Source organism: Microcaecilia unicolor, chromosome 3 (genome assembly GCF_901765095.1).
Source record: "Microcaecilia unicolor chromosome 3, aMicUni1.1, whole genome shotgun sequence".
NCBI lineage: Eukaryota > Metazoa > Chordata > Amphibia > Gymnophiona > Siphonopidae > Microcaecilia > Microcaecilia unicolor.
The window spans coordinates 368,036,424-368,108,512 of NC_044033.1; the positions used below are offsets into that span (position 1 = coordinate 368,036,424).

The 72,089-nt window shown below is 42.4% G+C and overlaps 1 protein-coding gene across 1 annotated transcript; it reads right to left on the reverse strand.

Annotated features, from left to right (window-relative positions):
• Positions 1-4,708: 4,708 nt before the first annotated feature.
• SERINC1 (serine incorporator 1) lies at positions 4,709-46,180 on the reverse strand. Its single transcript, XM_030198568.1, has 10 exons — positions 45,975-46,180; positions 35,923-36,084; positions 33,621-33,814; positions 32,903-32,982; positions 32,110-32,247; positions 20,349-20,518; positions 20,164-20,254; positions 9,160-9,301; positions 8,616-8,846; positions 4,709-7,893 (listed from the first exon to the last, which is right to left on the reverse strand). Exons 1-10 carry the CDS (start codon positions 46,011-46,013, stop codon positions 7,755-7,757), a joined length of 1,386 nt encoding a protein of 461 aa, XP_030054428.1. The 5' UTR covers positions 46,014-46,180; the 3' UTR covers positions 4,709-7,754.
• Positions 46,181-72,089: the final 25,909 nt, after the last annotated feature.

Sequence of the window (72,089 nt, forward strand, 5' to 3'; positions counted from 1 at the left end):
AGAGGTGTGACTACGGCGTGCTTGAAGGTGTCAGGGACAGTTGCAGTGGAGAGAGAGAGGTTGAGGATATGACAGATGGAGGGGGTGACAGTATGAGAGATGATGTTAAGTAAGTTGGTGGGGATGGGATCAGAAGAGCAGGTGGTGGATTTCGATGAGGAAAGAAGGCGAGCGGTTTCCTCCTCGGTGATGACAGGAAAGGAGGAGAAGGAGGCCTGGGTTGGTTGGGTGAGGGAGAGGGTTGCAGGGTGAAGAAGAGATGGCTTGGTAGTGAACTCAAGGTTGATCTTTTGCACCTTGTCATGGAAGTAATCAGCCAGTGATTGAGGAGAGAGGGTGGGGTGGGAGCGGAGGGCACTTTGAGGAGGGAGTTAAGGGTTTAAAAAAAAAAAAACACAAGAAAAGGAGGAAATAGAAGAAAATAATGTTGACTGGGCCTTTAACGAGCCGGCTTCTTAAAAAATAAATAAATAATACTAATACTACTAATAAGAGGCGCGACCAGTTGTTTCTCGGGCGGAGACAGCTCCACCATACAGGGTACGCTACAGCATGTTTTTTTTGTCAGCACCGGAGTTAGATTTTTCTTTGGAGCTTCTTCGTCGGGCGGCAATTTCATGATTCTTTGTTTACCCGATCCGTCACGTCTGCCCTACATTCTTTTAATTTTGGCACAGAAGGGTGCCATTTTGGTCCCGCTGCTGCAGATTCTCCGAGTTAACCCCGTCGGCACTTGGAATTTGGCTCTGCTGGGGATGTTTCGTAGAATTGGAAAAGGTGCAGCGAAGGGCGACTAAAATGATAGCGGGGATGGGACGACTTCCCTATGAAGAAAGACTAAGGAGGCTAGGGCTTTTCAGCTTGGAGAAGAGACGGCTGAGGGGAGACATGATAGAGGTATATAAAATAATGAGTGGAGTGGAACAGATGGATGTGAAGCGTCCGTTCACGCTTTCCAAAAATACTAGGACTAGGGGGAATGCGATGAAACTACAGTGTAATAAATTTAAAACAAATCGGAGAAAAGTTTTCTTCACCCAATGCATAATTAAACTCTGGAATTTGTTGCCGGAGAACGTGGTGAAGGCGGTTAGCTTGGCAGAGTTTAAAAAGGGGTTAGACAGTTTCCTAAAGGACAAGTCCATAAACCACTACTAAATGGACTTGGGAAAAATCCACAATTCCAGGAATAACATGTATAGAATGTTTGTACGTTTGGGAAGCTTGCCAGGTGCCCTTGGCCTGGATTGGCCGCTGTCGTGGACAGGATGCTGGGCTCAATGGACCCTTGGTCTTTTCCCAGTGTGGCATTACTTATGTACTGATGACTCCCTAAAGCACTCTTTAGATGAAAAACCTCTAAAGAAAGGTTTGGGGCAATCTTCTAGCCCAGGAATCTTAGACTCAGAAAAGCTTAACTAATTTTTCTAAATCTTCACTGAAAAGTAGACCTCCTTTAAAAGGTAATTTACTGAAGCATGTTTTAGAAATTACATCTGCAGACCAATTTTCGAGCCACAGACAATGCCAAGTAGCTGCGAGGCGAAAGAGATTTTTTGAAGCTCTGATTAAATCATATAAAACATCCAAACAGGTCATGTCCAAATCTAAAAACTGAAACCCAGATCATCCTTGGCTAACAACCACATAGCTTTTTCCATCAATTGTTCTGGCCACCTAAAACACACCAGAGCTACACAGCCTCCACAGGCTAATAAGAGACTTCAAACGGTTTTGAGAGATTCCATCCTGCAGTCCTGGGGATCTTTCAAAGACACACTCCCGTCAACTGGGATAGTAGTCTTCTTCATCACAGCCAAAACCACCACAACTACCTTAGGCAGCTTGAATCTTTCAGACTGCCAAAATGCTACTGGGTGATGCCTAGCCATACGCTATATAACATGAAAACTGGCATCTGGAACCTCCCCATTCCACATAATTTTTTCTATCAGCTGAAGGATAGGGAACGCATTGGAAGGATTTATGATACTGTGATTATTGTAAAGTGCTATTGTTAGGAGTCCCTGGCTATCTAAATAGTTCACTTCAAATAGCACAAAATGCAGTGGCAAGAATGTTGACAAAGGCTCATATTTGAACATATTAATCCAGTTTTGATAAAGCTTCACTGGTTGCCTATACAATGGCGCTCATAATTTAAGATCTTGACTCCAATATATAAATGTGACTAATGATGCCCCTCCCACTTTGGCAACTTTATTGCCCTCAACACTCTCTCTGCTCGAGTAGTAAATTGCTTTTAGATGTGCCATCTGCTAAGCATATATGCTTGAATGAGAACAGAACATGAATGTTCTATATGGAAAAGAGCTAGGTTGTGGAACTTGCTTCCGGAGAAGATTCATACTTTAAAGAACTATGTACAATTTTGGAAACAGTTAATGTGAATATTTTTTGACTGGAGTTGACCGGAGGCTGGTTTATCAATCTATAAACTGTTTATGAGACTAATCTGGGGAAATTTATGGTTCAATTTTAAGTTATTTCTTTGTTTTAATTATTGTGTGTGTAATTGATGTGTGCTGCCTAGTACCTGGGTTAGAGCAGTATATAAACTGTGAAATAAATAAATAAATATATAAAATATCAATCAAAAAGGGATCCTGGAAACCAGAACTAGGCTTATCCACCAAAATCTTAAGAGCGATTTAAACCTAGCTCCTCCTCCGTTCCAGAGACTATAGAAAGCCCATCATCCTGAACGTCTACTCTTTCCCAGCTGTTTAACAGTTACGTTAGAAGAAAGCAGGGACGTTAGTTAAAGCAAAAGAAGTAGAGGCTCTGTGCAAAGAGAAGGAAGGTGGAGCAGGTTGTAGGCCTGGGGAACTGGGTTCAATTCCTGCAACTGCCTAGCAATTGGGGTAGTAGGTTGATATCCTGGGGAACTGGGTTTGATTCCCATTGCAGCTCCGTGTGACCCTGGGCAAATCACTTAAAACTCTATTGCTCCTGGAGTGGAGATATAGCTTAATGGTGTGCAGTGGGCCGAGATCCTGGGGAACTGGGATTAATTCCCACTGCAGTTCCTTGTAACCCTGGGAAAGTCACTTAACCCTTCCACTGCCCCGGGTATGAATAATACTTTCATTGTGAGGTGCAAGCCCATTTGGGACAAAAAGCACCTGTAAAGATGTTCAAGTGTGAACTGCTCTATGCCTCTGTGTAAGCTTGAGTGGTATATCAAATGTGTCCGATAAATTAAATAATTGAAGTCAGACGAGACAATTTGAGCAAAATCATCCTGCTGCCTGTAAGAGAAGGATCCGCCAGTACCAATAGAGAAGGAGAAGACCAAGGAGGCTCGTCTCGGGCAGCAGCTGCCATGGGCACTGTAAACCTGGTGGTGGTTCCTGCCATAATTGGGTCTTCCACCACTTCAACCACATTAACTGCTGACCGAGAAAAAAAAACCCCACAGCTTTCTCCTCACACCATCAGGATTTTACCGACACCACACTAGCTGATCTTCACACTCCACACATACAGAATGGCATTGTGTTGAGTCAACCATTTACAATAAATATCATTGTGTTATTAAAATATACGTCTTCCCCATTGTTTGGATAGAGCCTATTTTCCCCACCCCTCCTTTGTTTTCTCCTACTTGTTTTGTGGGGATCAAGTGCACCTCCACACTTTGTGTGGTTTTTCTTTGACTTGTTTTTATCCTACAGCACTGCTGTAGTGAAAACACACCAACGACCCTGTAAGGAGTAAAAAAAAAAAAAAAAAAAAAAATCAAAGCAGCACTTACACAGGCAATTGCTAGTCAAATAGTCTGTTGAGAAGCAACTAGGTTTGGGGCACTCAAGATTTTTCCTTCAAGGGAAAGGTCTGAGACACAAGAAAAACATAATCTTTTAAAGAAAAAGGTTGGTTGGGGAGGGATGGATCTAGGACCGTTAAATATATGACTAAGCAAGGAAATAGAAATAAAGTCCTGAGGTTGCACTAGCAGCTTGTCACCTGCTAGTGACAGATACACTGACTGGTCAGGGGGTTGCACAGTGTTCTTAAGTGATGACATTCTCATTCTTCATCTGCTGACAGGACAGCACAAACCCAAGTACTTGGACTCGTCTGGTGGGGACAATAAGGAATTTGTTACTATACACTCAGAAGAATGGTGTACATAAGATATTTTACATATATCTAACATATAATGCAGGGTTTCCCAAACATGTCTTGGAGACACAGCCAATCCAACTTTTCAGAATAGTCACAATACATGAGAAATCTGCAAAAATTGAATATTCAGCATATACAAAATGTATTCAGCTCTGTACTCTTTTGGGTTAATAAGCCACTGATGTTTTGCTTAGTGGAATTAACTAATGAAGGGCATTATCAAGATTAGATATTTCCATAATTGTTAGGTAATCCTCGATATTTTTCACTCCCCACAAGGGGTCTCATGTTGGCTACTACATTTGTGCACATCATATCAAAGTGTTTAAATAACATTTATCCAAACTGATGTTTTCCTGAGAAATCTGAGAGAGTACGGGCTTATTATCAACCAGTTTACATGACTTTTAAACTCAGGTCTTTAGATTCTGTATCTCACACAGGCTTTTTCCATGAAATTTATTTAGTTCTTTAATACAGTGTCTGCTCAAAGACTTTCTTAGCATGCAGACTATTCTAGGAACAAAATTATAGGAAACCACTTTCACACGTGCACTTCATATCTGAATTCACATTTATTAACTGGTAACATACACAAGTTGAAATGATTAGCTAGGTACAGCATACCAAAACCAAAGGCTTATCTTCCTCTATACACATTTGTACAATAATTCAGCCTTTATGTATTTTGTTTCCTACAATCAACAGTTCCTATTCTTTGGAGATCTTTTACTAAAGTGCGCTAGCTTTTTTAGCTTGTGCTAGAAATCATCTGGCACTGAGATGTCCACTACGTTCCTATGGGCATCTCCGCGTTTAGCGCCAGCTGATTTCTAGCATGAGCTAAAAACACTAGCGCACCTTAGTAAAAGACCCCCTTTGATAGAAAAAATAAACACAATATAAACAAAATCTACAAGAAACAGCAGCCGTTAACATACATCATAAGGACATCACTGCTCTAAATCAGGCCACCAAGACCTCAAATGTACAAGCAACAGGAATACAATACCACAGCCAATATACTCTAGTTACATGACAGAAAACGCTAATAGCTTCATTTCAAAAATTGCACAAAATTATATAAACATTTTCTTATGGAAATGTAAATGGCTTAAAATATAATCAGGCTGTACTATCTAAAAGCTAAGCTTGAAGGAACAACTGTAAAAACCTATATGTGAAGACAAAGATATAACTATAAAATGATTCATGAACATAGCTCTCCCACACCAAGATCTGATGTTTCTGCATGCTGCAAAATTGCTAGTTTCTCAGAAGGCTGATCTGTACATGGTTACCATCATACCCTCTGAAATTATCTTTCCTTGCAAGCTAAATAGCATCTTAGCTATCAATCAGCTACACACAAAAATGAGTAGCAGTTATCATCCATTTTTAAACGTGTATCTAAAAACTTGATGTTTTTAATGCTTTGCCTGCTTCTTCACTTATACATCAGGCTGGATATGTGTAACCTCCTTAGAGGACTGCTTTGGAGAGTAGGCTACTTTCCCAACTACACTGTAGCATTCCAGTGAGAAATCCTGCACTGTGCTGCCACAAAATTAATGATCACACAATACCCCAGTTGAATGTATAATAAGTTGGATAGGGCATGCTGTTTGTAGTAGAGTAATACTTACTTAGAAGGCCAGTTCTGGCATCCACAGGCAACATGAATTTTCAAAGGCAGTCCAGATTTGTTCATAACACTGGCTAACATGCTCAGTTTTTAACCTTTTAACAACAACCTTCAGTTCTCTAAAATAACATCATAATCTCAAAACATATATTTTCATCATCACAATGTATGTCAAAATAATGAAGTAAAATGCTTTGAATAATTGATTTTCACATTACCTGTTTGTATAAAATTAAAGGGCTTTTTCACTAAAGTGCATTAAACAGTTGACATGAAATTACTGCACATGGCCATGGTAAATGGTTACAGTGGTGGCTCGACAGCATGTACTAATTCATGTGTTAACTGCTTAGTGTGGTGAGGGGCAGAGAATGAGGGTGGACTGTGCCTTGCAGTTAAGGGAAGTAACTTAATGCATGCTATTGACATGCACTAAGTCATTCTGTGTGATAACTGTTCGGGGAGATGCTGGCTAAGCCTAACAGTTACTACAAATTCATTTTTCAACTAAGGCACCAAAACTACAATATTTACTGCTCTTTAGTTAAAGTGCTCCTCTGCTGACAAGTCATTTCACAAAACAAAAGCCCCCCAAAATGCAAACTAGATATTGAAGAAGCATACAACAAAACTTAAGATATGTATTTTGCTGTAGTTAATGACATCTGAAATTAGGCACCAATGATGAGAACCTTTTAATGAAATCAGTTTTAGAAAGCACATCAGCAGATAGGAGATGCAAAGAGAGACATCAAAAAAGGCAACAAAAAAGTTTCTTCTTTTTTTAATCCAGGGATGAATCAGTGCAGAACACATTAAGTCCAACTGTATTTTAACCATTCTTTCTTTCAAACATGAAACTGCACCCCGGTATTATATTACGGGGCTCATGTTCAAAGCACTTAAAAGTTCCATAGGTTACTATGTAACTTTGTAAATATAAGTGCTTTGAAAATACGCCTCCACATCTCTCAAAAATGAACAATGTATCCTTTTAAAATTAAATTAGAAAATGTTAGGAGCCTCATAATAAAATGTTTATGTATTCATAACTCCGATTATATTTTAATCCAAAAGTCCTTTAGGTTTGTATAGTCAGACCTTTCAATCCATTTTACATGTCCGCAGGCTCACAGTCAAGTGGCTGTACATGCTGCATATAGGCAGCTGAAAATGTAGGAGGAGCAGCTGGAGTCCCTGTCACTGTTGTACAGTTTCGAGTGGAGGAAAGGGAAGAGCAGTAGACATCCATGCCTCAACACTGTGTCCTAGTTGTGCCAACCTCACAGACTTGATGGGGGCAGCAGGTGATGGTGCTTGAGGGAAATCCACTGCTTCCTCTACTTGTTTAGTTTGAATTTGGATTCAAAACGGGGCCCACATTGGCTTTAGTTTACCCTTCCAATCATGATGGTTTTAAAAGTGGCATTACACTGTTAGTGCTGGAGATGTTTAGTCACTGCTAAAATGTTGATATCTATTTGTTTAAAGACAATCTATGGGTATCAAAACACTGATAGACAATTTACATGTATTGCAACTAAAAAACTAAAATTACTTTTGCAGCCAATATGTAATATGATTGGAAGTATTGTGAAGTAACTATTCTATTACAAGCCTCCTCAAATTTCAAAATTTGCAGTGTTTTGCGCACTTGTCATTTATTTGATTCAGTTTTGAGACAAAAAACAAACTAGTATAAGGTGTTTCTAAAATTATGACTTTTGTTGCATCCATTAAAGGTTTGTACATTTTTGGAATCCATTAACATCACATCACAAGACAAAATGTTGCAATTACATTATGGATAATCATGCACACAAGCAAGCCAAAATAAAAAATCGTACTAATGTGGCTAAGCACATATATTTACAACTATGCTTCAGTAAGGAATACTGCCACCAATTTCACCTGGGTGGTGGAATGAAAATCTAAGGCCCCAACCAGGAAGCCCAGTTCAGTCAAAATCACGATTTGTAAGTACTAGTGGGGCCACCAGAGTCCACACATAAAGCATAATGCAAACCCAACTGGAGGAGATCTTCACCCAGACAGCGGGCCATTTACTGATCATCATCTTATAGGAAGAGTCGGGACTGAAAGAAAAATACAAAGAGAAATGCCATTAATGAAAAGTTAAGAATTTCCCTACAGAGAGGGGGTCCATTAAACCTTACTTTTTTCAGAAGTTAGGGAAGACCCACATGTATCCACGTTCAGAAGAATTCTCATGTTATTTTTGCAATAACACACTACCCCTCCCCCCTCCAATTATCAAACAGAAAATGGAAACAAATGCTTTGGAAGTTGCACCCCACTCGTCTGTGAATGTAAAAAGCTTCCAGATTAAACAGGACAACAGTCCCATCCTCACACTCTTCTTGCAATAAAAAGATGACACTTTTCAAGTTAATATACATTTTGATGGATGAAGACGGACATATTCACCTGCCAAACATGCCTAATCAGATTCAAACCTTGGCTCGGGCATTCAAATTGGTGATGGCCATCTACAGGCCCCCCCCCCCCCCCCCCACCCCCAATATGGCCAGTTTGTTTGAATAGGGCAAAGATTCTTCCTGCATGAACAAACTGGAGATGTTCATGATTCTAATTTATCCAGAAATATATCCTCCACGTGAAATGATTGCAGGAAGAAAATCTTTAAAGAATATATAATCATGGAAAGTTTAATTTTTTACAATAGAAATGGAAATGTATTAAAAATTATGAATGACTAAATGAGCCAAAAAAAGCACTTCAGCACAAGGCACTGCACATATAACATTCATTAACAGTTGCCATGAACTATACATACCTGTACCAGTTGGTTAAGGTCATCATAATATAAAGTGAAGCCAAGAAGAGCATGAAATGAAAAAAGGAATAGCTGTAAGTCACGCCACCCTTTTCATTATCTACTGCCCGACGTACATCTTCACCCTCTTCCACAGTTCCATCACTCCTGCTCATGCCATCTTCTATCAGGGTGGACTCATCACTTGTCAGGGTTAGCTTGTTCACCTGGCTGTTTGTAGATGTACGGATGCTGCATGTCACAACAGAGAGAAAATAAATAATTTAGAGTGGACAGGGTCTGAAAGTTACAGGTGTCCTGGCCTGTTCTGGGTACCAGCTCTCAAGGGAGAAGCTCTGTTTGCCCGAGTCCGTATTTTGGTGCTCATTTCCACTACAGAATGAATAAGACTGCAGGTTAATACCAGGCTCTTGACATTCTACCATAAACTGCCATCTTTTAAACATACACAACCAAAGAAAAATTAAAGGAGGGGGTAAAATATCACAATACCCACAGGCAGTTACAAATACAAAAATAAAATTGTCTAATTAACCATGCTTACCTTGAATAGAGAACACACAGCAAAAACAGAATAAGTCCCACAATTCCTTGGGCATCCCACCACTGAACAACCTGTGCTTGACCTGGGACACTCGTCTGGTTGTAACCAATTATGCTCAGCAAGCTTGGGTTGCATTTTCTTTCTATAAAAACAGAGCACTAGTCAATTTCTTAATTATCCTTAATAGTGGAGCTGGAGAAAGCCAAGCATTTCCAATGCATTCAACATGCCCACAAAGCCCAGCATCTGAAAAGACTTGTATGATTTAATGTATAATTCTCATTGCAATGGATTAATTAAAAACAAGCAATATACCTTGGTTTAAATCACTGATTTTAATCCATTATTCTTTTTATCCTATTTAACACAAAAGATAAGCAAACACTGGCTTAATGTAGCCATTAACATTTTCTGAAACTTTAAGGTAGAAGAAAATTCTAATATTTAAGCAACCATATAAGTACATAAGTAATGCCATACTGGGAAAAGACCAAGGGTCCATCGAGCCCAGCATCCTGTCCACGACAGCGGCCAATCCAGGCCAAGGGCACCTGGCAAGCTTCCCAAACGTACAAACATTCTATACATGTTATTCCTGGAATTTTGGAGTTTTCCAAGTCCGTTTAGTAGCGGTTGATGGACTTGTCCTTTAGGAAACCGTCCAACCCCTTTTTAAACTCTGCTAAGCTAATTTTTGAATGACATTTATTTAAACACCAGAAATATACACTTTTTTGTTTGAATTTAGACTTTAGTTTCTTTATTGGAAAACCAAACAACTTATAAAAAAAAGTCTCTCCCCCCCCCCCCCGATTTTCAGCTGGCAGCGGCCAGCGTGGTTAAAACCCGTCGCCAGTGCTGAACCCAGATATTCAATGCTGGGCCATTTCCGACAACCGGAACTGAATATCTGATTTCATTTTTGGCCAACAGCCGATAACTGGTTAAGTCGATATTCACCGTTACCTAGCCATCAGCTAAGGCATAAAGATAGGACAGCTACTTATGTGCTCAATTTGCCTGGTTAATTATTGGATCCCAAGTATGACCCACCCTGAGAAACTGGATCCCGATTATACACTAACTGCGAATATTCAGTGGAGACAACCAGTTATCTCCCAATGAATATTCGCAGATAGTCGGTTACGATTTAACCACTGCCGACCAGTTAAATCGCTTTGAATATCAGGCCCTGGATTTTTTCACATATCATCAACATTAACAATGCAAAACTCAAGTGACCCTTTTTAACCCTTATACGTATCTCTTTTCCCCTCCTTATTTCCCACCCCTACATACTATTCACCCCAAATTTCAAACCTTCCAAATACTTTTTCAAAAGGTCTGATAGACTTGTGTCATACTGCTGTTATCATACATATAAGACACAATCTATATCTACACCGTGTCTGGAAAAAAGTGAGCCCCATAAACATTTTGCAATTACAACCTAAAAACCTGCACCGACAATTAAAATTTCACATGCATAAAGTGACACCTATTTGCATCACTGATGCCAAATTACACAGGCATGCCTCGTCCCGTTTAAGAGATTTTTAATTTTTACAAACTGTTGTCACAAATCTCAGTTTCTGACATGACTTAATTACTTACTTGCTGATATCATCTGCAATGTCATTATGCATTGATAAAATGTTGTCAAAAGAAGATTGAGTTTTAATTAAAATACTCAGAGTTGAAAAAGGATATGGAGCTAAAAGATCAGATTTCAACATTTGGACTGTTCAGGTTCACATTAATTGTATTAGAAACTCTAACTTTTGGGTAGTGTTATTTAAAGTTTGACATTTCAGTAACGTTACAGTGGATTTCTTCAAAGCCACACAACATTGTTTGAAATAGATGTCACTTTGTGCACATAACATTTTAATTAAATCGGTGCAGGCTTGCGGTTATTATTGCAAAATGTTTAGGGGGCTTACTTTATTCCAGACACAGTGTATATATCCATCTATGTCTATATCTCTGTAATCATTTAAGTAAAATTTGTTGAGATGGCAGTATAGAATGTTTCCAACAGGCTAAAATATGCCTAGTTGCCAAAAACACAAGGACAATAGATTTACCTTCTTCTGGCCTCCATCCTCTATCAGTGTATTTAATGCCTTTGGTTCCAGCCTTACTTTTCTGCCTAAATTTTGGCAGCATTAACCCCCCCCCCCCCCAACTTGTTGCCAAAATTTCTCCAACACTTACTATCTCCTGCCCAAGCATCCGAGTCTGGTATATTCTATATAGGACTTTATAGGCATTTTCCAGATTTACTGAAATTGACACTTTAAACAGCAGTTCTAAATACTTCTAGCCAATCCATCTCCTTCCCATTCCTTAATGTGCCAGTATGTTCTCTATAGGCTACAGGAGGGCACTGCTATTTTTGACAGATGTTTTTTCTTCCCTGCCAGTTTGACCATATCTCCTGAGATGGGGTTCTTCTTAGCTCCTAGCTCTTCTCTCAACTTATGTTCCTGTAGATAGTGTCCAACTTGCACATAATGTAGTAAATCCTACTTGCCAAACCACATCTGAATTTCTGATAAGGCTGCAGTTGCACCCCCTTTAATAAACTGCCACAGTCTATATAAACCAGTTTCATCTCACCTCTTAAAGGCTTCATACATCAGTCCTGGTTCAAAAGCCCTATTATAGTGCAGCAGCTCCCACTGAATCATTTTCTCTCTCTTAGGGGCTGATGCTCAGAAGTTCCCGTTAAAAACAGTGTCCACTTAGATCCACGATAGAAGTTACAGATTTTGAAATAGCAATTAATGCAAATCTATCTCCTGCATATTCATTGTGGATATCCTGAAAACCTGACCTGCCTGCGCTCTCGAGGACTGGAATTGCCTACCTCTGGTCTAAGGGACTAAAGGAAAAGAAAATTATCAGGTAAACCCAAATTAACTCAGTTTCTAAAAATTGTTTTAAGAGGGCATATAAGTTAAAACAGGTCATGTATGTCCGTAGTATTCAATCTGATATGAATATTCCTGAATGAATACAGTTCTTTTCTGTTATGTAAAGTGAATTCTCTGAGGACAAGCAGGACACTGTGACATCATCCAACATAGCCCGGCGCAGACACGCTACCCTAGTTTCTAATTATAGAAGCTCTTAGAAACCGGACCACGCATATGGACACCTTTCTGCTTGTATGCAAATGAGACTCGTGTAAATTTAGCAAGCATCTCAGCAGGGCAAACACCTAGCACATGTGGAGAACAGTCTCTTGGTAACTGTCCATGTTCTGCGCATGCCCAGAAATGCCGCTTCTGTACTCTTTCCTTTCCCTTGCAGAACTTGCTGGCTCCACTGTCCGCGTCTTCACCTTCCTCCTGAAGCTTACTTACCTTCCCCTCAGACTGCCCCCAATGCCGGGAATCTCCTTCTTGCTGAAAGACCCCCCCCCCCCCCCCAGCTGACATCATAGGGGCTTTCCCCAGCTGATTTGCTGTCTGCTTGTTTCTCTACCCCCTCAGCTGACATCATAGAGGCAGACAGCCAATTGGCTGGGGGAGAAACCCCTATGATGTCAGCTGGGGGGGGCTTTCAGGAAGGAGGAGATTCCCAACATTGGGGCAGCCTGAGGGAAGGCAAGTATGCTTCAGGAGGAAGGTGGAGCCAGCATCAGAACAATTTGCTATTGAAAAAAATGTCCTCCTTGCAGACCTCTCCCCCCCCCCACCCCGCTGGTTTCTCCGCCCCTATAAGCTGTTATCAGACAAGTTTTGCTATTGAAAAATGCAAGCAGAGCGTTTCTTGCAAAAGTTGCCCTCATAGAAAATTTTGCACTTTTAAAAGGTAGGCACTCCTGGAGGAAGTGACGTCATCGTCCGGGATGGTCGCTTAGCCACGTTGCTCTGTCTCCCAAAGTCCGTTTGCAGCGATCAAAAGCGATCTTAAGCAGCTCCGAATCAAAAAAAAAGGGGAGTTCAGTGACTCCTGCACCCCAAGCAGCGAAATCGTCATGAGCAAAGCGGCTTCCACCCGTAAAAAGGACCTTGAAAAGCGGGAGAAAAGCGTGGGTGGAAAAAGCGCACACCGCCATGAATCTCCTGAACGGGCCTCACCATCTGATTCAGATTCGGCCCTATCTATGGCAGAAACCCGCTCTCCACCATCAAAAAAAGGTATCTCCGGCGAGCTCCACAATTGTTTGTCTAATATACAACATGAGATTAAGAACTCAAAAGATGAGATATTGGAGCGGATGGATACCTTGAGCTCAGAACTGAAGGAGCTGGGGGGCAGGGTGGAGGAGGCCGAGGTTAAGTTGGACGAGCACGCGGAACATCTGAACAGGCATGCAGAACTGATTCAGGGGCTAGAAACACGCAATGCAGACCTCGAATATAAATTGGATGACTTAGAAAATAGAGGCCGCAGGAATAATTTACGCTTTCGTGGAATACCTGAAGGAGGCGAGACTGAAGATGTGCCCCGGATTATCCAATCCATATGCAGTATGCTGATGGGAGCTGAAGCCGGTGCGACACCGGAAGAATTAGAACGGGCGCATCGAGCCTTGGGCCCACGGAAAGCACAGCAAACCAGAGACATAATAGTTCGCTTCCAGAAATATGAAGCTAAAGAAAGAATATTGGCCCGAGCAAGGAACTCAAAAGACCTGGAATATGGAGGGGCTAAGGTTTCTGTTTATCAGGATCTTTCTCAGTACACTCTCCAGCAGAGACGGCTGATGAAACCCGCCCTGGACATATTGATTAAAAATCAAAGGCAGTATAGATGGGGATTCCCCTTCTCTTTGAATTTTGAGCTACAGGGCATAAAGTGCAGAGCGTTAAATCTGGCAGAAGCATGGGAAGCGTTATTCAAAGGGGGACTGGTGACGCAGCAGATACCACCTGGGACAGTAGCACCAGTAACCAGAGCCAAGCTGCAAAAATGGAAGAGAGTGCCAGAACCCACTAAGCGCGCAGCCTCTAAGCGCTGAAGGGGCATTCGAGATACGATCTGGTAACGAAATATCTGTGCTGCACTAGGAATAGTGCAAGGGACTGGTCCTTATTTCACCGGACTGGTCTAGCGAGTCCACGGACTGTAAGGACATGACTTAAGAAAGTATGTGTATTGTCTACTAGGGACATGTTTGAAGGTTTGGGGTAGGAGGTGTAAGAAAGTATGATTTGTGCAGGAACTCTAAATGTAAGCGAAGATTTAGAGCTGCTTAGGACACCATGGGGGGAGGGGCGGGCGGGGGACTTAACCGGGAGGTGGGTCATTTCTTTCTAATCCCACTTGGAGGAATTAGTCTCTGGGTGGTGTAACAAATAAGGGGAAGGGGAGATATAATGTGGGCGGGGGGGGGGGGGGGGGGGGGGAGAACAAAGGGAGGTGGGAGGGGGGTGGGCGGAGGGAATGGCTTGAAAGGAAGGGAGTCCATATGGAAAGTGTATGCAACTAAGCCTGTAAGGTTGGAATGCTATGTTTATAACTGTATGATTAAGACATGACCACAGACCTAAAGATACTATCCTATAATGTTAAAGGTCTGAATATGCCACAGAAGAGACAGAAACTATTTAAGGAGCTACAACACCATAGTCCCCATATAGTCCTCCTGCAAGAAACACATTTAAGACGAAAACATGAGAGACTTCTCACTCATCCGGTGTTTCCAGTGGTCCACTGTGCATCCTCCGAGGGCAGGGGGGGTTGCAATACTGATGCATTCATCCCTGGCTATACAGGTTCTAGAGGTAAAAAAAGATCCGGGGGGGGGAGATATATATTTTTACATATCAAAATAGACCAGGTGGACCTAACTTTGGCATCGATATATGCCCCAAATGTTGGACAGGTGGAGTTTTTTGCGAAGCTGAAACTGGCATTGGCAGCATTTACTAGGGGCACATTGATTGTGGGGGGGGATTTCAACACAGTGATGAACCCTAGTCTTGATCGTTCAGGGCAACATAAGTTAGAGGGTATTAAAGATTCACAGGCGTTGGGTTCTTTCACATACTCCCTGGGCACTCTGGACATTTGGAGACTGACACACATGAAGGATAGGGACTATACATTCTATTCATCACCACATGGAACTTATTCACGTATTGACTACATTTTCTTAGACACAACTCTAGTGGAGTGGGGCCCTACAGCAGCAATAGGCAGTAAAACTCTATCTCATCATGCTCCAGTCTGGGTGGTACTTCCGAAAATAAAGGTAGAATATAAGGATAAGAGATGGACACTTAATACCAGTTTGTTACAGGAAGGGGAGGTGGCAGAGGGGTATAGAGCGGTATTACACGAATACTTGGAGTTTAATAAGGAATCTGGGCCTGATCTCAATGTGGTATGGGACGCGATGAAAGCTGTCACTAGGGGATATTTTTTGAAATTAGCTAGTAAGAGATCTAGAATGTGCAAAGCTCAGATTAGGGGGTGTATGGGCCGTATACACAATCTGGAGGCACAACACAAAGCAAATGGTTCCCGACAGATCTTACAAGAACTGAAAGATCAGAGAATGTTGCTGGATTCCATTTACTCGGAACAGCTGAGCCACTTGCACAATAGACAGCGGTTGGGGTCCTATGAACACACAAATAAGGCTGGTCGCCTTCTGGCCATAAAGCTACGAAGGCAGAAGGTAGATCGTACAATCACACAGATACGCGATGGGGAGGGAGGCCTGATACGTACTTCAGAGGAAATTCGTAAACGTTTTAGGGATTTTTACCAAGCTTTGTATGATCAGGAGATACACCCTGCCGAGGACTCTGTGGAGGAGTACTTGGCGGACAGTGACCTCTCACCATTGACTTTCCAACAGCAGGCCCAACTAGACAGTCCTGTTACACCCTTAGAAATACAGGAAGCTATTCATGGCTTGCCATCTTGTAAGTCCCCAGGTTTGGATGGGCTCCCAAATGAATTCTACAAGATGTTTGCTAAAGAATTGGCACCACTATTAGCAGACTTATTCAATCTGGTAGTAAGGGGGGAGATACTGCCTCAATCTATGAAAGAGGCATGGATAGCGGTCTTGCCTAAGCCGGACAAAGACCACTCTGAATGTGGCTCCTACAGGCCTATTTCAGTATTGAACTCTGATGTCAAAATTTTGGCCAAAGTTTTGGCCAATAGGTTGGCCCCGGTGCTTCCAGTACTAATTCACCCTGATCAGGTGGGCTTTGTTGCGCACCGTAAGGCTATGGATAATATTAGAAGAGTATTAGACCTTATCTATTTGGCTAAGCGAAGCCAGCGGCCATTATGTCTTCTCAGTTTAGATGCCGAAAAGGCTTTTGATAGGGTACATTGGCCATTTATGTATAAGACACTAGAGGTGTTAGGGTTTGGGAATCGGTTCAGAGGCTGGATACAAGCATTTTATGAATCTCCAAGGGCATGTGTGAGAGTCAATGGGGGCAATTCGGGGCTATTTGCTCTTCACAGAGGAACTCGGCAGGGCTGCCCTTTGTCTCCCTTATTATTCGCAATGGTAATGGAGCCTCTTGCATCTCGGATACGGTCAGAACCGGGTATTTTTGGGTTGGCCATAGAAGGTAGGGCACACAAGTTGGCGCTGTTTGCGGACGACGTTTTGCTGTTCATTACACGACCACTGACATCGTTTCCTAACCTTCTGCGCACTATTGAAGAATATTCAGCGGTGTCTGGGTTTAAGGTCAATATGAACAAATCGGAAGCCCTTAACATTACACTGCCGGCTCTGGACTTGGAATCTTTAAAGACTTCTTTTCCATTTCGGTGGGCTTCTAAGTATATACGATACCTGGGGGTTAATTTGACCTCAGAAACATCGGAACTTTTTCAAGCTAACTACAAAAGACTAGGACGGGACATTGTGGCAGACCTAGAACGATGGGGGGACATGGTGTTTTCATGGTTTGGACGGGTAGCAATAGTTAAAATGAACGTGTTGCCTCGTTTGCTCTACCTCTTTCAAGCGCTGCCTGTATTAATGCCAAGAGGAGCCCTCACGGGCTGGTGGAAGTGTTAGCCCGAGTTTCGAGTGAGACCTGGAAACTCTCTGTGCACTCTGGTCATTGGTAAGGTCAATGGAAACAATACTGGATTCACTATGGTCTGCAGTGGAAACACTTCATAGAGTGTGTGTACATTTCTTTTGGTGCCTCAATGGTAATTCTGCTATTATTAGTTTGACCACACATGTGGAAATTCAAGACAAAAAATTGTTGGAAGCGGATTTTTCTGTCTCCCAGATAATGGTTGTGGAGAGTCAAGCACAGCAAGATGTTTTAGTATTTCATTGTAAGCTTGATAACTTAGAAAATGGAGCTAAGGCATTCAATCTAACACTATTTAATGTTCCATCTGTAAAATTATTCCCAATTTGTGATACTTTTTACAGATTTTTGAAAGAAGTTTTCAAACATCCTGAAAATAAATTAACACCGTTGCAAAAAATATATTTCTTACCAGGATCATCGAGAGAGACAATTTAGAGGCCCTTTTGGCCACAAAATTGACATCTGACAGTTTAAATATCTCTGCTGTATTGTAAAGATCTCAAGATGAGGTTGATTTTAGGGCTACTTTGTTAGTATTCTTTGTCTTTTTACAGAATAGGGATGCTTTACTTAGACTTTGAGACAAGAATCCTCTGCCAGTTTCTTGGGAGACAGAGTTATGATATTTCTCGACTTGTCTAGATGGACACAAGAGAGACAGAAAAAATGTCTTGTAATGAGACAGTTTTTGTTGGCATTGGGTGCCAAATTAGGTTTTCCCTGTAAATGTGTTATAAATTTTGAAAAGTGTTACCTATCTTTTTTTTTTATTATTATTATTAATCCTGTTCAGTTGCATCACTTTTTGTATGGGAAAACTCCTAGGTCATAGGTCCAGCATAGCAGAGTAGTTTACGTTTAAGGATGTTAGATTTGCTTGCTCCTTTTCTTCTTTTTATGATTGCTATAATTATGAGAGGCTGACAATAAGCAATCATGTCCCCTATATTGTGGGCTACAAAACCTTTACATACATGTGCAGAATTTGAGTTTCTAATGTTTTTCTTTTTCATTGTTTTCTTTTGTATGTAAGGCAAAATTTCTGTTCAGCACTTTGTTCTTTGTGTTTATATTTTAAATTGCAAAAATAAAAAGTAAAAAAAAAAAAAAAGAACGGTCTTCCTTCAAAACAGTAAAAAAAAAAAAACTTAACATATTTTAAGTTGCTGTATACAGTGGTGGAAATAAGTATTTGATCCCTTGCTGATTTTGTAAGTTTGCCCACTGACAAAGACATGAGCAGCCCATAATTGAAGGGTAGGTTATTGGTAACAGTGAGAGATAGCACATCACAAATTAAATCCGGAAAATCACATTGTGGAAAGTATATGAATTTATTTGCATTCTGCAGAGGGAAATAAGTATTTGATCCCCCACCAACCAGTAAGAGATCTGGCCCCTACAGACCAGGTAGATGCTCCAAATCAACTCGTTACCTGCATGACAGACAGCTGTCGGCAATGGTCACCTGTATGAAAGACACCTGTCCACAGACTCAGTGAATCAGTCAGACTCTAACCTCTACAAAATGGCCAAGAGCAAGGAGCTGTCTAAGGATGTCAGGGACAAGATCATACACCTGCACAAGGCTGGAATGGGCTACAAAACCATCAGTAAGACGCTGGGCGAGAAGGAGACAACTGTTGGTGCCATAGTAAGAAAATGGAAGAAGTACAAAATGACTGTCAATCGACAAAGATCTGGGGCTCCACGCAAAATCTCACCTCGTGGGGTATCCTTGATCATGAGGAAGGTTAGAAATCAGCCTACAACTACAAGGGGGGAACTTGTCAATGATCTCAAGGCAGCTGGGACCACTGTCACCACGAAAACCATTGGTAACACATTACGACATAACGGATTGCAATCCTGCAGTGCCCGCAAGGTCCCCCTGCTCCGGAAGGCACATGTGACGGCCCGTCTGAAGTTTGCCAGTGAACACCTGGATGATGCCGAGAGTGATTGGGAGAAGGTGCTGTGGTCAGATGAGACAAAAATTGAGCTCTTTGGCATGAACTCAACTCGCCGTGTTTGGAGGAAGAGAAATGCTGCCTATGACCCAAAGAACACCGTCCCCACTGTCAAGCATGGAGGTGGAAATGTTATGTTTTGGGGGTGTTTCTCTGCTAAGGGCACAGGACTACTTCACCGCATCAATGGGAGAATGGATGGGGCCATGTACCGTACAATTCTGAGTGACAACCTCCTTCCCTCCGCCAGGGCCTTAAAAATGGGTCGTGGCTGGGTCTTCCAGCACGACAATGACCCAAAACATACAGCCAAGGCAACAAAGGAGTGGCTCAGGAAGAAGCACATTAGGGTCATGGAGTGGCCTAGCCAGTCACCAGACCTTAATCCCATTGAAAACTTATGGAGGGAGTTGAAGCTGCGAGTTGCCAAGCGACAGCCCAGAACTCTTAATGATTTAGAGATGATCTGCAAAGAGGAGTGGACCAAAATTCCTCCTGACATGTGTGCAAACCTCATCATCAACTACAGAAGACGTCTGACCGCTGTGCTTGCCAACAAGGGTTTTGCCACCAAGTATTAGGTCTTGTTTGCCAGAGGGATTAAATACTTATTTCCCTCTGCAGAATGCAAATAAATTCATATACTTTCCACAATGTGATTTTCCGGATTTAATTTGTGATGTGCTATCTCTCACTGTTACCAATAACCTACCCTTCAATTATGGGCTGCTCATGTCTTTGTCAGTGGGCAAACTTACAAAATCAGCAAGGGATCAAATACTTATTTCCACCACTGTATCTAAATCTCACAAAACATTTAAGAAGTCCAAAGAACTTATCTTAGAAGCTGTCCAGTTTCAAACATGCACTGACATTATACTATACGAATTACATTATTGTTTTCGAGATGAAAGCCAATTTACTTGTACAACAATCTCTTCTCCTTCTAAAACCTGAAACAGCTTAGTTTTATTCAGTAAGCATACCTGGTTCATTGGTCATAGCAGACCACGTCAAATACATTGTGTAAACTGTGATGACTGAAGACTGCAGGAGACCAGATCTTGGTTGTGATTCCTATATAATAAGGACAAAGAATGCAGTTAGTTAAATGCTCATGATGAAGGAGAGCAGAACTGAAAAGAGGAACTAGTAGACTGTAGAACCGTACCTGGATTTTAGGAAGAATTGACATTATAGATGCACCAAGGCAGAGCAACATGTTGACACTGATGAATGCTTTATTTTCAGAGCAGCCCTCGGGGTGAGTGTAGTAAACATAGAACAGGACGATGGAAATCAGAGACAACACATAATTGAAGCTTGTAGCAGACAGCAGAGCTGAAAAATAAATATATATTAAAAAAAAAGGTTAAGCCTACCTGCAAAAGCAGCAATCTGTCCTAAGTTAATTTCACTTGATTTTCATTGTTTATTTTTTAATTTGTAGAAGCAGTTTATTGAAAATCCAAGCACCAGAGAAAACGAAGGTACTTACCTGTAGTTGGTGTTCTCTGAGGACAGTAGGCCAATTATTCTCAGAGGTGGGCGACATCATCCGACGGAGCCCGGTGCAGACACAGATTCGCTAGAAAAGTAGAAAGTTGTGGCAGTGTCCCACCGCACATGCGCTGGTGCCTTCCCACCCAACGCTCAAGAACTGGTCCTTCAGTCAGGTGCAAAAGCATAACGTTCATAATTAAATACAACTCCTAGGAGAGGTGGGAGGGTCTGTGAGAATAATCGGCCTGCTGTTCTCAGAGAACACCAGCTACAGGTAAGTACCTTTGCTTTCGCCAAGGACAAGAAGGCTTTGTTATTCTCACATGTGGGAATCCCTAGCTACCAGGCTCACTAAAAACAAGAAAGCTAGGATAATTGAATCTCAAAACACTGAGATTGAAATGTCAATCAACCTGAAACTATATACATACTAGCTGTGAAGGTATACCCTAGAACAGAATAAAACAGGGCCTAGAAGGGTGGAGTTGGATTCTAGACACTGAACAAATTCTGCAGAACTGCCTGTCTGAACCGACTGTTGCATCGGGTTTCCTGATCCAAACGGAAGTGAATGTGTGGACTGAAGACCACATGGCAGCCCTGCATATCTTCTCTATGGGGGTTAAGTGAGCTACGAACACAGCCATAGCTTTGACATTATAACCCATGACATGGCCCTCAAGAGTCAGCCCAGCTTGGGCATAAGCAAAGGAGATGCTGTCTGCTATTCAATTTGAAAGTGTGTGTTCGCCGATGGCCATCCCTGACCTACTGGGATCAAAAGAAACAAAAGGCTGGGTGGACTGTCTATGGGCTTTAGTCCTCCAGATTGGTTAAGGTTTGCTTGCAGTCTAAGGTATGCTGTACACTTTCGCCAGGATGAGTATGAGGCCACAGAAAAAATGTTGGCAGAATAATTGACTGGTTAAGATGGAACGAACTCTTGACACTATCTTAGGAACTTACTACTACTACTACTTAACATTTCTAGAGCGCTACTAGGGTTACGCAGCGCTGTACAATTTAACAAAGAGAGACAGTCCCTGCTCAAAGAGCTTACAATCTAATAGACAAGTGAACGGTCGGTCCGATAGGGGCAGTCAAATTGGGGCAGTCTGGATTCACTGAACGGTAAGGGTTAGGTGCCGAACGCAGCATTGAAGAGGTGGGCTTTAAGCAAAGACTTGAAGACGGGCAGGGAGGGGGCTTGGCGTAAGGGTTCAGGAAGGTTGTTCCAAGCATAGGGTGAGGCGAGGCAGAATGAACGGAGCCTGGAGTTGGCGGTGGTGGAGAAGGGTACTGAGAGGAGGGATTTATCCTGTGAACGGAGGTTACGGGCGGGAACGTAAGGGGAAATGAGGGTAGAGAGGTAGTGAGGGGCAGCAGACTGAGTGCATTTGTAGGTAAGAAGGAGAAGCTTGAATTGAATGCGGTATCCGATCGGAAGCCAGTGAAGTGACCTGAGGAGAGGGGTGATATGAGTATATCGGTTCTGGTGGAATATGAGACGTGCAGCAGAGTTCTGAACAGACTGAAGGGGGGATAGATGGCTAAGTGGGAGGCCGGTGAGGTGTAAGTTGCAGTAGTCCAGGCGAGAGGTAATGAGAGCGTGGACGAGAGTTCGGGTGGTGTGTTCAGAGAGGAAAGGGCGAATTTTGCTGATGTTAAAGAGGAAGAAGCGACAGGTCTTGGCTATCTGCTGGATATGCGCAGAGAAGGAGAGAGAGGAGTCAAAGATGACTCCGAGGTTGCGGACAGATGAGACGGGGAGGATGAGGGTGTTATCAACTGAGATAGAAAGTGGAGGAAGAGGAGAAGTGGGTTTTGGTGGAAAGACGATAAGCTCGGTCTTGGACATGTTCAGTTTCAGGTGGCAGTTGGACATCCAGGCAGCAATGTCGGATAAGCAGGCCGATACCTTTGCCTGGGTCTCCGCGGTGATGTCTGGTGTGGAGAGATACAGTTGGGTGTCATCAGCATAGAGATGATACTGGAAACCATGAGATGAGATCAGGGAGCCCAGGGAAGAGGTGTAGATTGAGAAGAGAAGGGGTCCAAGGACCGATCCCTGGGGAACACCAACAGATAAGGGGATAGGGGTGGAGGAAGATCCATGAGAGTGAACTTTGAAGGTGCGGTGGGAGAGATAGGAGGAGAACCAGGAGAGGACAGAGCCCTGGAACCCAAATCAGGACAGTGCGGCAAGAAGTAAGTCATGATTGACAGTGTCAAAAGCGGCGGATAGATCCAGGAGGATGAGGATGGAGTAGTGGCCTCTGGATTTGGCAAGGAACAGGTCATTACAGACTTTAGAAAGTGCTGTTTCTGTCGAGTGAAGAGGGCGAAAACCGGATTGAAGCGGATCAAGGATGGCATGAGAGGAGAGAAAATCAAGGCAGCGGCTGTGGACTGCGCGCTCAAGTGTCTTGGAGAGGAAGGGTAGGAGGGAGATGGGGCGGTAGTTGGAGGGACAGGTAGGGTCTAGTGATGGTTTTTTGAGGAGTGGCGTGACTACAGCATGCTTGAAGGTGTCGGGGACAGTTGCAGTGGAGAGAGAGAGGTTGAGGATATGACAGATGGAGGGGGTGATAGTAGGAGAGATGGTGTTAAGTAAGTTGGTGGGGATGGGATCAGAGGAACAAGTGGTGCATTTTGAGGAGGAAAGAAGGCAGGCGGTTTCCTCCTCGGAGATATCAGGAAAGGAGGAGAAGGAGGTCTGGGTTGGTTGGTTGAGGGAGAGGGTTGAAGGGTGCATGCGGAGGACTACTCTGTTGTGATGACATTTAGTATATGGTGGATGAGCTACCAGGGCTTGGAGAACACTGACTCTGTGAGCTGAAGTGTCCGCCTTCAGAAATACAACTTTCTAGGTCAAAAACTTCAGATGGCAGGTATCCAGAAGTTCAAAAGGAGCTTTCATCAGCACAGTGAGGACCACATTGAGATCCCATAACACAACAGGAGGTTTGGTAGGGGGGCTTTGTCAACAACAAACCTCTCATGAAACAAACAACTAAAGATTGTTCACAGATGGACTCACCCAATGCAGAAGGACTGCATTCAACACTAGTCTGCTGTGTGATCTGAGCCTGGAGTGGAACTGTTGTTGAGGTGAGTGGCAAAAAGATCCACCGAGAGGGTCCCCCCCTTGGAAGATATTCTGGGCTACACCCACGTTGAGAGACCACTCTTGCTGTTGCAATATCCTGCTCAGTCTGTCCGCCAGGCAGTTGTTCTTGCCTGGCAGGTAAGTGGCACAGAGGTCCATACCATGAAAGAGAGCCCACTGCAGGATGCCCACTGTTTCCTGACACAAGGGGCAGGATCCCATACTCCTGTTGATATAGAACATCACAACCTGGTTGTCTGTTTGAATGAGTACAATTTGATTCTGGAGTCAATCACTGAAAAAGTCTTTAGAGCGTTCCAAAGGGCCCGTAGCTCGAGGAGACTGATGTGGAACTTAGTCTTCTGAGTGGACCTCTGACCCCAGCTGTGAAGCCCATCTAAATGAGCTCGCCAACCCAGGTTGGATGCATCCGTGGTCAACACCTTTTAAAGTGGTGACATTTGGAATGGTAGTCCCAGGGCTAAACTGGACAGAATTGTCCACCATAGAAGAGCGTGAGCCAGCTCTGGTGGAATTCGAGTGTCACCTTTTAGGTTCCCCGTTGCCTGAGACCACTGGGAAGCTAGAGTCCACTTGGCCACTCTCAAACGGAACCATGCCGTAGGCGTGACATGCACTGTGGAGGCCATGTGGCCCATCAATCACAACATTTGTCGAGCTGTCACTTGATGGTTGGTGCAGACCTCAAAGCAAGCATTACTAGGGAATCCGCTCTCGCTTCAGGGCGAAAGGCCTGAGCCTGCACCATATTTAGCAGAGCTCCCATGAACATAAATTGAACTGGTTGCAGATGGGACTTCTGCCACTTTCTCTCCAAACAAGTTGCCCCTCGGCTCGGCACATCCAACAACCTCTCTTGAATTGCTGGTTCTAGGTCAGAGACACGCAGCCATGAGAGAGAATGCACATCCTCACGCCCATTCCCAGAGAATCTGGAAGCTATATCAAAAGTATCATAGACACACCTGGCCAGATATTTATAATCCATCTGCTTACTGGCAAGCTGGCAAAGTTCTAGGAACTGCTCCGAAGAGAGAGAGTCTGCCAGAGTCACTGCACTGTTTACTAAAATCTCCAAGTACTGGCTCATGTACAGCTGGTAGGACTGGATGTGGGAAATGAGAATCAAGGCCTGAAAAGTTTTTCTCACAAACAAATCCCAAGTTTTTAGGAATAGGGTGCAATGGTACAGTGACCCCTTCCTTAGGAGGAGACTTATAGCCCAGGATAGACAAAATCTCTGCCCTGGGCTCCTCCTCAGTCTCTCCCTTACAAAACTGGTGAAAGAGAGCGCCTCTGGAGGATATTTCCATCTCTCTTGAGGAGGAGAGGGATTGGATGGAATTTCATATGACTCCTCCTCCGAGAAGTAATATGGATCCTCATGCGACTCCCATGAGTGGTGCGAATCAGTTGCTGTTCACCATACTCAGGAGTAGGTGAATGAGTCCATGCTGACCTCGCTGTGGTGGAACAATGTCCATGCTCTGAGGAGCGGCTCTACCTCCAGACTCTGGGGAAGCTTCTTTCCCTGACGTCAAGGGCGGCACTGTCTGCTCAAGCATAGACACCGACACCCGGCGAGGTACCAGCATCGATGGAGTCTCGAGGAGGGCTTGATGCTGTATGATGCAAGTGCTCTCAATGTCAAAGTGGGAGTCCCTTGCAGCAACTGTATCAGTTCCTCACGAAGCATGCTGCAGAACCGCTCATCGAAAACAGATATTGGCAAAGGCATGAAGCCAGGGCTGAGGCAACCTGAGAAAAAGTCAGTGCTGAACTGGTGGCGGGGACCAGGCTGCTCGGCGACTCATATACCAGCACTTCTTCCAAGGAGGGGGAGCATTCCTCCTAGTGATCCTTGGGTATCAGAACAGATGCCCCGATGCTCTCGGCACTGTGCGTCGAGGAAGACCAGTGCTTATGCTTCTTGGGCTTCCCCCGATGCATAGAGTTCAGATCTTCTGATGCTGATGAGGACAATGTGAATCCTTGCGGGTTCTTGATGTCTGTGTCTGGCCCGAAACTAACTGGTCCCGGGGCCTGCTAACAGTATCTATTAGATTGTAAGCTCTTTGAGCAGGGACTGTCTTTCTTTTATGTTTGTGCAGCGCTGCGTACGCCTTGTAGCGCTATAGAAATGCTAAATAGTAGTAGTATCTGGTGTCGATGCAGGTGGAGGCCCACTCATTGCCAGTGCGCTCCCAGTGGATGCCAGAGTTGGAGCAGTCAAGGAAGTTGATGCCACCGGTGCCGAAGTTGATGATCTGGCCTTCGAAGAGCCAAAATGTTGGTCCGTTTGAGCCAGTCACACTCTCTGGGTTCTTGCCTGCATATGCAAACAATAATCACAAACAGAGGGGTCATGATCTGGCCCAAGGCACTCTTAAGCACCAACTGAGCATGTCTGTGGCAGATATCACGCACCTCCATTTAGTGCAGAACTTGAAGCCACTGGGAGTCTTCTGGAACATCATGAAAATCTTGGCCAAATTAAACTCCTCAATCTTGAATGAAAAAAGGGGGAAGCATTCAAATTGAGGTTGGCGCTGCGTCCTAAATGTGCTGCCACACACAAAAAAGAAAGGAAACAAAGTGCTGAAAAAACCTACAAAAAACAATCAGAGGGAAGGGGTAACCCCCCCCCCCCCCAAAAAAAAAAAACCCACCACAAAACTGAAGAAAAAAAGAGAAATACCCAAACGGGAAGGCACTCAAAAACAAAAGCACAGAGTGAGGCAGAGAACAGAAGACATCTTCTCAGCTCGATGGAAAAGAACCTACACTCGAGTGTTGAGCGGGAAAGCAACCAGCGCATGTACAGTGGGACGCTGCTATAACTTTCTACTTTTCCAGTGAATCAATGAGAATAACAAGGCCTGCTTGTCCTCAGAGAAATACATACTACAACAGCAAATATTAAGAAACAATAAAGAACACATCAGTACCAGGCTAATCCTGAAGAAAAAGTGAATAATACAGGCTTCCGTATTTTTATTTTCTTTATTTTTAAATTCAATTTACTAGAATAGACAAGAAAACTAATTAGGGCACTAAAACATGAAAAAGTTTATAAGACACCCGATCAAAAGACAAAATCTTCTTTTCTGGATGGCCATGGAAACACTGAATACATCCTAATCTTTAAATCATAACACAAAGAATTCTTATTCTCTAACCAATTCCATTAATAAAGTCACACTCAAGAGGGTTCTACAATCATTCATATCATTTCTAACAAAAAAATATATCACCAAAAACAAAAAAAAAAAAATGTATAAAAACAAAGTGAAGCAAACAGGGGGGGGGGGGCTTGGGACCCCTCTACTTTCTTGGCTGGCAGGGATGCCAAGCCTCGCCAGCCGAAGACTTCTGCCCGAGTTGCGCCTGCAACAGTACTTATTCAGCTAGCGCAACTCAGTTAGGAGGTCTTTGGCTGGTGGGGCTTGGAATCCCTGCCAGCTTAGGTATTTACATTTTGAGGAGTTGAGGGCGGAGACTGGAGTCGGGGAGGGGGGGGGGGGGAAGAGATTTGCATGCCCACTCACCTTGGGCTAAGGCCCACCCAAAATTGGCCTTTGGCTCTGCCACTGCTGCACATCCCTATCACTCAGTGTAGAATAGGTTTTTCTTCATGAGATTTAACAAATTCATAGATTTCCACCTGGAACTGCTCCTCGAAGACATGCACCAGTAAAGGAGGATCAGTCAGAGTGGTCAGATCCACAGAACGTATCGGGGCCAAATTGGAAAGCCTAGTCCTGACACTTCTTGGATACCGGCAATGCCGATACCCCAACACAGTGCCTCAAAGAGGACTTAAGCTGATGCTTCCTGGCATATGCCCGAGGCATGGCATCAGAATCCCTTCGCACAGGGATGTCAAATCTTTACGGGTCCTTAGTGCAGGATCCGAGGATGCTCAGCCTCAATGGGCGCTGCAGATGCTCAATAAGGCAGATGGAAACCTCTTTCATGCTGATGCAGCTCCTGAGGCCATGGGAACCGATGCCAAAGTTGATGGAGCAGACTTTTTTGGCGCCAAAAATATTTTTGCACTGCTCCTTGCAAGTCCCGAAGGTTCTTTTTAACATTTGCCAACAGAGATTACAAAAAGACATGGTCAGGCCCCAAACATGACTAGCACCAATTATGAGTGTCAGTAAAAGACATGGTCCAGTCACACCGGTGGCACTGAAAAAGAAAACTTAAAAGTGCCAAGAAAACACTAAGCAGTGTAAGAAAAGGCATAGGAAAATTATAGTTACAATAAAATTTATATTCTGCTACAAACCATTCTTGGATCAGCGTGGATTACAACACAAAAGTACTAGGCTATCACTAGGAAATTTATAAAAAATAACAGTAACTTTATCCACATTATTAAAATCAACATTTAACAATGTAACTATTTAGCACTGATATTTTTGAAAATAATGAGCTTTCAGTAATTTATGATATGTCAGATAACACAAAATCAATCTCAATTCTGATGGGATCGAATTCCATCAGACCTGCTTGATAAACACGCCCATAGAGTGAATACATTTAAATTTCACTCCCGTAAGTGTAGGATATTGTAGATCAAGACTGATTTTCACTGGTTGTTCAGGTATTGTCAGCTTGACCACTGTCACTCCCTATATATGGGTTGTTCAAAGACCTCCTTGAGGCATTTGCAAATGTTACAAAATACAGCAGCAAAGCTGATTTTCAGATAATGATCAGATTTTGCTACTCCTTTGTTGAAGAGCCTGCATTGGCTCCCTTTGGAGACTCGATGTAGGTTCAAGATGTGTACTTTAATTCATAGGATTCTTTATGGTAATGCCCTGGAAAACCTAGACGTTTTGCTGGCTGTTGGTTCGAGTAACCGATCCCTAAGGTCGATTAACCAGGGAATATTACCATTTCCAACTTTAAGAAATGTGAATTATAAATCCATACATGTAATGGGCTTTGCTTATAGATCTGCTCAATGCTGGAATTCTGATTATTTGAATTTTAGAAAATGTTAAAAAACATTTATTTTCCACATATCTGTGTTAAGGTTTTGATCTTTTGGACAGAAAATCATGCTATTTTAAAGTTGTAATTTTTCTAGTGTTGGTCAAGATCTTTTTAAAATTGATTTAATCTGCACGGATCCAGTAACGATTTGTAGTGAAATATAAATTTTATTGTAATTTTAACATACAAGGGGTCTTTCAACTGCAAAGAATGATCAGTAGACCTAACTGTAAGAAGAAAACTTCTATTAAAGGCTAATGAAGACTTCTCAACAAAGGAGTTGCCCAATCTGATCTACACTTACCACATATCAACTTTGCCAAAGTATTCTGCGAAACCTGCAGACGCCTCAGAGATGTCTTCGAGCAACCCAGATTTAACGAGCTACAAAAATCAAACTGAAACACCACTGCTCGTACCACTACTTGAAACTGTACCTGATCCATTAATTTTTTTATACGCTGCAGTTGTCTCAGCTTGACAAATACTTTATGACTCAATTGTTTAATTTGATTCACCACAGACACATGAGAATCCAACAATACCCCTAGAACTCTAATGAAGGTTTCTAAAACAAATGGTTTACCCATAACACTTAATATTCCATCAGGAAGATCCCTTGATGGAGGAGTAAGCCTAAGAATCAGTCTTACTAGTATTCAATTACTGGTCACATGCAGCACTTACAAAATGAAGAAAATGTGACTATGAATAAATAGATGTGAGCTTGAGAAAAATCTTCACTGCGCCACGGATGAAAAGAGATTGCGTGATCCCACACCGTGGTGGCGGTGGGTGGGAAGGTGTACATGCATGGTGTGGTTTTCTAAAGTGGTGTTTCCCAAGTCCAGTCCTGGAGTACCCCTTGCCAGTCAGGTTTTTCAGGATATCCACGATGAATATGCATGCATACACTGCCTCCATTATATGCAAATCACTTTCATGCATATTCTTTGTGGTTATCCTGAAAACCTGACTGGCAAGGGCATTCAGGACTGGACTCTGTTTTAAAGGTTTCTTGAAGGCTATGGAGAAGATCTCCGCACAAGTAGGGTTACCATATGGCTCCAGAAAAAGGAGGACGGATTGAGCCAGCCGGGTTTTACTTCCATTGCTTTCAATGGAAGTAATTGAGCCAGCCGGGTTTTACTCTTCCATTGCTTTCAATGGAAAGCAATGGATGTAAAACCCGGCTGGCTCAATCCGTCCTCCTTTTTCTGGAGCCATATGGTAACCTTACGCACAAGGCTCTGTTGAATGATGTCACCTATATGCAAGAATTGTCCTGCTTGTCCTTGGAGAGAATAAGCAACACATTTCCATTTAACATTATCTAGTATGGCCTCAGGTTTGACCCTGTGGACATGTGGAAGGTTCTCCCAAGCAGAACTCAAGCCCTGCTTGCTGTGCATGTACTCCTACGGCAGCAACCAGACACTTGCCAGCTGGCAGTGCTTCTCTGGGTACACATAGCCAGTCAGGTTTTCAGGCTAGCCACAATAAATATGCATCAGATAGATTTGCATACCAAGGAGGCAGTGCATGCAAATCTATCTGATGCATATTCATTGTGAATAGTCTGAAAACATGACTGGGTTGAGAAGTAGTACCAACTGGGTTTTCAATTGCCTCTGAGCAAGTTGCTCCCCACCCTGCAAGCTATTCCCTAGTAGAGACACAGAGACCCTCATAAGCGCCAGATGTCACCAGTTCCTCAAAATTCACCTACAGACAAAACGCAAAATAAATAAAATAATATCCATTAATTTTTTTATTTTAACTACCGTGTTTCCCCGAAAATAAGACACTGTCTTATATTAATTTTTGCCCCCCAAAATGCGCTAGGTCTTATTTTTCGGGGAAACATCGGTGTTGGATCGGGGTTGGCCCACCCGCCGTCGCTCCCGGAACTAACCTTAAACGCATCCTTTCACCTTCGCAGCAAGCATCGGCAGGGCAGGCCACTCCTTCCTTCCGTGTCCCGCCCTCGCCTGACGTAACGTCCGCGAGGGCGGGGCACGGAAGGAAGGAGAGGTCTGCCCTGCTGCTGCTTGCTGCGAAGGTGAAAGAAGGCATTCAAGGTTAGTTCCGGGAGCGACGGAGGGTGGGTGGAGGCGGGGGGCCCGGAGATCTCGGGTGGGGGGGGGGGGGGGGGCGGCCTTCTCCGGCTCTCGGCGGCCCTGCTTTCAAACAAAAATTTGCTAGATCTTACTTTCGGGGGAGGCCTTATATCTACCAATTCAGGAAAACCTCTACTAGGTCTTATTTTCAGGGGATGTCTTACTTTCGGGGAAACAGGGTAGTCAGACACAGAACAGTTAGCATGACAGGGTTATAAAAGATTTCAACACACTCCTGGAGTAAAGTCCATGAACCATTATTAGCTAGGCAGACTTATGAAAGCCACAACTATGCCCAGTTAAAAGCAAGAAGGCTTAAACCTTTTCTTTGGGCTCCTGCCAGGCACTTCTGAACCGGTAACTAAGATAAGATGCAAGGCTCAACTGAATTTTGACCTGACCCAGTATGGTGGTTCTGAAGTTTATTAACAGTGAAGAAATCTAAGACTTATTCTGCAAAACCATCAACAGGTAAAGCAAAAAAATTCATACAGGTATTACGTAAACAAGATTTACTGTACTTAGTCAGTGACTAGGGAGGTTCAGGGTAAGCCATTCTAAAATGTAAAGAGCTAGAACAGGGCCTTGGCACAAATCTGCTTCCTCTGTATTCCCAAACCAAGAATGGAGGGCTATAGCAACTTCAATCCTCCATTGGCTATGTCTGAAAGACCAAATCAGTGCACAAAAGCAGTTGTCCATTATAACGGCACTGCAGAATATTTCAACCTTATAAAGTTGGGGAACACCAGGAAATAATGCTGTCCAAGCCTCACTCTGAGCTAAAGTGTTGCAAAGGTTAGAACATGTTCAAACTAGCCAAGGGAAAGAAGTTAGGCTACTGTCTGCCTATCGGTTTAAGGACTGCATAAAAAAGGATGCTTTGCTGGTGAAACAAAAAAAAAAAGCCTCCATGTATATAAAAATCTTGTTTTATCACAAACATATTTAACATACTTTTCTCCACAGATTAATGCAAGTGGTCTGTGTACTCTCAGGTGAAGGACAATACATGACTAGAATAAACTTGACAGCACAAATATTACTATTATTTTTATTTAAGCTATTTTGTGCACGGCACTGGCAATGTAGACCGACTTGAACCTCTTATCTCAAGATTTGAAACACATATAAGCAAGTTTTCAATCAAGTGGAAACCAGACTCTCACCTGCATACCAGCATCTTGAGTTCCCTTCCTCCATTTTTTCTACCCAAGATTCATTCCAAGAGTGAGCAAAGTCAATGAGCAAGACCAGCTGAATCAAGATGAAGCAGAAGGCACCGGCCATGCCCACATAAAACCACACTGAAAGGCAGCAGAATCATTCAAATCAATGTTAAGATTGAAACAGATTGCACTCCAAATATACCCCTCCAAACCTAGCTGCACCCCCTCCCCCTCCTCCTACCCTAAAATTAAAAGAGGAACAGACAGAACAGCTTAGCGAAGAATAAGGTACTTTTATTTTCTTCTAGAAGCCCCCTCCCACAATGAGATCTCTTAATACATCACAGGCAGATGGTCTGTTCTGCAACATTACAGGGTAAATTTGACCTTCAATACCTTTGAAAAAAACATACTGAAGAAACTGCCTGATTGGGTCGTCATATTATTTAAGGCATAAAGGTAACAATTACTCCACTGGGGACTATTAAATAAAACATTTCAGAAGTTCTTTGCCTCTTTATAATGTACATAAATATTTTTGATCAGTTTTGCTAAATGCAATTCCATTTCTGTTCAAATTACTGATACTCTGTTGCCTTCAGAAGATTCACACTGCTGATCCTATTTCAGCTCTAATGAGCAACATTTGTTTCTATAAGCACCAAATGGAAGAAAATTTCCTTCTTAAAAGGAAATTAGGTCATTAGAAAGTATCAGCTGGTGCAGTTTTGTCAAAACTAGCCATATCACTATTAGTAAAAAAAAAAAAAAGAAATGTAAGCTCTCAACTTACCAGTAGTAAAAGGCCCTTCTGGTATGAAGAAGGCTCCAACGGTAATTGCAACTGCTGCAGCAAATTTAAAGAACCAAAATCTAGAAAAGTAAAGAACCACCAGGAATCAACATTACAGGATGAACTTGGGATCTAATACCCACAAGTCACAAAGATATATTGTATTTGTTCAAAACAAGGCCACCTGGAGGTGCTCAGACTTGCTGTTCATAATATGGAACTTACAGAAGTTATACTAGTGGTATAGAAGAAACTGAATTTTTGGAGGGGGGACAAAAGGTTAACGTGGGCAGTAAGCTGTGAGCAACCCTTTTCCTCTACCTTCTCCCTGCATCTGTCAGTCACTTTCTTTCCCTTTCCTCACGCCTCCAACCCAAAAATACAAGGAAGCCCAAGCTGAGAGGTGATGTAACATGGCAGCCCTTTGAGCCCTCTTGAGAACTGAACCTACTTGTGGTGCCGGCATCAGTGGCTTTAAGTGCTACCGCTGACTGTCACACTTCTTAATTTCTCAGCTGATTCGAGCTGCAGATTTCTTCAACTGTCAGGGTTTAGAAGATCTATGCAAAGTACAGCAATGGTGCTCCTGGGTGCTGTGGAGGCTAAGGCAAAAGTAGAGGGGCCCAGGCCTCCCATACAATGCCCCTAAGTTAGACTGTATGTTCCTCGTAGTCAGTCTAAATAATATCCTACATTTTCTTCCAGTTTGGCATCTTACCCATTATGTATTGCTGCTCGGGGATCTTGGCTGCTCTTCACCTTTATCATGAGCAAGGAGAACAGCAGGAAGAACATGGCCATGCCGAAGCACACACGGTATACAGCTTTGTATCCAACAATGACATCACAGTTCACACGACCATGCACCATAGGAAGGGATGACCCCATCCCTCCTTCGCAAAAGCCAGGGATCTGAAAAAGGAATAGTGCATAGAGGCTTACTAATCTGCAGAATTCATTATATACAAATATATAATGCAGTATCCTACATCCATACTGAATACAATGCAGACATAACCTACTAGCAAATAACTACTAAGACTACCTAATTCTGATGAACATAATAAAAGGTAGCTTTCAAAATGCAACTACTACTGTTGGACAGACTGGATGTACCATTCAGGTCTTTATCTATAGTCATGTACTATATTAGTATGATACAGGTTTCTCTCATACATGTTTATGGTAAAATTATGTCTTGACTGATAATTTTCTCTCCTTTAGCTGCAGCAGATGAATCCAATACCTGGTGGGTTGTGCTACTCTACAAATCTCCTGCAGCGGTACCAAAGTGTTCTCCACTCACAAACCTACCTACCCTCTAGTAGAATGTGTTTTAAGGGCATCTAGGACTACCCTGCCACCAAGAAGGTAAGCAGAAGCAATGGCCTCCTTAATCCAATGCGCTACGGTTGCCTGAAATGCCCACCAGGTCCTTTCTCTGACCAGCTAGCATACCAAATCAACTATCCTAGCCAAGGCACAAAGCTGGCTCTCCAGGCCACTTCCCCACCTGAGAGAACATGAGACACAAAACTGGATCTGTTTGGAGCATATCATCACGCTAGTTAGGTTTAGGGGAGGGGAGGGACCTGGCCCTACCAGGTATACCCCTTATCACTGGCCAAGCACAGCCACGACCCCCCAAGCTCAACTACACTTGAGGGAACAGGCAAGGAGCAATTCTCAATCCAGAGAGATGCACAGGATATTTCCATCCATTTGCTGAGATGGGGAGAATACTGAAGGTGAGGTTGTGGCACAGTATCCCTTATGGCAGAGCCGTGGCATTCTATCTCCACCTGCTGGTAGGGGGACATAACCCAATCGTTACTGGATTGATCTGTGAGACGCTATAGAATGTTTTGCTACTTTTGAGGAAAGAAGTTTTTGCTTTTTGATCCCAAAAAACTGCTTGATTTCTTGAGGGCTAGAAAACGGGTGCAGATTCTAGGAGGAAATTCTCAGGGCTGACTGGTTGTACTGTTCACAACTGTGGGTTCTCTAATATACTGTTTTGTTTTTTTCTATTTTAAAAATGTCCTACTTGGCTCCCAATATTGTGGACAAACTTGATTATGATTATTTGTTATTATTGATTGACTTGTATTATTCTCTTTAATCACGCTTATAGTTGTGATTAAAAACTTAATTTAAAAAAGTGTGGCATGGTCACCCTGCTAGGCCACTAGAATCTATGGACATATAAAAGTTAACAAAAAATGGCAATACAGTTCATTATGAAGGGAGCCAGAAGCTAAGAGCCAAGAAATGTATTGAGTTATAGTATGAATACTATCACTTTACCTGATTTTGTTGATCTTTATTTCTTTTTATTGAAAGCACTGAGAAAATTAAAATTAAACCACACTATGGGCTAGATTGACTAAAGGTTTCTATCAGACTAATGCACTTTATTTAGTAAAGGGTCCCATTTTATGTAGTGAGACTAACTTAATTAATAATGCACATTAGCAGCATTAGGGGCCCTTTTACCAAACTGTGCCCTTACATGGGTCATTCCAGCAAACTAAGGCCATTTTTACTGCTGGGATAAATGACCAATTTTGCAATTTTTCTTATTAATGCCAAAGGGCTAATTTTCCCATTAGCATGTGAACCCCTACTGCGCCACCTATTTTGTAAGCAGTAGGGATTCACATGTTAAACCTGCACTAATCAGCACACAACAATGCCCATGTGCTAACTGATTAGTGAACACACCATTCTCTGCCCTCAGCACTAATAAAAAAAAAAAATTTTTAAGCATGTGGGTAGCATGTGCACTTCCTAAAATTACCACAGGATGCCTCAGCACACCCCATGGTAATCCATTTTTTGCAGCAGTAAGCATGCACTAGTGCTCACTTCAACTTTGTAAAAGGCACTTTAGTAATCTAGCCCTGCATGCATATAGCTGATGAAGCATTCACTCTCGCATGCAAGAAAATCATAAGCTTTTATGGCATTAGCTACAACTGTACTGTAGTACACTGTTTAACAGAAATAAGGAACCAGACCTTCTGTAACTGTTCTTCCATTCCTGGCATTAACATCACACAGGCAACACCAACGCCAAGTAGCAAGAAGGCAGCATAGATCAACCGGGTCACCGTAGAGTTGTTCCCACTGGGGCAGCATCGGGACAGCAGACATGGTGCACTGCCACACAAACATGAAAGCTAGGGGGAAAAAAAAAAAGAAAGATGTTGTAAACCACAACAGCTACTATCACTGGTTGTTCTTAGCCTATTGTTCCCGTGACAAATATAAAGCCTATACAAAGAAACCCAACAAGAAATCTAGGTAACATGAAAAATAATGTGTGTTTATTTTTCAAGTTACATTTTAAATTGTGTTGCACCACCTACAAACCAGTTCTTATGCTAGGACGTAAAGAATATGGCAAAGGGGATTAGCATATGTGTTCTAATAAAGACGGAAGAGACAATTAATTATTTGAAAAGGAAAGGCTCCTAGATCACCTACACAAACTGGAATAAACCTATGGACCTCAAGCACTAAAGTATGAAATCCTTGCTTTGGCATCTGCTCCAGAACCTGTGCTATGGTTTCTAATGAGTTGCAACCTATAAATCAGCGCTCTCCTCCCTTTTTATCTCCCTCCTCCCCGTTCAGCATATCCCTTTCCTTTTCCCACCCCTCCCCCTGTCCAGCATTGACCTTCTCTCCTCTTTCCCAACCCTCTCATCCAGCATCACCTACGCTTACCAGCGAAGGGAAACTGAGAACACCTGACTTTGAAGATTGCATATTCAGCCTGTGCAGATCCCCATCAAGTCAGTATTTAGATAAAGCAGAGAAAAAAGTACCCCATGTGAAAACTGCACTCTGGCCAAAACAAACAAAGCTGTTCTTTCACAGACAGCTCCCAACCACATGTGTGCGTTTTTTATAAGGGTTTTCATTTTAATTTCAGTACTAAACAACCACAGTAACCAAGAACAACTAGAACCACAGTAGTAGATGAACAAGAAACCACCCCAGTGCCCCCCCTCCCGACTACAGGAATTACAACAACCAGCTTCACATGAGAACTAGGGAGGGCTTTTGACCGGTCTGCAGCGTTTAAAGGAAAGAAAATTTGCAAGCAAGGCCTAATTTCTCTTTGCTCAGCAACCCTCCAGACCAGTCAAAACGCTTGGGAAGTACCAAAGCGGTATCCTCTGAAGGCAGGACCCCGGAGTCCAAAAGTCAAAAACACTGCCCAAAAACCAGCATCGCTTCTCGTCTGTACGTCAACCCTAAGTACATAAGTATTGCCATACTGGGAAAGACCAAAGGTCCATCAAGCCCAGCATCCTGTTTCCAACAGTGGCCAATCCAGGTCACAAATACCTGGTAAGATCCCAAAAAAGTACAAAACATTTTATACTGCTTATCCCAGAAACAAGTGGATTTTGCCCGTCCATTTAATAATGGTCTATGATTTTTTCTTGAAGAAGCCGTCCAAACCTTTTTTAAAACACAGCTAAGCTAACCCCCTTTACCACATTCTCTGGCAATGAATTCCAGAGTTTAATTACACGTTGAGTCCCCCTAGTTCTAGTATTTTTGGAGTAAACAAACGCTTCACATTTACCCATTCAACTCCACTCATTTTATAGACCTCTATCATATCTCCTCTCAGCCGCCTTTTCTCCAAGCTGAAGAGCCCTAGCTGCTTTAGCCTTTCCTCATAGGGAAGTCGTCCCATCCCCTTTATCATTTTCGTCGCCCTTCTCTGCACCTTTTCTAATTCCACTATATCTTATAATGCTTCACGAAGGAATTCACTGAAGACCACACCGCCGCCTTGCAGATATCCTGTGGTGGAATCAGACTGCTCTCTGCCGAGGAGGACGCAACCCCACCTGAGTGGAATTCACCTTATGCACCAACGGAACTGTGCAACCCTTCAGAAGATAGGATGATGCATTTGCCTCCTTCAACCACCAAGCTACAGACCTTGAAAGCAGCTGCTCCCTTCTTCGGACCGCCGTGCAGGACAAACAACCGATCCAAGAAACAAAACTCTTCCATTCTCTTCAAATAATGCCGTAAAATTCTTCACATCCAACCTTGCCAAGCGATGCTACTCCTTATCACCTGCCTTATCCCCCAGGACTGGCAAAGAGATAACTTGATTCACATGGAATTCCGAAACCACTTCAGAAAAGAAAGATGGAACTGGCTTCATGGAAATCTTCTCATTTCAAAAACAACAGGAAGGGCTCCCTACATGACAAGGGCAAGGCCTGCTAATCTGAAATCCTCCTGGCTGAAGAAATCGCTACCAAAAACATCATTTTCAAAGTGATATCCTTGCAGGTACTGCTCTCTATGGTTTCAAAGGAAGGCCCCATGAAAGCCTCCAAAACAAGGTTCAAATCCCAAGGAGGCACAAAGGGGTGATGCAGAGGACAAATAAGTTTAACTCTGAGAAGTAAACACACCACATCAGGAGAAAATGCCAAGGACTTACCCTGAATCCAACCCCAAAAACAAGACAAGTGTCATGTCCGTGGTCGTGACTCCTCTTTTACTCAACTAATTCCCCGAAGTGCAGCTTCTAAGATGGCTCCCGCCTGGCCAGCTTCCAAGATGGCTTCCGCATGGCCAGCTTCCAAGATGGCTTCCGCCTGTTCTGTTCCAGCTTCCAAGATGGCTTCTGCCTGTCCTTCCTCTGTGTTCCAAGCCTCTACTTGGTGTCAGTGTGTTCCCTGCTTCTGTCCTGCAGTAGTTGACATCATCAGTGAGAGCCTTTATAAGGAAGTGCTGTACTCGCATTCAGGGCCTTTGCATTGCCAAAAGGCCGCCAAGTTAGTCAGTGTACTGTTGCGCTGCTACATAGCCTTGCTCTGGGCTAGTGCCCTTTCTGTTCTGGGCTCTTGCCCTTCTGCTTGTTGTGTCTGTGGACTGCTAGTCCTTCTGATGCTTTACTCTGTGTTTGGTGCTACTGAAGCTCAGCCATTGTTTAATTCCCTGTCTGTGTTTGGAGCTACTGAAGCTTAAGCCATTGCTCTGCTAGTTCCTGGTTTATTTTCTCTGTCTGCTGCCTGCTCCAAGACTCTGCTAGTTCCTGGTTTATTCTCTCTGTTTGCTGCCTGCCCCAAGACTCTGCTAGTTCCTGGTTTATTCTGTTGTCTGCTGCCTGCCCCAAGACTCTGCTAATTCCTGGTTTATTCTACTGCCCAGCTTGTGTGTATATCCTGAGTCCTGCTTTTGCCCAGCTTGGGTGTATATCCTGAATCCTGCTTCTGCCCAGCTTATGTGTATTTCCTGTACCCTGTTTCTGCCCAGCTTGTGTGCTTACCCTGAACTCTGCTTCTGCCAAGCTTGCCTGTATATCCTGAACCCCGCTTCTGCCAAGCTTGCATGTATATCCTGAACCCCATTTCTACCAAGCTTGTATGCATATCCTGAACCCCTTCTCCTGTCAAGCTTGTATGTACACCCTAACCTCTGCTTCTGCCAAGCTTGTATGCACACCCTAACCTCTGCTTCTGCCAAGCTTGTATGTATATCCAAGCCCCTGCCTCCACCTAGCCTTTGTGCATGTCCTGTCTGCTTAGTCTGTCTTGTGTTCTTGCCTAGTGGCTTCGTAGCAGCTTTCAGTCCTAGTCTAGTTCTGTGCCAAGCCTCCCTCGTGTATCCTAGACCCAGGGTGGGTCCTCTGGGTCTTCAGTTCATGCCCTGTCCTGCAAGTCCTGCCGGCCGCCAGCACTCAGGGGCTCAACCCCTGAGGAATGGTGGTCAAGCGCAGGTGAAGCTGTTCCTGTCCTGCCTGTTCTAGTTTGCCTGCCTCAGTAGCAACTCCAGTCCGGAGTTCCAGCCCTGCTCTACCTTGTAGGTCCCAGAAAATAATAAGGCAACCGATCTGCAAAATCCAACGTGGAAAACAAACTAGCAGATCAGTATAATATCCAAAAAAACTTTATTGAAGATACCGTGTATGAGACAAATGCCCGACACAGGCCGTGTTTCGCCCACGATAGGGCTGCGTCAGGGGCTATAATAAACAATAAACATATTAAATTATAAAACGTCAAATTATAAAACATAAAAATGCATAAAATATATATATGTGTGTATCTAAAATATATAAAACATCAATATAAATTGTAATTTACATGTGAAACATAAATTGTGAATATATGTCCAAAAAATATATAAAACAAACAGCGATATGAACTATAATGTACATGTAAACCACAGACATGAATTATAAACATTGAGAGTCCCTTTTATTTCAAAAATTAAAATACAGTAGACATATAAAATAATAATAGACATTAACTATTCATCAAAAATATAGAGATGCATGTAAATATACATAAAATATATAAACATATCAACAACCAACAAATCAACAACACATATATTCCATATATATTACACTTATATTATAAAATACCAGCAAAAGAAGGGCACGGTCATAAAAATTGGTCCATAAAATGGGTTATCAAAAATTAAAAAAATAAACAAAAAATTAATAAATAAATAAATTAAACAAAACATTCAGGACACCTACCTAGTCTGTATCTTTCTTGAATAAGAGCGGCTGAAGGAAGAGGAACAAATATATAATTACAAACGTATAAAAATAATAAAATGCCAGCTCAAAAGTAATTTAAAAAATGATGAAAAAAATAAATGAATAAATAAAGATATAAATAATGTAGATTGCCAATCAAATAGGTATGTAATATCAAATAATCTATCAGGACAAGGATATAAGGGATTTTCTTCATAAAAAAACTAGCATGAGCAGCTCAAAATAGCATATCCCTGGATAAATAAAAATAAAAAAAACAATACAAAATGAAAAAATAATGAAAAAAAAGAAAAAAAAAAAGAAAAAAGAAAGGAATCATAATAATGACAAATATCAATAGTAGAGAAGAAAGTGAATAATAAGTGGTGGGGTGGTTCAATGTGTAAGTCATGTGAGACTAGTAATAAATGATTAAATCATCTTTGTATAACAAATACCAAACATTAGTGTGCTGTTGTATAGACTATGTAAATTACAATGGTGCTCTGACAGGATCTCATAGGAATCAATTGTCACCATTGATAGACTCAAAACAAACGACCATACTGAAACATTTGTTAGCTGAAGCTGTGATCTCACTGATCTCAAGCATAGTCATTACTACTACTACTATTTAGCATTTCTATAGCGCTACAAGGCGTACGCAGCGCTGCACAAACATAGAAGAAAGACAGTCCCTGCTCAAAGAGCTTACCACTGATAGAGTCCATATACCAGTCTGTAACCAGAGGATATCCATGATATTACATTTGTGAGTGACACAGAATGAAACTGTTCACACGCTGATCTTAATATCTATAGTGAAAGCGGACAGAGTCAAAGTACCACTCGACAACTTGGAAAAAAGTGTGTGCATAACTCATTGCTAATAACCAAATGATCCTGTAGATCTATACTGATGAAGAAAAAACCTGTCACAAAACAAATTAATGCCTGAAATCACCTAAATGCGCTGGTTCAAACTCAATTAAAAATACTGACGGCTCACCTATATAATACCGAACATAAATTGACATTAAACAGCATAAAATGAACCTTTTGAATGAATACAGACAGCGTCTAAGAGGCTCATTTTCAAAGCACTTAGACTTACAAAGCTACATTGTAATCTATGGAACTTTGTAAGTATAAGTGCTTTGAAAATACACCTCTAAGTCTCCATAAAAGTGTACACAACTCATTCCTGTCAACCAGATGATCCCATTTACCCATACTAATTGAAAGATCGCTGTCGCAGATTAAAATAATCCTAAATAAAAAAAAAACCTTAAATAAAACCACTGATAGTGTGTAAGTGAACCTCAAATGACTATCGTTAAAAGATATACCTTGTTAGAAATGGATCAAGTTAGAGAAAGTGATACTCACTGCGTGACGCCAGATAGTCGATAAATCGTCTGCTATCAAAGGCTGTAAAAACCGTTGGAAGTGCGAATGCTACCTTATATACTTAATTTCCGGTTTGGACTCAAACAATATTACCTCAGAGCCCAAATGGTGTTTGATGGTTTGAATGAAAAGATAATGTGAATTTGAGATGTCAACTATTTGTAGAATCGACATGATGATGTTATTTGAAAATAAATTTTTATTTTATGCTATGGAAATCAAACCATATGTAAATGAGGTGTAATGCGTGAGTGGTGAAATTCTATGTCATATTGAAGTCAATGTGAAATTTGGACATATTCACAATTTATGTTTTACATGTACATTACAATTTATATTGATGTTTTATATATTTTAGATATACATATATATTTTTTATGCATTTTTATGTTTTATAATTTGACGTTTTATAATTTAATATGTTTATTGCTCATTATAGCCCCTGATGCAGCCCTATCATTGGGTGAAACACGGCCTGTGTTGGGCATTTGTCTCATACACGGTATCTTCAATAAAGTTTTTTTGGGATACTATACTGATCTGCTAGTTTGTTTTCCCTGCTCTACCTTGTATCCAGTTCCAGGGTGGTCTTGTCTGCCTCTGCCGCTCCTCGGCAGTGGTCCAAGGGCTCACGAATTCCGGTTCTGCCTCGAGAACCTGACAACAAGGTCACCACCTGCTCCTTCAAAGAGACTAAAGAGCCCCTGTCCAGACTATTCTGCACGAAGTTCAAAACCTCCACCATCAAAGACTGCATAGGCTGAAAAGACCTATCCTGGCACCAGTTCTCAAAAATACACCACACTATGATGTAAGCCAAGGAAGTCGACCGCCTCCACGATCATAACATAGTGGAAATGACTTTTGCAGAATACCATTTCTTCCTCAGCCGAGCCCTCTCAAGAGCCAAGCCGTAAGCAAGAATAGAGATGGATCAGCTATCACACTCAGATCCTAATGAAGCAAAGCGGCAGGGGGACCTGGATCGCCAGGTGTATCAGTTCTCCATACCACGGCTGCCGGGGACAATCCGAAACCACCAGAATTACCAAGCCTGCATGGAGGACCCAACCCACAAGAGTCCAAGGTGGAAACACGTAAAGACGAACTTGGGCCGGCCACAGAAGAATCAAGGTATCAATCCTCTCGGACTAAGGATCCTTTCGACAACTGAAGAATCGAGGCATCCGCACATGCCTGGACATCGCCATGAGGTCCATAACTGGTCTGCCCCACGTCTGCACTATGTGTTTGAAGACCACCTCGTGAAGGGACCATTCTCTGAGATCCAACATGTATCTGCTCAGAAAGTTCGCTGCAAGTTCAAAGCCGTGAGAAACTCGCCCAGCTCTACCGCCGCCACCACAGACCGCAGAGTCTCCATACAAAAATGCCGGGCTCATAAAAACTGGTTGAACTTCCGGAGGTTGAAAATAGGCTGGAAGCAGCCCCCTTTGCGAGACAACACAAAATAAATGGAACATCGACCTGTGCAATACTCAAGAGGAGCAAAACTTGACTGCTCTTTTGGAAACCGTGGCACATCAGAATGCCAAGAAAAAAAAACTTCCTATGGGATTGGAGAATTCAAGCTTGTAGTCGTCACTGATACCCTCTAAGATCCACTGGTCCCAAGTGATTTTGGGCCACTCTTCATAGAAAAAAGTCAACTGACACCCTATCCTGCTGTCCAAAGAGCAGGCCGGCATCTCATGATTGAGAAGGACACCCTGCAGCACCCTGATGCGCTGAGGTGCCAGAGGGCTGTTTTTCCCCACGAAAGGAAGAACTCTGTTGAAACCAGGATTGCTGTAAGGCCCTGATGCACAGCCAGGTTGGTACCTCAACGACTCAGGAAGACAGGGCCAAGAAACCTCTACCAGACAAGATTTATCCTCAGGCAGTCTCTGAGCCTTAGAGTCCCCCAAATCCTTAACAATCTTCTCCAGATCCTCACCAAAAAGAAGTTTCGCGCGAAGAGGCAGCCAAGTGAGATGTTGCTTGGACACTAAATCTGCTGGCCAATGCCTGAACCATAAGACAGTGGAAATTTTCTCCTTTCCTGGGGAGAGGTCAGAGAGGATGACATAGGATTCATCCTCTTCCAACTCCCATGAGAGCTCCTCACTGATGTCAGTCAAAAACTTCTCATGAGAGGACTGAGACTGAACCTACTTTGACTTAAAGGATCCACGTCCTCGAGAGAGGCATTGAAGAGTCAACTCCCTCCTTGACTCCAACAAAGCTTCCTCCACCAACGTCATGGGACTACCGGCTTGGGTGGCAGTCAACCAGGGCTAGACCACAAACTCAGAGTCAAGCAAGGCCACAACGGGAGGCAGAGGAGGCACAAGCACCCCCAATGCCGATGCAGCCCATTGCATAAATCCAGCGAGCAGCTCAGGGAGTAAGGCCCAAATGCGCTCATTGAGGGCCGACACCAGGACAGGCTGGGCATCGGCTAAGTCAGGCTGCAGAACTGCCAGGGCCGAGATGAAAACTGAAGCACCAGAATCTCTTGTATGGAGGGAGGGCAGTCTTCCCAGTGCCGACTCATCTTGGGTGCCGAGTCCCTTGACACCTCAGCGCTCCCAGCACCATGTAATGAGGAGGATCAATGCCAATGCTTCTTGGCCTTCGCCTGAAGTCATCATCGAGGCTCCTCAATGCAGACGAGGACGACATCGAATCCTCACATCGCCTCAGAGTCAGGTCCAATGCAGATCAGTCCCAGGGGCCCTGCACAACAGCCAGCGTTGAGGTAGGTGGAGACTCACTCGATACACAGCTGCTCCCAGTGTCCATAGGTCTGGCAGCCATACATACCACTGCTCCCGATGCAACACTCATTGGTGCCGACACTGCTGATGTCTATGCCGATGGCGTCGAAGAATTGGACCCGACTCCAAAAATCCTCTCGTTGATCCTCTCTGGCTACCTAGGTCCTTTTCATCATCCGAACATAGGTCGGTTCCTAAGCACTGAAGACACCAAGAATGGGTATCCTTGCCAGAGATGGTCCAACTACACAGGATACAGCGTTTAAAGCCAGTGGGACATGGAAGGGAAAACTTCCATAGCCAAATCAAATGACGCAATGATGCCAAAAAAGGCACTCAAGAAGCTCGTCAGACCGAGATGTGAAGAACAGGCCAGAGATGTGAAGAACAGGCCAAAACGTCAAACACCCTTCACTGCGGAAGAAAAACTGCGGTAACCACACTCTCGTGGCACTCACGCTTGTTCAGTGTAGCACGGCTCACGTGCCACAAAGCTCTTGTGCTTGTTCCAAGCTCTGGACCAGGAAACACATGGTATTGCATTACACATCAGTGAAAACTGAACGGCCTGCTTATCCTTGAAGAACATACTTTATACATGAAGAAAAATCATTGGATATCCGCATTTAAAATCTTGTTTATTAACACTAATCAGCAACAACAACAACAAAAATTGTATAGGGCACGATTGTGCTTTTTCTACAGCAGGCAATTTGCACAATATGATGACATGTCTGTCAGATATGTGTGATGGCTGCATTAGCAAACGTCAGATTTTAAAAAAAAAAAACTACTTCTCAGCAACTATGGTTTCTCCACACAGAATAAAATGGGTTATTTTTTATTTTTTTCAAAACAGTTATTACAGAAAAGCTGAGATGGCACACATCTACAGTTATTACCTTAAGGGCCAGGGTTTTGCTCAGACCCTTTAACTTATAGTGGTGTTAACGACTAAACGCTGCATCACGGAGGTCGCAATCATCATTAAAAGGGAAAAAAATAAAGACTTTTTCAATGAAAAAAAAAATTACAACTTTATATATACTTTTCCAATAAAGAACCCCCTTCACAACAGTCTGAGAGATCAATTTGCTCTCGAGTCCCAGCCAGGCCCAAAGGACACTCCTACAGCTCCCCATGGTCTCTGATCCTACCTACGTGCCTAAACTGCAGCGGCTGAAGGGGCAGAGCTCAAAGAAGCCGCTATCCGCTTCCCTCGCCACCCTTCCCGGGCCGAAAAACCTTTCCAATCACAAAACACTGGGAAAGAGCCATAACAAGAAGGCCGGCGACACCCCCCCCCCCCTGGCTCCCAAATATAAGGTACACAGAAGAAGGTTACCCAGCTGGCGGTGGAACACAGGCCTAGCACAGCCCCCATTGCGAAAACCAAGATAGCGAAACCGAAGTGACAGAACCACTTCTCTCTCCGCCCGCCTCCTGTGTCTTGTTTACAGCTCCTCCGAGTCGCTTTCAGTCGCACCGGGCCACTGTCGCCTCCCTCCTGCTGCTGACGTCATTGTGGGTAATTCCGCAATTCCAGAGAAGTAGTGCTATGCTAGTACCGCCTCCCAGGCATTGCCCACAATGACGTCACAGGCGCACTGTCACTGGCGGCACGGCGTGCTGGGAGGCTCCGCAAGCTGCTGAAGAGGTGGTGAAGGGAGAAGTGAGCGTGCGTGGTTTCTTTACATAACCTAGGACGGTTCGCAGTGACGAGGGGGGGATCGTTTGGCGTGCGAGATTCTGTTATTGCGTTTATTGCAGGGCCCACAAATGTAACTGTCTCTGGGGAAAACACTAAATGGATCTAAAATGTTGAGAATGGCTGATTCTCACTCATATGTCCAAAATCTCAAAAATGAGTTAATGTGTTATATGCTCACACCCCTCTGTTTACTAAGCCGCGTGTATGGGATATTGGCATCAAAGAGGTCAAATTGAGAACAGAAGACAGAAGGCTGTCTAGCCTGTTATATGGGTTGAAGCTAGTAGGCGTAGCTTGCTTACGGTAGGCGGAGTCGCAGGTACACCCAAAACAATAGCAAACGCTATTGAAAACAATAGTAAAAAAATCGTTAGAAATAATGGAGTGCGTATGCGTGGTCCATCTGTACAAAGTCAAAAGCTGTTCCAGTTGGATGGGCAGTGTCTTAAAAGGTAGAGGACAAGATTTTTTGTTTTTACTTATTTGGCGGCGTTTTAATTTATTTGAAAACGTTCCATATGTACATATATAAATATCATGAAATCAAACTGAATATCACGAGAACGGCTTCAAAAATTATTGTAGCTGATGGAAATAGCACTAATAAATGCTGTATTTTATGTTCATTTATTTACACTATTCTATACAATATACAGTAATATATGGTCTACATCTGTGTTCTACAGCTGGCTAGCTTTGTTTCTGTGATTCCTGTGTACCAGACCCTGGATTGTTGCCTGACTACGCACTGTGTTGCTGCCTGCCTAGACCTCGGACTGTTTCTCTAACTATTCACTGCACTGCTGATTCCTTGGCTCCTGGACGGTGTCTGCTCTCCCTGCCTGTCGGGTCAGTGGCTGTGCAACCCCGCCGGTTCCGGAAGTCCTGGTGGCCGCCTGCACCTGGGGGCTGAACTCTCGGGGAACGGCGGTCGTTGCACAGGTGAAGCTAGGGGTTGTCTGGCTGCCTGACCTAGGATCGCCACTGGGTCCATCGAGCCCAGCATCCTGTTTCCAACAGTGGCCAATCCAGGTCACAAATACCCGGCAAGATCCCAAAAATGTACAAAACATTTTATACTGCTTATCCCAGAAATAGTGGATTTTCCCCAAGTCCATTTAATAACGGTCTATGGTCTTTTCCTTTAGGAAGCTGTCCAAACCTTTTTTAAACTAACCGCCTTTACCAGATTCTCTGGCAATGAATTCCAGAGTTTAATTACATGTTGAGTGAAGAAAAATTTTCTCCGATTCGTTTTAAATTTACTACATTGTAGTAGCTTCATCGCATGCCCCCTAGTCCTAGTATTTTTGGAAAGCGTGAACAGACGCTTCACATCTACCCGTTCAACTCCACTCATTATTTTATAGACCTCTATCATATCTCCCCTCAGCCGCCTTTTTTCCAAGCTGAAGAGCCCTAGCCGCTTTAGCCTTTCCTCATAGGGAAGTTGTCTCATCCCCTTTATCATTTTTGTCACCCTTCTCTGCACCTTTTCTAATTCCACTATATCTTTTTTGAGATGCGGCGACCAGAATTGAACACAATATTCGAGGTGCAGTCGCACCATGGAGCGGTACAAAGGCATTATAACATCCTCATTTTTGTTTTCCATTCCTTTCCTAATAATAACATTCTATTTGCTTTCTTAGCCGCAGCAGCACACTGAGCAGAAGGTTTCAACGTATCATCAACGACGACACCTTGATCCCTTTCTTGGTCTGTGACTCCTAACGTGGAACCTTGCATGACATAGCCATAATTCGGGTTCCTCTTTCCCACATGCATCACTTTGCACTTGCTCACATTAAATGTCATCTGCCATTTAGACACCCAGTCTCCCAGTCTCGTAAGCTCCGCTTGTAATTTTTTCACAATCCTCCCACGATTTAACGACTTTGAATAACTTTGTGTCATCAGCAAATTTAATTTCCTCACTAGTTACTCCCATCTCTAGGTCATTTATAAATATATTAAAAAGCAGCGGTCCCAGCACAGACCCCTGGGAAACCCCACTAACTACCCTTCTCCATTGAGAATACTGACCATTTAACCCTACTCTCTGTTTTCTATCTTTTAACCAGTTTTAATCCACAATAGGACATTACCTCCTATCCCATGACTTTCCAATTTCCTCTGGAGTCTTTCATTATTATTATTATTAATAACATTTGTATAGCGCTACCAGACGCATGAGGTACTTTGTCAAACGCCTTCTGAAAATCCAGATACACAATATCAACCAGCTCCCCTTTATCCACATGTTTGTTCACTCCTTCAAAGAAATGTAGTAGATTGGTGAGGCAAGATTTCCCTTCACTAAATCCATGTTGACTTTGTCTCATTAATCCCATTTCCAGCACCAATATCCCACCCAAATCTTCCTTGGTGAAGACCGAAGCAAAGAATTCATTTAATCTCTCCACTACGCCTTTGTCTTCCCTGATTGCCCCTTTTACTCCTCGGTCATCTAGCGGTCCAACCGATTCTTTTGCCAGCTTCCTGCTTTTAATATACCTAAAAAAAATTTACTTTTGTGTTTTTGCCTCCAACGCAGTCTTTTTTTTGAAGTTCCTCTTAGCTTTCCTTATCAGCGGTTTGCATTTGACTTGACATTCCTTATGCCATTTCTTATTATTTTCAGTCGGTTCCTTCTTCCATTTTCTGAAGGATTTTCTTTTAGCTCTAATAGCTTCCTTCACCTTGCTATTTAACCACGCCAGCTGTCGTTTGGTCTTCTGTCCTCCTTTTTTAATACGCGGAATATATTTGGCCTGGGCTTCCAGGATGGTGTTTTTGAACAGCATCCATGCCTGATGTAAAGTTTTGACCCTCACAGTCGCGCCTCTAAGTTTTCTTTTCACCGTTCTTCTCATTTCATCATAGTCTCCTTTTTTTTAAGTTAAACACTATCATATTTGATTTCCTATGTTTACTTACTTCAAAGCTAATATCAAATCCGATCATATTGTGATCACTGTTATCAAGCGGCCCCAGCACCATTACCTCCCGCACCAGATCATGCGCTCCACTAAGGACTAGGTCTAGAATTTTTCCTTCTCTCGTCGGTTCCTGTACCAGCTGCTCCATAAATCTGTCCTTGATTTCATCGAGGAATTTTACCTCCCTAGCGTGTCCTGATGTTACATTTACCCAGTCAATATCAGGATAATTGAAATCGCCCATTATTATTGTGTTGCCCAGTTTGTTTGTGTCCCTAATTTCCTTTAACATTTCTGCATCCGTCTGTTCATCCTGGCCAGGCGGACGGTAGTACACTCCTATCACTATCCTTTCCCCATTACACATGGAATTTCAATCCACAGTGATTCCAAGAAATGTTTTGTTTCCTGCAGAATTTTCAATCTATTTGATTCAAGGCTCTCCTTAATATACAATGCTACCCCTCCACCAATTCGATCCACCCTATCACTATGATGTAATTTGTACCCTGGTATGACAGTGTCCCACTGGTTAGCCTCCTTCCACCAGGTCTCAGAGATGCCTATTATATCTAATTTTTCATTTAGTGCAATATATTCTAACTCTCCCATCTTATTTCTTAGGCTCCTGGCATTCGCATATAGACATTTCAAACTGTGTTTGTTGCTCCTATTTGCATCATGCTTAGTACTTGACAGTACTAATTTGCAATCTTTTGTCTGATTTTTATTTTTATTTAGGGACACCTGATCTACAATGGTCTCTTTTGCAACCTCACTATCAGGATACCCTATCTTCCCTGTTTTGGTGATATCTTTGAAAGATACCTTATTCCGAACCATGCGCTTTTGGGCGACTGTCGGCCTTCCCCCCATTTCTAGTTTAAAAGCTGCTCTATTTCCTTTTTAAATGCTGATGCCAGCAGCCTGATCTCACCCTGGTTAAGGTGAAGCCCATCCTTTCAGAATAGGCTCCTCCTTCCCCAGAATGTTGCCCAGTTCCTAACAAATCTAAAACCCTCCTCCCTGCAGCATCGTTTCATCCATGCATTGAGACTCCGGAGCTCTGCCTGTCTCTTGGGCCCTGCGCGTGGAACAGGTAGCATTTCAGAAAATGCTACCCTAGAGGATCTGGATTTGAGCTTTCTACCTAAGAGCCTAAAATTGGCTTCCAGAACCTCTCTCCCACATTTTCCTATCTAGGTGACGCGTGAGGTCCGCCACCTTCACACCAGGCAGTCAAGTCACCAGGCAATCCTCACGTCCACCAGTCACCCAGCTATCTATATGCCTAATGATTGAGTCACCAACTACAACAGCTGTCCTAACTTTTCCCTCCTGGACAGCACTTGGAGACATATCCTCGGTGCAAGAGGATAGTACATCCCCTGGTGGCCAGGTCCTAGCTACAGGAGTACTTCCTACTTCACCAGGGTGATGCTCTCTTTCTAGGAGACCTCCCTCCTCCAAGGTAGCACAAGGGCTACCAGACTGGAGGTGGGACTTCTCTACAACATCTCTGTAGGTCTCCTCTATGTACCTCTCTGTCTCCCTCAGCTCCACCAAGTCTGCTACTCTAGCCTCAAGAGAATGGACACGTTCCCTGAGAGCTAGGAGCTCTTTGCGTTGGGCACACACATATGACATCTCACCAACTGGGAGATAATCATACATGTGACACTCAATGCAAAAGACTGGATAGCACCCCTCTCACTGCTGGACTGCTGACTCCATCTTAGTGTTTTTGAGTTTTTCAATAATTTAAAACTTGCTACAGTATTATGGATATTAGCCTAATATAAAAGTGTCTTTTAGTTTATATAGTATATTGTATGATTTAGTTAGTGTTTCCTTCTTAGATGGTAATGAAATGTATTTAAAACTCTGTAAGAGCACTCCTTGCTTGTTACCCTAATTACAATAACTGACTATAAATGAAGAGTTGTCCTAGGGGTGGGTGGGAAGACTAAACTAGATCCTGCAGTGCCTGTTAGATTCTATCTGTTAATGGTTCAATGAAGAACTTAAAAAACTTAAAACACAAGTTAGGAAACTAGAACGAGCTTGGTACAAAAAGAAAGACGATCCCACACTTAACGACTGGAAGCAACTCCGAAGGAAATACAAATACACCATAAGACAAACCAAAAGACAATACTACAAAACTGGAATCGGACCAAACTACAAAGACACACACAAACTCTTCCAACTTGTAAATAAATTATTAGACACCACTTCAGTCACCAACAACAGCAAAGACATACCGGGAGCTGACGAATTGGCGAAGTACTTCAAGGAGAAAATCATACAACTGCGACTTAAAATACCTGCTAGCCACACCGAATATAGCACACTCCTGGACTGCCTAGACCCAGACCCTGGAATATATCCAGCAGACAGAATCTGGACAGAAGTCACAATACTACCGGAAGATTTTATCTCACAAACGCTTAAAAGATTCGCCAAATCTCACTGCAAACTAGACATATGCCCAAATAACCTCATGAAATCGGCCCCTCAACAATTTATAAAAGACCTAACAAACCACATAAACTATATGCTACAAAATGGACTCTTCCCAAGTGAAAAAGGTAACATCCTACTCACCCCCATACCTAAGGATGCAAAGAAAAATGCAAATGAACTAACGAACTATAGACCAGTAGCATCCATTCCCTTAATTACCAAAGTAACAGAAGGCATAGTTACCAAACAACTCACAGACTATATAACCAAGTTCTCGATATTACACGATTCTCAATCAGGATTTCGTTCTAATCACAGTACCGAAACTGTACTAGTCACGCTTATGAACAAATTCAAACAATTGATAGCAAACGGCAACAACATTCTACTGCTACAATTTGACATGTCAAGTGCATTCGACATGGTTGACCACGGAATTTTATTGCACATCCTTGAATATTTCGGAATTGGAGGCAACGTTCTCAACTGGTTCAAAGGGTTCCTCACTACACGCTCATATCAAGTGACTTCAAACTCGATTACATCAGCGACATGGAAACCTGTATGCGGAGTTCCACAGGGATCCCCCCTCTCACCGACCATATTCAATCTAATGATGACACCCTTGTCCAAATTACTATTGAATCAGAACCTAAACCCATATATATACGCTGATGATGTAACGATCTTCATCCCATTCCATGAAGATTTAAGGGAAATCTCCAATGAAATCAAGCAAAGCCTACAAATTATGAATTCCTGGGCAGATGCATTTCAGCTGAAACTCAATGCTGAGAAAACCCAATGCCTGGTACTCACCTCACAATATAATAAGAATAAATTTACCACCATCAACACATCCAAACTAAATCTACCAATTTCGGACACCCTGAAAATCCTCGGAGTCACCATTGATCGACATCTAACACTTGAGAACCATGCAAATAACATAACCAAAAAGATGTTTCATTCAATGTGGAAACTGAAAAGAGTTAGACCATTCTTCCCAAGGATTGTCTTCCGCAATCTGGTAAAATCACTGGTACTCAGTCACCTGGACTATTGTAACTCACTCTACGCTGGCTGTAAAGAGCAAATACTCAAAAAAACTTCAGACAGCTCAGAATACGGCAGCCAGACTAATATTTGGCACACCAAAATATGAAAGCGCGAAACCCTTACGAGAAAAACTACACTGGCTCCCACTAAAAGAACGCATCACATTCAAACTTTGCACTTTAGTCCATAAAATCATCCATGGTAACACCCAGCCTACATGTCAGATCTAATAGAACTACCACCCAGGAACGCAAAAAAATCTTCCCGTACACCCCTCATTCTTCATCCTCCGAAATGCAAGGGTCTGAAATACAAATCAATGCATGCATCTACCTTTTCCTTTACGAGCACGCAGCTCTGGAATGCGCTACCACGCAACCTGAAAACGATCTATGAACTGACCAATTTCCGAAAACTATTAAAAACCTATCTCTTCGACAAGATTTATCACAAAGATCAACATGCAAATGTATAATCTTCTGAACTTCTAACACTGTCTTATAATGTCTTTTGCTTTCTAGCACTGTCTTATAATGTCTTTTGCTTTAACACCATTATATAATTCACCACCATGTAACACAAATCTTCTGTAAACCTAATGTATATGCACTCCTATTTCCAGTACCCACGATGTGTTGTAAGCCACATTGAGCCTGCAAAGAGGTGGGATAATGTGGGATACAAATGCAATAAATAAATAGTGCTGTGGTACAAAGTTTTTAAAACTAAGTGGAAAAGACTATGGAGATTAGTTGATAAAATTTGCTTTTTATATTTTTATTTTGCCTAACACTAACCTACAATTCCGCCTTTAAACCCCAATCTTAAGTTCCCAAAGCACAAAGCAAAATAGCATTCACTTACCAGAGATCGAAACTTCTCAGGTACAGGGTTAGTGTAATACTTGTGCATTTTTTCTCCCATTTTGGTTTAAACTTATCTGAGGTAATTTTATTAGGTATAGTAGGGTGAGTTTAAACTATTGAGAGTGAGGTCTCACTTATCTTTCACCTTCTGCTATTTAGGGGTTATAAGGGAGTTTTAATGCAATCTGTGCAATGCCACAGTCATTTCCATAGCAACAGTAATCCAGGGTAACGTCCTCACTTCAGAGCAGGATGAAAAAGGAGGTAGAAATGGCTGCAGAGGGAAAAATGCTCTTGATTCTCAGAAATCAATGATATGAAGGAAAAAAACAGATGCATGAAATCTTAGGACTGTAGTGCCGATACTGCAGTCACTCTGTTTTTGCTACTTTACATTTTCAAACCATGATCCACCTTTCAGTTGGCTTGTGGAGGGTAATTTTAACAGGAGATAGGAAGACTCAAGTGCGAGCCTGTTTTGAAACTCCTTTATAAAGTCAAGATAGATGCAAATGTGTCTCTACTAAGATTGTGAGCTCTCCAAGGAGAGAAAAATACCTAAGTGGTGTACCTACCTTAGTTGCCACCCGGGGCAGAACACCCACCTCCTCCGATCAAGGGGGTGTGCGGAACAGGCATGCGACTGTCGGCTCTGCTGGTCCCCTGCCCCAGAACAGGAAGTTGACATCAAGAGGGGGTAGAGGACCAGCAGAGCTGACAGCCACGCGCATCTGGGGTGGACCACCCCCACCGCCCTGCCCTTGGTATGCTAGAGATGTACCTGAATGTACACCACTTCAATAGCTTTCAGATGTGCAGGCTGTATACAAGAACATTTTTAAAAAAAGACCAAATAATTGTGGCTTAACTTCTTTTTGTGGAGCATTTTGAACCAAAGAATTAAGGGGGCTTTTTATGCCAATGAAGAGAAATAACCCATTGATTTTCCTCAACCTTTGTTTTTGAAAACATTGATTTGGGTTGGAGGCTGGGTTGGGTTCAGAGGCTTTTTCCCTTTTTCTTATTGAGGTTCCATTGCACTTCACAGAACTTTAGTTTTGTAAAAGTATTTTGCCATCTATACTAGAGAGATTGTTTTGTTTAGTAGTATCAGGACTCTTTATTCCTTGTTGTGATTAAATGTGGTCATTTACATCTACTCGGTTGCAGGAGTAATTATACATATGCATTTTATAATGCCCCGACTGACGGCAGGCAACTCACCTGGGCTAGGCTCAGGCAGAACTGGAGAACAGGTGACAAGGTAAGCAAATCAACTAGAGATAAGACAAAACAGGGCTGGCTGGAGACAAGGCAGGCAAGGAAGGAGTTGAAGAAAAAGCAGGCAAGGCTGGAGCTAGAGTTAAGGTAGGCAAGGCTGAAACTGGAAAGGCAGGCAGGAGAGCTAGGCTAAGCAGGCTAGATCCAAGGCAAGGCACAAGTCAAGGGACCTGTTGCAAAGGTGAGGTTGCAGTGTTCCAGACACCTTTATCAAGGGCACTGCCTCCAAAGTCACAAAAGGGCGTCCCCAGAGTTTCGTGCTGCTGGCCTTTTAAAGGTAGGGCTTCCTGCATGCAAAACACCGCCAACTGAAGGCTCCGCTCATTCTGCCTCGCCTCACCCTATGCTTGGAATAAACTTTCTGAGCCCTTACGCCAAGCCCCCTCCCTACCCATCTTCAAATCTTTGCTCAAAGCCCACCTCTTCAATGTTGCTTTCGGCACCTAACCTTTAGACCTTTCAGGAAATCTAGACTGCCCCAATTTGACTGCCCCTATTTGACTGACTGTACATTCGTCCTTTAGATTGTAAGCTCCTTGAGCAGGGACTGTCCTTCTATGTTAAATTGTACAGCACTGAGTAACCCTAGTAGCGCTTTAGAAATGTCAAGTAGTAGTAGTGGAAGGTCAATCCTGATAGTTCAGCCTGAAGACAGGACACCAGGCCAAAGGGCACCCCAGAACGCTGGGGACAAAAAAGTGCGCAACCCTGCTCAGCAGAATGGGCCATCCAATGCCCAAAGAAACCGCGGGGCCCCATCCTGGGACAAGGAGGTAAGTCAGGGGCCTCCACGCATGGCCGTGGCCGTGGTACTGTCCTTATGCTCATGCTTAATTCTTGACTTTTCCTGCAGTTCGGTTGGCATCTCACTTTGGATTTTTATTAAGATTGGGTTTTCCTACAGTTAAAGGAATTCATCTTAAATGTTTACATGAACGTTTTTAGTTACCAATCAAGTAAAGTCTGGAATTTGATTCCAGTGCAAATTAGGAGTTTACCTATTACACGCACTTTCAGAAAGCTTTAAAGACCTATCTTTTTAGTAAATATTTTGAATCTGTTTAGTTATTGTTTTATAGTATTTTGCTGTAACGTGCTTTGATTCAATTTTACCAATTAAGAGCGGTCTTCCAGTCACTTTCTACTGTTTGAATTTACTGTACCTGTTTATTCTTAACAGCTAACATTTTTCAGCTCACCATCAGGGGTCTCAGTGGTTTGTGTGCTTTTTGGTCATAGACACTGCAATATTGTTTGTATGCTGACCTCTGGAGTATCTCTCAGTCCTGCAAACATGAGAGTTCTTGCCGTAGAACCTTTTTTACTCCTTTTTCAGGAAAACTATCTGCTCAACAATATTTTAACTCAAGAGCCATAAAGTATCCAGTTCTTGATTTTGTTGCCTAAAATGCACCCTTTCCTGTTAAAACTGGAAGTGTACATTATAACTTCTGTTAAATTAAAAAATAGAGAGAAGGAACTAAACAAACTCATAGCACCACTTCCCTTTAACCCCTGGAGATGTGCTGAGGTCACCTCTGTCTGCAAGGAAGAAAAAGCTTGTGCTATTTTAATTTTTTTCTATGAATGAACAAAAAGTCAGTTTCAGAAACTGGGCACTGAATTAAAATCCAGGCTTGAAACACTGCCAGTCCATTGATAGATGTCTATTCCTTGGGGTGGTCCATTACTTCTCTCCTTGGGAAACCACCTGTGCAATGAAAGGGAAAGGCACTGAGTGTAAAGGAATAGCTTCAGTCCAGTTTACTGATGGAACGTGTCTTTCTAGTCTTTGCCATGTTTTATTCAAGCCACTTGCTTGTAGAGGCTTTCTGTATTTTGCTGAGAAGTCAGGCATTTTTCTGCCAGCTAAGTGACAAGCAAAGACAAAATACTAAAAAAGGCAGGGCTTTTTTTGAGGGGGTACTTGGGGGTACTGAGTACCAGCACCTTTTCCATTGTCTGCTAAAATTGACCCATTGTCCCCAAGTTTTAATGAAAGAGCTCAGGCTCTACACACCAATTCTGCCTTGTCATAGGTTCTGTGACTGGTTGCAGGGGGCCTGGCTATTGTGTGGCGGGTCCCTCAGTGATTACCCCCACCCCTGAAGGGTGGCCTAGCATTTGAGTACCGGCACCTTTTTTGCTAGAAAAAGTGCACTGAAAAAAGGTATCATCTTATTTTCTTTTCCATGTTTTATTTTGTTTTATTTCTATTGATTACCTTTAAAAGTGGACTAACACGGCTACCACACCTCTCTAGATAAAATACTAGAACTAGTGAGACTAGAAAACTGCATTTTGAGTAATGATTTTGTCTGGAAAGCTGAAATTGTATTACATGCACAAGTACTTCAATGTCTGAGGGCTAGATATAACTCTGCTCAGTTCCACTATGTTTCTGGTATCAAAGTTATTTTCCACAGTCACACACACAAAAAAAAAGCTTTATAGGGTCTAATCAATGAAATTTGTACAAAACTGATTCTGGTGTGGATATGTGAAGTAAATTAAATAATTAACTTTTGAAGTGTTTTCATTGGTAGTTCATGGTTCAAAGAGAGGTATCTTTGAAGGATACTGTCAAAACAGATAAATTAGGGCAACAATGGCAAAAGTAAGCCAGGAGTTTTTAAGGAAAGAACAGAATAAGATTGCATATTGTCCCTGTCAACTGCTAAGCAGCTTATTCAATTAAAAAAACATACTTTGAATTGTCTGTATACAAATGATAGCCTAAAAAATAAGCAGAGGTAGACATAAAATAGTTAGTCTTCACTGGACCAAACTTGCTTTCCTTGTGCCATCACCATCCAGCTGGATAGGCAGTGTCTTAAAAGGTGGAGGCTAAAGGATTTTTTGTTTTGTTTTACATTTATGTCCCATATTATCCCAAGCAAACTCGGGTTCAATGTGCCGTACATTTGAAAATACAGCGAGACAGAATAATAGAATTCAGTTATATCATGGGAGCAAATAGATGGCTATCAGGCTCATTTTCAAAAGAGAAAAACGTCCAAAAAGTGTCATAAGTCTGCATTTGGACGTTTTTCTCACAAAAACGTCGAAATCAGTATTTTTGAAACCTCTTTTTAGTTGTTTCTCTCTGAAGTCTGGCAGAAGTGCATCTAAATCTCAAGGGAGTGTGCTCAAGGCGGGACTTGGGTGTTCCTAAGACTTAGACCCCCCCCCCCCCCCCCCCCCCCCGATAGCCATCTATTTGCTCCCATGATATAACTGAATTCTATTATTCTGTTTTGGTGTATTTTCAAATGTACGACACTCAAAATAACCTGTTCCTTAGCTGTGCTCTAGTATTACCATATTGAAAATGTGACTATACCATGCCTCTGTGGTTATGTTCTACTAATAATTTCACTGGAGTCACTGTGTCCAGATAATTTATTTGTGGGTTGACATTTCGCCCATTAGATTGTAAGCTCCTTTGAGCAGGGACTGTCCTTTTTTGTTAAACTGTACAGCGCTGCGTAACCCTAGTAGCGCTCTAGAAATGTTAAGTAGTAGTAGGGTAGAAAGTGATCTTGTAGTTTGCTCCCTACGGTAGAAATCCCTTTTTATTTTTCCTATGCTGTACTGCTTACAGCAGCTTTCAAGGACCACAGCTTCAGATAAGTACACAAAGCTACTCTTTCACCTTAACATAATTCCAATTCTGTCCACTAGGAACCTGATTATTTGTGCTCAAATTTTCTTAATTTTCCTTTACAGGTTTCAGCAGTTTCACACACACAGAAACTTTTCTCAGGTACCGTATTTTTCGAACTATAAGACGCACTTTTTTCCCCCAAAATTTGGGAGGAAAATGGGGGGTGCGTCTTATAGTCCGAAGGTAGCAAGTTTTGGATCGCCGTCCCCTACTTACGCGATGCCATGTTCCCTGGTGGTCTAGTGACGTCGGGGCAGGAAAGAGCCCCCTCTTTCCTGCCCATCGCGCTGCTCTCCGTGCTCCTGACTGCTTCCTGACGGTCTCGGCGATATTCAAAATGGCCACCGAGATTCTCTTTCCTGCCCCGACGTCACTAGACCACCAGGGAACATGGCATCGCGTAAGTAGGAGACGGCGATCCAAAACTCGGACAAGACGCACCGGAGCACCTAGGTTTTAGAGGAGGGAAAAAGGAAAAAAATTTTTTTCCTATTTCCCTCCTCTAAAACCTAGGTGCGTCTTATGATCTGGTGCGTCTTATAGTCCGAAAAATACGGTAAGTATTTTACTATGAGTTTATGCTGGTAGTTAGTATATTCAGATCTGAGATTTTCTTATTGAAATAAATTTGTGTGCACACGATATTACTGTTATATTAAATCTTTGGTAGCATTGCAGCTGTCTTTTGGTGGGTACCTTAGGCGTCTCTGCTCAGGGATTCCTGAGAACCTACTATTCTGATTCAAAAAAGCTCAAAAAGAAGAAACCCTGATTCTCTGTCCTTGGTTCATGCACCCTAACCTCAGTCAGTATCTTCCTTGGCAACAGAGCTTTGTGAATTAATTGAATTTAAATAAAAGGATAAGCAAAGGGAATTCTTATCTAACCCCTTTCTTGTTTTCATTTTCCACCCATTCTTTATCCACTACTTGAACTGACATGCCGTTAAACTTCCTAGAGGCAGGTCCCTAGTTGAAGGCACTCACAGTGGCAGGCACTCCAATGCAGGCTTTCTTCGGGTGTGGGCAATCGGTTCAGGCTGGACTCTCTTCTGAGTGAGGCTTCTTCCTCTTCAGGATAGACTTCTTCATAGGACAGGCACTCACACTGGCAGACACTCTGACTGGTCTTCTCTCATGGATTTGGGACTCCAATCATAGATCTCCCCCCACCTTCACTCCGGCCCAGCTCTTTTTGGTGCTGCCCAGGACCGCTGCTCTTTGTGGCCTGGTGATGCTCCCAGCACAGATCTGCACTAGGCCGAGCCCAATGCAGCCTCCCAACACATTCTTGCTCTCTGCTCAGCGCACACCAGACCTCTCTTCCTGCCTACACTGTCCAGGCTGGCCTCAGTTGTTGTTGCTTCTCTTCCCAGCCTGTGGTTTGCCTGAAGCCTTCTTTCTCACTCTCTTTTCTCAGCTGCATCCTGTTCCTGCCAGGCTTATCTGCTGCTAGCCTCCCTCTTCTTTCCTAGGTTTACTTATATCACTACTACTACTACTACTACTATTTAGCATTTCTATAGCGCTACAAAGCATACGCAGCGCTGCACAAACATAGAAGAAAGACAGTCCCTGCTCAAAGAGCTTACAATCTTGCTCTTTGTTCTCAGCCCCTCCAGCACTGTCTAGAGCTTCTCTGCACTGCTCCACTTCCCTGGGGCTCACCTTGGCTCAGGAGGACTCTCTCACTCTCTTCCCAGGGAATCCAGCCTGAAGCTCCTACTTTCCTCTCTCCTGGGCTTGCCTACTCTTTTTCTAGAAGCCTGCCTGCAGCTCTTCTTTCCTCCCAGGCATGCCTGCAGCTCTTTCTTTCTTCGCTGTCGGCTCTTCTAAGAGCCCGGCAGCCTGTATAACAAGGCTCCACCCCCATTTTCTTGCTCTTGAAGCCCTCCCCCCAGGGCTTCCCCTAAGCTAGCAATCACCCTCTCTCCTGCCAGATGGAGGGGGACATAAGGTGAACTCATAAAAAGATATTTACATAATATTTATAATTAAAAATTCTTTATTTTGTGGTCAGAAGTTGGATATAGTTCTGGATGTTTCCAGGCGAAGTCAAGCATGAAGAAAATGTTCTTTAGCATTTAAATTGAGGGTAGTGGCTTCAAGAACAACTTTCTTTTTATGTTTTCAGTGCAGAGGAAAAATTCTTGTCTGAATACAGCTGAGATTCCAAGGTTGAAGAAGAAGAAAAAGAGGTTCAAATAAATTATGTTTGTGTGTAGGAAAAGATTTTGTTTTTGGGTTTTTTTAGTTTCTTTTTATTATGCTTCTTTGAATGTAATCTCATAGTTTCAAGATTTTGATTTTAGCCTTATTGGGTTTTCAGTACTATATATATAAATTGGGATTTTTGATATTGCTGCTTTCTCTGATTTACATTTCTGTAATTCATTATATATTCAATAAATCTGTGATTCTCTGCTTTGATTTCTGAAAGTAAAGATGGACATCTTGGGTCCCACAAGACAGTATACCTGGTTCTTGAAGTTGAGAAAAATGAATTGCATTATCACCCTTCAGTAGGGTCTTTGTTTACCTCTACGGACAAGAACTCCAAGAAGGCCTATCTTACAGCACTTGGAAACAGACAGGCTACATACAATATATTATCATTTTCAGAATCATTATCAATACTACACATATTCTTTTTGTACACGGTTAAAGATTTTGTTTGGGCAGTTAGCTTTTGAGCTTGACAGACTTAACCAGTCTGGTGCATCTTTAGAAAGCTGGTTGACATCAAATTTTCCTTTGAAAAAAGTCAGCCAAAAGACAGGACAAATTGCCTGAACCAATACGCCACCCTATTCAACAAACTCTTGACAAATGCAAACAACTCAAAGGATCTACTTGCTGAATTCTGAATACAGTCATCAATATACTTCTGCTTAGCTTTATGAATCAAAAAATGATATTCCTTGAAGTGCAAACTCCAGTGGCTTATGTCCTCACACATCTACTTTTCCTTCATCTCTATTCTATCTGAGCACTTACTTTAATTCCTACAACCACAAACTGGTTTTCTTTGCCCCACATGAAACAGCTTTAAGGAGATAATAGCATCCACTGCCAATTCTATGTCCCTGTTCCAAAACTCCACCAGGGCATCAAGATCATTCATATCCTCACCTCCAGATGGTGATTCTAGCATATCCCCCTCCCCCCCAAACTTCTGACATCGCCTCCTAATTCTATAACAGAATTGTGCATGCAAATTTCGGCGCATACCCATTTTGTGCATACAATTTAATTAAATAACAAGCTAATTAGCATCAATAATTGGCAATTACTGGTAGTAATTAAATTTCATTGAACTTTATCCCCCGGATTCTATATACCACACCTAAAGGTCTGTGCTGAAAGCCAGGCATATTCTAACAATGCATATAACTTAATTAGCTTACAAGTTAATTAGCATTGATAACATTTAACAAGCAATAATGAGCACTAATTGGCAATAATTAGAATTTATGCACACAACTCGCTAAGCATATTCTGTAACACAGTGCACCAAACTTCTAATGCATGCAGGCAAAAAGGGGTGGGTTAAGGGTGGGGAAATGAGCGTTTTGTGGGCGTTATGAAATTTACACGTATTGTTAAAGAATATAGCCCTCTGCACCTAAATCTATATGCCTTGTAACTCAAATCCCATGGAACCATATATATACTATACAATTTTTGCAGTGAATGTGCTCAAGATCCAATGTGACTCAAATGAAATTCACAGAAATAGTTACCACTTTTCTATCATTGCACTTCCTCATTCATTTAAGCTGTGAAAACAATCTATGACCACCTAAACTTCAGGAAATCACTAAAAACTCACCTCTTCAAAAAGACCTATCCCACCGATCCAACGTAAATCCCCATACCGAGCAACACAGCATAACCAATGATCATACTGAACAATTTACAATCTTCATTCCCTTCCACCCCATGACGCCTGATTCACACCTACCTCATTTGACCACAACATAACCTTGTATTTGTTATTCACCGAATTGGCAAACGCCTTTTCGGTACTATGTAAGCCACATTGAGCCTGAAAATAGGTGGGACAATGTAGGGTACAAATGTAACAAATAATAAATAAATAAAGAAGAAAAACAGATTAAAAAATGATGGAAATATTGTAGTTCAAAACAACTTAACTTCTTATATGTCAATCCACTGAGCCGCCTACAGGAATAGTTCTGCGTTGATAAATCGGGTGTCTAGAACTTTTTTTCAAATCTTCCAATTTACCCCAACTCGGATTCAGGTTTCGCTTTACAAAGAAAGCTTCATCAGGGGGTACCGCCATAAAAATAAAACTTATTAGTAACTGCATATCATGAAATAAAGAATCAACTCAAAAAAGCTCACACACTAACAATCTGAACAAGCTCCTAAAGGAGTAAAGTCATCAGACCCAAGGTAGCATTAGGAGAGACCAATGCACCCAACAGTTTATATTTAAATCTATCACATATTTAATGTCCAATCCACTTCCTTATTGAGACCTTGTGGGCGAACCGTCTTCCAATCAAAAATAAATCGCTGCTTCTTTTGAATCAGGATTTGACCTCCTCACTGCAAATTTGCTGATTGTAATATAACAAATTTAAGATCATTTATAGTGTGTCCCAAATCATTCCAATGCTGTACCATAGGAGTATCAATTTTCCCAGTCTATTATTGCTGCGATGTTGCACTATTCTATACTTAATTTTTATTTTTGTTTATCTTATGTAATATTTTCGACATGGACATTAATACAGTACACTACCTGGGCAGTCTCACAGTCTGTTCTTGTATTTAGATAATAAACACGCTCAATGTTTAGTACCAAACAGTAAGCGTGTTTATTGTCTAATTACAAGAATAGACTGTGAGACTGCCCAAGTAGTGTACTGTATTCAATGTTCATGTCGAAAATATTACATAAGATAAACAAAAAAGAACAATTAAGTATAGAATAGTGCAACATCTCAGCAATATTAGACTGGGAAAAATTGAAACTCCTATGGCACAGCATTGGAATGATTTGGGATACACTGTATATGATCTTAAATTTGTTATATTATAATCAGCGAGGATTCAAAAGGAGCAGCGATGTATTTATGTTTGGAAGACAATTCAGCCCCAAAGTCTCAATAAGGAAGTAGATTGGACATTAGTCATGTGATAGATTTAAATAAAAACTGTTGGTTGCGTTGGTCTCTCCGGACACCATCTTGGGTCTGATGACTTTACTCCTTTAGGAGCCCGTTCAGATTGTTAGATTGTGAGGTTTTTTTTTTAGTTATTTGATTCTTTATTTCATGATATGCAGTTAATTTTTTATTTTTATGGAGGTGCCCCCTGATGAAGCTTTCTTTGTAATGTGAAACCTGGATCCAAGTTGGGGTAAATTGGAAGATTTGAAAAGAGTTCTAGACACCGGATTTATCAAAGCAGAACTGTTCCTCTAGATGACACCGACACAGTGGATTGACATATAAGATAAGTTGTTTTGAACTACAATATTTCCATCATTTTTGAATCTGCTTTTCTTCTTTGAGACTGTGGCATTAAATGAATGAGGAAATGCAATGATAAAAAACGGTGACTATATCTGTGAATTTCACTTGAGTGACATTGGGTTCTGAGCACATTCACTGCAAAAACTTAATAGTGTGTATATATATATATATATATATGGTTCCCTGGGATTTGAGTTACAAAACTAAAAGAATTGTTACCCTGGGTTTATATTAGGATTAGAATCCCATATTAAAACTTTTTAAAATCTATATGTTGGGATTTATGCCATGTTTTCATTTGTGTAAATGGAGGCACATAGTTTTAGGTGCTGGGATATCAGCTAAGTGTATTCTATATAACACGCCTAAATCTAGGTGCTGCTTATAGAATACGCTTAGGTGGAAATTCTTTCCATGTGGATTTTTCAGGCACCATATATAGAATCTGGCCCAATGCGTGTAAATTTAGGTATGGGATCCTTGCCTAAATGTTATATGTGATTTGAAAAAGGGGGTACAGAAATGGGAGGGTCATGGGTGGAATGGGGGTGTTCCTAAAATTAATGTGCATTGTTGTAGAATAGTGGGGATATGTGCCTTATGTAGATGCATACATTTGCATCATATTTCAGTTCATGAAAATAGATGCACCTAAAGTTAGATGTGATTCCCAGGCTTAAGTGCTATTCTATAAACCGCGCCTAACTTTAAGCACAGCTTATAGAATAGTGCTTTTTTCAGCACCAAGTTTTGTGGCATCATATATAAAATCTAGCTTTTAATGTCTTATGAGGACAAACCCATAGAAAACTGGGTGTAATATCAACTTTCTGGATCTAGAGGCAAAAAGAAATAAAAACAATGATCTGACCGAGGTGCAGGGTCTAGAGCTAAGTTATAAATCCAGCAATGGCCCTATTCCACAGTGTTCAAAAATACCCAAATCTACCTGCCTAATGCAAAGGCCCTGTAACCAACTATTGGAAACCCAACTGAGACAAACCATAAATTACCAACAGGACCCAAATCCCAAATTAAAATTCCCTAAAATCAGAAGGTCATCAAACCTAACAACTCTTGCGTAACCTCAGGAGATGTCACAGGTGGACTATAACCTAAAAGAAACCCACAATCTTGTTTCCCCTTAAGCTTTTTTAAACAACGCTTGCAAAATCTCTTTAAAAAAAAGAAGTAACACCGCCTCCCCTCTTATCAAATCTTGGTACAACAATCCGTGTATACCCTTTCAGATGAATGTGTCTCAAAATATCTGTTTCTTGCAACCAAGTATCTGTAGCCTCCATAATATGAAAAGCCCTATATTTAGTCACACACAAGACCCTTTTTTATTCCCTACAGAATGAAAATAATCCAAACTGATAATTACTCATATCCTGACCCAAAGGAGCTACAGCTTTACCCAAAGGTATCAAGAAACATTGAATCAATTCCTGATTTCCCCGCATACTCTTGGCCAATACCTTTCCACCCCCAATAATGAAGCAACAGGTGAACAGACAGAATCACCACCAAATTATCCAAACAACATTAACAAGCCCTTCCATACCTATGATTTCCAGAAGTCTGAAATCCATTCATACCCCTTCTGCTAATTACTGGAATTTCCAATCCCTCCCCTTCACCTTTCTGCAAACACTTACACCAACAAAACACATCAATAAGAACAAAACCATTCAAATCATACACTCTCCAAGATGAGCAACACACCACTGTCATTCTAGTCCACTAAAGGGTTGGGGCTAGCAGTGGTCTGGCTCAGGACAGCTAGGGGGAAGTTACTGCAGGCAAACTGTAAGGACAGTGCAGCTCTGCCAATGGCAGGGCTTCCAGAAACAAAATGCTCTCTGAGGGACAGGATATGCCCTTTATACATGCCTCTCTGGTGGCCTGAATTTGAAGGGAGGAGACAGCCCACAGCGATGTCACCACCCCAGTCAGAAATACAGCAGCTGGAAACAGCACCATTCTTCACATTTAGTCTGCAACCTAGAGGGGAAAGGAGATGGGCAGTGATTACTGCAGCCAGCTACAGGGTTGTTCTTTTTTCTCTCATAGTCTCCTCACTTCTGCCACGTGTAATAACCTTGCAGAGGACTGAAGGGCTTAATCGCAAATAAAACTAAAAACTAAAATTAAATTCAGGGATGGAATCGACCAGGGTAATTTGTGCTGAGTGGCCAATTTTCAGTATGACTTCTAGTGAAACTATAAAGGGTCATACACTTGAGGTGTCTGTGGTCAATGTCACATCAAAATCTTAGTCTAAACTTTAGATTGCTCATGTATGTTTTAAGCTGCTGTCAAAGCAGGTCTTTCACTGAAATGGGGTAAGGGAATCCCCAGAGGCACTACATAAAAGAAAAAAACCATATCAAAACAGACACTGGTCCTCAAAAACAGTTGTGAAAATAATAAAAATGGACCAGTACACTAAAAATAAATGGTAAACAGGAGAGGGGTCATTTTAAGGTCTAAACTAAAAAAAAAATGGAAAATATATGAGAACATTCAAAAGACACAGCAAAAGAAAAAAAAAGTGGGCATAAAAAGTATATTTAAATGCAACACCTTTGTGAGGATCACCAAAACTGAAGTATGTGTGGCATAAAAGCAGGGTAAAAAGCAATATGGAAATCAAAATTGAAATCAAATAAAATATCAAAGAATCAGCAGCTCAAGTCCTGACGTATGAACCAATTCCTCAGGATTTCTTCTCTTTTCACTTTGTGGTTCCCCTTTCAGGCTCCTCATATTCCTGTATGAGTTTCTGCAAGATTGCAAATAAATACATTAAAAAAAAAACCTAACTAACAACCCTCCCTCCCTACAACACAAAACTTCCAACCTTGTGTGGCTTAAGTGGGCACAGTCGCTATCTCATGCTCTGGACAAGAATACAACATGCTCTTAGTCATGCGTAAAATGAGAAACCAATTTATAGAATTGCTTTGAGCTGTAAGTGATAAATCATTTATATACTGGACCCAAATAAGCAAAACATTCTTCCTCTGAATGTTAATTTTGCCATTTGCAATTCCCATAACATCAGCAAATGAAACTTATTTCTCTAATGTCAAAATGATGAAGGCTCTTTACCTAATCAATGCTGTATACACTGCTTCCCCACTAAGCATGTGTTCTGTAGTAGTAATATAGCTTCCTTCCCTTTGACACCTAATGTTTCATAGAGCAGCATGTACAGTTTGGGCCAATAATCTAATCAGGTATCATACCAATGTTGTTCAAAAATTCTGAATAGAGGGACAGCTCCAAAATGCATGTGCTAAAAGTACCTTGAGCAGGTACACATCTTTGACAGGTCTCTGTTGTTGTGCATTCAAATGTGTACGCCTGGCACTGCATAATGTATGCACGATAAATTGTTTGAAATGGACATGCTTTAAGATCCCCCCCCCAAATGTTGGAATCCTTTCAATAGATTTCTCCAGATGAAGAGATCCCTCTATTGCACTGTTCTCTCTAAGCTGAGCGAAAGTCCTCCAAACTGCATTGCTGCCAGTAGGGGGTAGTGCTTCAATATTGTGTTTTCAATTGCTAGGGAGAGTCAGGTTCCTTGGCATCCTGCAGAGCTTGTCTGTTCCCACTATTGAAAATGTGATAGTCAAACAGCACCCCCCACTGGCAGGACTGTAGATGGAAGACTCCCACTCTGCTTAGAGGGAAGAGTACTCTACTAGGACTATGAGTTACTTCCTCTTGGTCTGCTCTCTCTTAGGGGCCATTTTACAGAGTTGTGGTAAGCCCAATGCGGATTTAATGCTCGCTCTTCCAGGACTACCGCTGGCCTAATGCAGCCGCCAGTGGTAGTCCCGCCCTGAGTGCGTGCCATTTCTGAGGGAAAAAGAAACCCCCAGAAATGGCTTGCGCGGCGGTAACCCGATGGTAATCAGGCATCACTGCATGCTGCCCAGTTACCACTGGGTTAGTGTGGGAGCATTTATCGCCACCTCAGTGGGTGGCAGTAAGGGCTCCCCGTCGCATGGCCATGCAGTAAGAGTTCTCTTACCGCATGGCCACATGTGCCTGAGGTCTTTTCACCCGCTGCGGTAAAAAGGACCCTGTCATGCAGGAAAAATGGCCCCTGCTGCTAGCACAAGGCCTTTTTTCCTGCAGCTTAGTGACCCCCTTAGTGAACCCCTTAGTGACCTTACTCAAGAGGTCTCAATGTTACCTAGAGATGATAGCATGCATAAGGGAGTCCAAATGGATAAACTCCTGCAATTGCTTTCCCTTATGCATACTGTAACATGCATCAAAGGTGCAATAATTCTGTGATAATGACAGATCTGTAGATAAGCAAACTGTCTCTAAGATCATATCTGTTTCAAAAACTGGAATGCCATATTATAATATTTAACATCAGGTAAACCCGATTCTCCCATTTTCCAATTACTCTTTACATACTCATTTTTCATTTTGGCTTCCCCGCCTCTCCCAAAGGAATCTAATACATTTCATGCAAAGGGCCTTCAAATCTTTCTGTAAAAGCCATAATATCAATAACTGCAAAATATATAGCCATTTTGGGAAGAGTCATCTTGTATAAATATATGCGGCCACTTAAGAATAGAGGCAAAGCCTGCCAAGCTCTCAATTTATATCTTCTGAAATCCATTGACTCTTTTATATTTCTAGTACATAGCTCCTCTAAGTCTCTGTCAGTAAGCAGACACCCAAATATTTGAAGGAACCTTCTGCCCAGCATAATGGGAAAAAAATCCCCCCACACTCCCGTACACCCTCTCCCCCCCCCCCCCCAAATTCTATTTAAATCTGGAAAAGGACTCAAATGTGTGAAACTGAGCCATTAAGTGATGCAAAGCATGACGGAGATCCATAAGATGTACTAAAGATGCAAAAGATCAGCTGCAAAAGCAGACATTTTGAAAATATGGACTCCTATAGTCACACCTTTTACTAAGGGATCACCGTGAATTACAAAACAGAGTCTAGTGTTAAAATAAGTAAGTGAGGGGAGTGGGCAGCCCTGTTGTGTTCCTCTATGGATAACAAAATGCCTAAATTTAATAGCACACAACTGAAAAAGGACTGTGGCTACTGGATGGGCATGGGCAGGTCAGGGGCTTTCCCAGAAAGTAAGTACAATGCTATAGAATACTTGGATTTCATTATCCAACTGCCACCAGTTGGGCGTGAGGATTTAAACCAGGTTTCAGCAGCCGTAATTCCTCAGGCTCAAAGTTGGGTGCTGGGATACACACTAAGCGCTATTCTATAAAGGTTCAATAAAGGATTCAACACAACAATACTAAAGTTCTTAATAGACATTACACGTCTCTTCCGTTGCACGATTCCTTTATGTGGCCCTACCACATGAACCTTATCCTACCACAACATCACCTTGTATTTGTCTACTCCGGAGTCTACAAACACCTCTCCGGCACTATGTAAGCCACATTGAGCCTACAAACAGGTGGGAAAATGTGGGATACAAATGTAACAAATGAATAAATATATGGCAGCTGCAAAATTTCAATGGACTTCTTTTTCACTTGTGTATTCTACAAAGTTTCCATGTGGATTATAGAATACGCTAATGTTGATTCCTGCAACTATATTTAGTTACGAGGAATTACTCTAAGTCAGGGACGTAGCCAGACTTCGGTGAGAGGGGGGTCCAGAGCCCAAGGTGAGGGGGCACATTTTAGCCCCCCCCCCCAGCGCTGCCAACCCCCCTGCCATTGCCGACTGCCGCCACCACCACCACCACCACCAACAACAACTTTGACCCCCCCCCCCTTGCTGATGACCCTCTCGACCTCCTCCGCTGTATGTGCAGGACGTCAGACTCAGAAACAGAATGAAACCTTGCGCTGGAAGAAAAGGACCTCGGCTTGTGGGGGTTGGGGTCCCCCACCAGCAAAGGTGGGTGACGGCGACGGTGGGTTGGCGGCGGGAGGGGGGTCAAGAGGGTCATCGGCGGGGGGGGGGGGGGTCCAGGGCCAAATTTACGGGGGCCCAGGCCCCCGTGGCCCCACGTAGCTACGCCACTGCTTTAAGTAGAACCTGGTGTAAATCCCGATGCCTAAATTAGGCACAGAGCAGGTATATTCTATAACACTGCATGACCTGCCCATTCCACACTCCATTTGTGACAATGCGCATTACAATTTACACATACCACACTATAGAATGCGCTTAGTGAATTCTGCATGTAAGTTCTAATTATTTATTTATTTATGGCATTTATATCCCACATTATTCCCACCCATGGGCAGGCTAATTAAAACCAATTAGTGCTTTTAATTGCTTAACATCCAATTAACAGCGCTGATTGACCTGTTAACCAGTTAACATATGTGCATTGTTATGGGATCCGCTTGGATTTCCACGTGATATATAGAATCTGGGAGTTAGTGCAGATCTTAATGGCACCTTATTTTGTACATCATTTACTGAATCTGGCCCTAAATACTGCATTCCTATTTTGTACCTATGAGCCATGTGACACTTACGTTTGTTAGCACGCACTGTTGGTTAGGGCCTACTAATGTTTGTTAGCACATACTAAGCTTTATTAAAAGGGCCACAATAGCTGTTCTATCAAGTGTTTACATCTTGAACCCTAAGCTGCCAAATTGCCTGGTTTCAAGATAAAGATTTTAGGCCAGTTCTTGAGTTCTCACCACCTCATCTTGATGCACCGATTTCAACAGGTAGAAAAATCACGAGACTTTGCCAAGTAAATTCAAAACTAAGACTTACAGAAAGTCTCTCTCTCTCTCTCTCTCATGGAATGGGGTGACTTGTCAGTTCTGTGGACCCAGGAAGAGCAGATAGTCAGAGAGCTATAGGAGTAGACAGCAGAACGAAAGGACCCTGTATGCTAAAACATTAGCGGAGCATGTCCGGGATCTGATGAAATGAAAGCCCATGATGTGCTGATGAAAGGCTTGTGGCTCTTAATGCTTTGTCCTGGCAATGACTGAAGTCTTATATCATGAAGGCAATGAGCCGGATTCTTACTGAGTTAAGTGCTGCCGTCCTGAGGCAATGGCCAACAAAATGTGCAAATCATGGACTGATGTTGGAAATAGGTGGCTGCTTATCATGCAGAGCAGAATTCCAATGTCTATCCATCTTTCATGTGTGTGCAGCAAAGCACACACAAGCGATAGGACAGAGGAACATAAGGCATTAAAGTCTACTCCCCAATCCCATCTGTACACTCTGCAGTAAGCTGATGTGGACTGTTACATTTCTTGCCACACCATCAATGTGATAAGGAAAGGAGAGAGTTCAGTCTAATTTTATGCCTAAGTAGGATGGGGTACTGGAAAATGGCAGGGGAAATCCATCAAGTCTGATGGTGAGTACTTTGCTTCCATTTAGTCAAGTGGAAGACTGAGCAGATTGAGTGGAGAGACGGTGCCACAACTGATGGTAACAGATATGCATGGTGTTAAAGCCTCTCTCAAGACAGTTGAAAATTCTCCAAAGGCCTGGGCATAGGAAGAATAGCCATGTGGAGGAGTGGCCTAGTGGTTAGAGCACTGGTCTAGCCATCCACAGGTGGCCAGTTCAAATCCCTCTGCTGCTCTGTGTGATCTTGGGCAAGTCACTTAACCCTCCATTGCCTCAGGTATGAACTTAGATTGTGAGCCCTCCTGGGACAGAGAAATATCCAGTGTACCTGAATGTAACTCACCTTGAGCTACTACTGAAAAAGGTGTGAGCAAAATCTAAATAAATAAATATGCAAGTTTGACTCCTAAAGTGTGTGGTAGAGTGCCAAAATAAATCTGAAAAATGCAGATGCCAAAACTGACTTCTGAGGGACACCATTTTTAAAAGTCCCTGTAGTGGATTATGCTCCCAATATGGCAACTTTGGAGGCATTTATGCAACACTAGAAGCAACCTAGGGTGCCAGAGTCATAAACTGAAGAGAGATCGA

Coding starts and splice junctions, on each gene's coding strand:
- SERINC1 (XM_030198568.1), bottom strand. CDS start 46,013: ATGGGGGCTGTGCTAGGCCTGTGTTCCACCGCCAGCTGG. Junction 32,248..32,902: donor AGAAGGGCCTTTTACTACTG/GTAAGTTGAGAG, acceptor GCTGCCTTTCAG/TGTGGTTTTATGTGGGCATG. Junction 20,519..32,109: donor CTCAAGATGCTGGTATGCAG/GTGAGAGTCTGG, acceptor TTTATTTTTCAG/CTCTGCTGTCTGCTACAAGC.